The following is a 72,089-nucleotide window of genomic DNA, read 5'->3' as shown; positions in this document are numbered from 1 at the left end:
TAGAAATATACCTTTATTCCTTGGATAGCTGTAATCAAAATTTGTTCTTCTTGGCATGAATATAGGATAGAAATATACCTTTATTCCTTGGATAGCTGTAATCAAAATTTGTTCTTGATGTTGTATGTTTTAATCGATTTGCATAGCCGTACCGTAGATTTGTTATGCATGTCAGATTATAATTCATTACGAAGATTTTTTATAATTAATCTAGTATTCCAGGTTAATAAATTAATTCATTAGATGGCAATATTAAGGGTTTGTATTTCCAACAATTTGATTAAATTCTTCTTTATTTGATATTTGCTATTTATTTGTTTTCCATAGTCGTAGAATTAATAAAGTAAAATCTTAATTTTGATGCTTGGATAAAAATAAGTTGTGCAATTTAAGTACTTAGAGCAACTCCAATGGGTTATTAAATAGAGTATTCAAACAATTAACCCCCATGGAATAAATACTTGAGTGGGTGCTCATACTAGATGAGTTCACTGAACTCCCTCGCCCTAAAAATCTATAAGTGGTTCTCATTCATCGAGTAATAGGTTTCTAAGATATAGTTGTACACCATTAGTCCTTAAGACCCAGACATCACCGTGACTACATTACGAAGATTTTTTATAATTAATCTAGTATTCCAGGTTAATAAATTAATTCATTAGATGGCAATATTAAGGGTTTGTATTTCCAACAATTTGATTAAATTCTTCTTTATTTGATATTTGCTATTTATTTGTTTTCCATAGTCGTAGAATTAATAAAGTAAAATCTTAATTTTGATGCTTGGATAAAAATAAGTTGTGCAATTTAAGTACTTAGAGCAACTCCAATGGGTTATCAAATAGAGTATTCAAACAATTAACCCCGGGCGTTCGTACACGCCTTGGGCGCCCATCTTGGGCGTTCAATTAAAAAAAAAAAAATTGCACTGGACACCCAACTCGGGCGCCCAAATGCAGCTTGCACGCCCAACTTGGGCGTGCACTGCATGAATGGGCGCCCAAGTTGGGCTTTTACGCGTTTTTTGGGGGGGGGGGTTGGATTTTTTTGGGAAGTTTTGGGGTTTTAGAGAAATAAAGTGTTTTTTGTTATAAACCGCAAATAGCAATTTTCAAACCGCAAAAAGCAATTCCCTAAAATTACCCCAACTCTTTAAACCCAATTCCTAATGTAACCTCAATTTAACTTCAATTTAATCAATTTTGACCACAAAAATTCAATTGGCCTTTTCTTTTAATTAAACTTTTTTTTTTACCTGATTTTTTTTGCCCCCAGTTTCCGGCATTGGCCGGCAGTCAACGCCGGTATTCGCCATTGACTTTTTTTTTTTAATTTATTTTTCCTGTTTGTCTTTTCCGCCGTCGGTTTTCGGCGTTGACCGCCGATATATGGTGTTAACTTTTTTAATTTATTTTTGGGGTTATATGAGATAACCCCCTATGCAAGATTCTTAGAGGCTTAAATCTAATTTTTAATCCACGATTAGGAATAACCCCTCATTGATCATAATACCCCATTTACCCTTATTATATTCATAAAATATATAATTAAATTAGTTTTGCATAAATCAAATCACGCTATTTAGAGTCCACTACTAATCTCTCTCCCAAAATAGCTCCCCTCGATATACAGAAATCAAATATTGTTGGGGATCGTGCATGTATACGCAGCGGAATTTAATTTTTTTAGATCGAACTAGTTTCGATTACATGCATAAACTAATCACATAGCCAACGTACCTTAACGCTTCCGCCATACACATGGTAATTATCGATTTTTATCAAGACATATAAAACCGAAAAATATAAAACATGCCAGTTCATATAATTTCGTAAATCATGATAACAATTAATTCACAACATCAACATGCTCGCAAATAAATCATAAATCCAAATTTACAATATATTACGAGAGGTTTCGGTTTACCTTTTGAAGCGTGGGATTTCGACGAATCGAAACCTAAAACCGAACACGTACAAGCTGCGAATTACCAATCCTCGGGGCAACAACTCACGGCTGGAGCAAACTGGTCCAGCAGGTGGCGGATGGCGGCGCGTGCTGCGTAACGGCGGCGCGTGCGACTTCGGCGGCGGGGCAGCGGCGTTCCTCTCCTCCAATTAGGTTTCACCTCGTATATTTTGACCCACTCGAACTACAGCACTAGATGTAAACGAGTTAGATAAACAACAAAGAATAAACGAAGGAGTAGAGGGGAGAAAACCGGCGACAAGCGGTGGCGATCGGCGGCGGCGCGGCGGGGCAGCAGCGGCCGAGAGAGCTGAGCGGCTAGGGCTGGACGGCTAGGGTTTTGGGGTGTAAAAATCTGATCTCAAACTCTTGTTTGAAGTCTATTTATACTAGGGTTTTCAACCCTTGTGGGTTTAAGTCATTGGGCTTGACCCACTGATGTATTAAGCCCATTCCCTCGTCGGCCTCGTTTCTAACAAACGATCGTTCACAAAATTATAACAAAATTATATTTGTGACGAGCTCAAAGTCCTCGTCGATACGAGTGCCTCTTCGAAATTTCCAATTTCCAAAATTGGAAACTTCCACTTCAGTGGACCTGCTAAATTGGGAAACTTCCCAATTTAGAAAGTTCACTAAATTCCGCATGTCTCTCTTTCTCTACGTTTATTCCGATTCGTAATCCACAATTACGAATCTTGGATTCAATCATATCGACATCCAATTGTTCAAAGATTAACATATTAATCTATGCTTGTTGTTATCAAGGATCTATATTACACGAGAAGTGTGACCCTCAATGGTTCAGGTGTATGCTAGCCGTGGGCTCACAACTCTTTGTCATTCGAACAACACATTGTTCTTATACGAACTCCTCCCAAGAGTCCCGATTAGAGTAAAACTCATTTTACCTAATCCCCGATCAAATCGGTGCCCAACGAATCAAGATTGGCATCTAGCAACTACGCATCATGATTCCCTAGATACAAGTGAAGTGCCTGCAAGAACCTTATGATATAGTTAGCGTACAGTACGATCCCTTCGCAGCACATGTCCCGATTGAACTAGAGGCATTGGTTCACCGAGACCTCTTATAAAGTTCAATAACCTTGCGAACGTTCTAGGTATTATAAATCCGTTCGTGTGCGACTTAGGGAAACACATTTCCCTAATCACCCCACTATCAACTCTGGCCAGAGATTCCTTGGATTATAAACCGTCAGAACACACAGGACATCCATGACTACTCAAGCGCTCGAATCCCTTACTACAATGCACAGACTTCACACTAGATTTCGGATTGCACGAACGTTGGCCCTTGGAGTGGTCCGCTGTGGGACTCAGGGACAGGTCACGATACAATCGGTCCTCTAGTGAAGTCACGGTGATGTCTGGGTCTTAAGGACTAATGGTGTACAACTATATCTTAGAAACCTATTACTCGATGAATGAGAACCACTTATATATTTCTAGGGCGAGGGAGTTTAGTGAACTCATCTAGTATGAGCACCCACTCAAGTATGCCGATGTCACAACACCGAGGATTGATCAGACGCAGTACACATACACTAAGTGCTAGTCGCAAAAGGGAAAGGCCGGTATCCTCATTATTGGCGTAACCCATCGACTAGGAACAAGGTTTAACAGTAACATTACATTGCTGAGTTATCTCACGATTCTACTAGATCAACTCACAGTAATAGAGTAACTCGTTAGGACTATATCTATGCTGCTTGCATGGGATAAGAGATATAGAATGCCAAATGAAATATTTTATTATTACGAACGAAAAATGATTGTTTTATTACAAGGAAAAAGAGAAAGACCACAGCCACAAGTTGGCTTGTTGGTCACCTACTCTAACAAATATCTCCCAAGAAAAAAACCTTTCTTCTTCGATTTGCACATCGCCACTTCCATGGCTGCCCCAGAACTCAAAAAACATGAGTGGGCATGACAAAATAGTGGGTTTGCCTGAAACCCCTTTATCAGATTATTGAAGCGTTTTGTACAACCGGCCGGCCGATTAAATCCCCTTGAAAACGTAAGTTTATTATCCCTCTATTTATTTCTATGAAATTATCAGTCCTTTGAACAAAAAAAAAAAGTGGACGGGTTCTTATTTTGATTTTTAAAAATAACTATTTTAAATTTTTTATGTGTTGATTTAAACAGCATACTGCAAAATAATTTTTTTTAATGCAGCACTTTATCGACGAAAGAGACAAAACGGTGCAAAAGACAACATCGAAACGTAGGTTTCTCATTTATGAATAAGTTTTAGGTCCCCTATTTTATATAAGCTGCTAATTTTGTTTTAATTTTTGATCCACCTACTAGCATGTGCGATCATGATTTTCTCATATTCCCCATCTTGCACAGGCAGAAGCCAAACAAACGAGGAAATGACCACTGGACTGTCCTTATCCTGAATAAGTCAGAGGGTGACTACAATTTCTACAATCCAATGATAGCGTGTGAAAACATAGCAGACCAATATATTGGTGATGCAATTGAGCTGGTAAACACAAAATACAATAAACTCCGATTTTCATCGTTACATGCCACATAAATCAGCATACATATGACCTAAGATTTGAATTAAAACTTCAATTTTTGCAACAGAAAAATGCAATTGGCAAAACTGGAAGGCATCACCACCTTGATCTTCCATATGATGAAGAGAACAATTTAATTAGAGATGCACCACAACAAAAAGTGGTTGTGTGGACTGTGGGGTCGTTGTTTGCTACATCGTGAAGCAGGGTTTCATTCAGCAACCAATTACATACGCACTAGGTGTTAAAAACATTCTCAATACGCGCAAATAAATTGTAGAAAATTTCCTTAAATGGGGTCGTGATAAGGACTACAGTGAACGTCGGGTGTGAGATACGAACTTATGACCATTACTAGGAAGCTTTTCTGAAATTTGTTTTGGAATTTTCTGTTTCTACTTGCATTGCTTTTTGATCAGTTTTATTGAAGTACTTTGTTATGTTTTGACAACTAGACTTTTTTAGTTTTTTGGGTATCCTATAATGCTAAGACAATTTAAGATATTTGCAATGTAATATGAATTTTTAAAATTAATTATATATTGCAAAAATCAGGTTTTCGTTTTCGTATGTGTTGATAAATATTTCTGGTGAATATATATAATCCGGTGTCTATTAATGTGAAAGACACAATACAGTAATCAATATCTCAAAAACACTATAAGTACATAATCCACTATTTTGTATGATTCAGATGATAGACAGTGTAGTACTTATGAGCCAGTATCAATACTAAAACCACTATTTAACAGTTATACTTAATCCACTATACCTAATGCCTTATGTATTCAACAAATTAGTGAGGCAAATGGTTATGAAAATATATATAATATGTTTAATGTGTACATAATCCACTATACATAATCAACTAATTGGTATTTAAATTCATTTAATATGAGAACTATCAGTAATAAAACCACTAGTTTTTCACTTATACTTAATCCACTATAGCTAATGCCTTATATGTTCAAGAATATATGAGGCAAAAATTTATTAAAATATATATAATATTTATAATTTACACGTAATCAATTGTACGTAATCAACTAAATGGTGTTTAAAATCATTTAACATATACATAAGCCATTGTTATTATGATGTATATGAATACTAAATGCAGTAAAAGTAGAAATACATGAAACACTAAGCCATTGTTATTATGACGTATATGAATATTAAATGCAGTAAAAGTAGAAATACATGAAACACTGTAAGGTATTGAAGTATACATATATAATATAGTGATATATATTATATAAACCAATATACTTGTGCCAATGCATTTTAGTGATTTACTGTACAACCACTATTTGTTGTTATTAACATAACTTAACTCGAAAGAACTGCTTACACAAAGGTTTGACGGAAACAACTATTTATTCCACAAATTGATGCTATACAAATATATGGAAGTATATATATAGTCAACCTCAATAAACTCTGACCACTATTTAACACTGACAACTATAAGTACATAATCCACTATTTGGTATGATTCTGATGACATACAGTGTAGTATTTATATGACCCAATATCAATATGTTAAGTGTATATTTTTACACTTTATCGTATCTTTTTATTTGAGCTTTTGGTGTGTTTAAACGATAATTGGTGCTTAAAAAGTTGATTTATTGTATTTTAGGTACAAATTGAAGAATTGGAAAAGTATGGGGTCAAAACTGCAATTTTGGCGAAAATATGGGTCAAAAGTGAAAATATCAAAATTCTGAAGAAACAAGGCTCGGACCCCCGTCCCAGTTTTAGTGCAAATTATGGGACCCCCGTCCCATAACCCGAAGTTGCGCAGTAAAGGGATTTTAATTGCACAAGGAAACTGCCTTCTTCCCCAAGTTCTTCACCCTATATAAGACCAATCCAAGCACACAATTAGGGATCTTTTGACGCAATTTCAAGAGCAACAAAGCAATAACGAAGACGAAGAATTCGAAGACTCCAAGCGAAGATTTATCGTCTATGATTTATTTTATTTGCGTTTTTGCTTTAATCATGAGTAGCTAAATTACTTGTTTCTAGGATTTTATTTGGAACCCTATGTGGGATTTATGAACCCAATTCTATGATTTTATGCAAGTTTTAATTCCGGATTATTTCTTCTACTTGTTTTATTAAGTGCATGAACTTGATCAACTTATGTGCTTTTATGTTATTGTTAATCGCATGAATCGGAAGATCGGGTTAATAATTAGAACTGTGGTAGAAGAGCCTTTGTGGTATTAACATAGGAATATAGATAATCTCTTAGGTAGCCATTATTGAGATTTGTGCTTAATGCTGTGGTTTAGAATTAATTGCATAGGAATATAGTAATTGAATCTAGAGCATTAGAATCGTAATACACGCGGAAGCGGGTTATGATTAATTTAGCATCTCAGGTTAATAATCCGGTTTAATTGCTTGCATAATTGAAGGAATTGGGGGAATAATAATCACATAGGGGGAAGAATAAAATCCTAGGCTTGTTTACTTTGATTAATCTTCGTATTTAAATTGCTTTCTTGCTTTGTCTTTTTAATTTGCTTAGTTAATTTAGTTTATTATTCATCTTTCGACTGTGTAGGGTGGGCTTGATAATAATTGGTAGAATTTAGCGTCTAGAATTAAATAATTAAATATTCTCTGTGGGATCGATACTTGGACTTAAAAATCCACTTTATTACTTGTACGATACGTGCACTTGCGTGTAGGTTTTCGACCAACAAGTTTTTGGCGCCGTTGCCGGGGATTATTTTAATTATTTATTTTATTCTAGCTCTAGATTTGAACAATTTTCACGATTCACCCATTTAATTTTTGTTTTATTTTATTTTTGTTTTAGGTACGGTGTATGCCTAGGAGACTCGATCTTGCTAGAGAACCGTTTGATCCCGAAATCGAACGCACTTTTCGAGCCGCTAGGCGACGTCAACACGCAACCAATACAATGGAGGACGAAGAACGCATACGAGCAGCGGGTAATTTACTCGGGGCCAACGGAAACCAAGTCCAAGACCCACCCCCTCAACTTCCAGCACAGCCAGTAGCACAGCCAGCAGTTCGACCACGCGCACTTCAAGATTACATAATCCCGACTCATGACGGATTTCGCCCGAGCATCCAATATCCACCCATTGAGGCGCACAATTTTGAGATCAAGCAAGGCCTTTTGACGATGCTCCAAAATAACGGGCTATTTAGTGGGTTGGCAGGTGAAGACCCCTATCTTCACATTGTCAATTTTCTAGATACCTGTAATTCTCACCGTCAAAACGGCGTTTCCCAAGAGGCGCTACAATTAATCCTCTTCAAGCACTCCTTACAAGGAAGAGCTCGCCAGTGGTTGATGTCCCAAGCCCCCCACTCTATCTCGTCGTGGTCTCAACTCCTCAACCTTTTCATGAAAGTTTACAGCTCACCCGAGAAGGACGAGAGAATCCGACGAGAAATTCATAATTTTTTCCAAGAGCAAGGCGAGCAATTATACGAGGCATGGGAGAGATTTAAAACTCTTTTGCGGCAGTGTCCAACACATGGAGTCGAACAATGGCGGCAAATCCACATCTTCTACCAAGGGATTAACGAGAATGCACGAACGGTCTTAGATGCATCAACCGGGGGGAATTTTATGAGTCAATCGATACCGGACGCATTTATCATGTTAGATCAAATTGCTCAAAATCGGTTTGCCAAGTCAAGCGAGAGGACGGTTAGTGGGGCCAAGAAAGTTCCCGGAGTGTTGGAGTTAGATGCAATTACGGCTCTTCAAGCGCAAGTGACCCAAATTGCTCAACAAAATCAACTCCTACTACAACACATCAAAGCAAATCCACCACAACAAGTCCAAGCCGTTGAGTCTCCATGTTGTGAAATTTGCGGTGGAAATCACTACACGCTCCAATGCCAACAAGATGTGGAGTCTCTCAACTACGTCAACAATGCGCCTCGCCAATTCCAAAATCAAGGATGGAGATCACAAGGGCAATATGGAGGAAATCAACAAGGCCAAGGGTATCAAAGACCTCAAGGTCAATTCCAAAATCAAGCCCCTCCTCAACAAAGTTTTCAAGGCAACAATCCACCGGCCCAAAAATCAAACACGGATGAGATATTGGCCCAATTCATGACCGCTACCCAAGCCTCGCTGCGAAATTTGGAGAATCAACTCGCTCAATTAGCTTTGAATCAAGAGAACCGTCCGCAAGGAGCATTGCCATCGAATACGGAAGATCCTCGAAAGCAAAAGTTCGAGACGTGCCAAGCTATCGATTTCAAGATCGAGAAAAAGGAAGAAAGTCAAGTCAAGCCGCAAGTCACTGTAGCCGAATGGGTCGAACCAATCCCATATCCACAAAGATTGTTAACGAAAAAGATCGAGGTCGAGACATGCCAAGCAGTCACCTTGAAGAACGGGAAGCAATTGGAGGAAGCCCCACGAAAAGAGAAGAGAAACACGGTAATCGAGAAGCCAAAAGTAAATGAGGAAAAAGAATCAACTCATGAAGAGCCACCATCAACGGTGCCTTCACAAGCCCCTCCAATTCCTTATCCTCAAAAGTTTATAATGAAGAAGCTCGATGCCGAATATCAAAGATTTTTGGACAAGTTAAAGGAAATTCGCATAAATATTCCTTTCATTGAAGCACTACAAAAGATGCCAAAGTGGGTGAAGTTCCTCAAGGACCTCGTGAAGAAAAGTAAGAAATTGCAAGGGAACGAGATGATCCAACTCACAGAGCAAATTAGTGCAATTCTTACTCGGCCTCTTCCACAAAAACTCGGCGATCCAGGTAAGTTTACTATTCCTTGTACTATAGGAGGTAAAAATTTTAGATCGCTCATTGATTTAGGTGCTAGCATTAATCTTATGCCGTACTCTACTTTTAAAAATCTTGGGTTAGGAGAAATTGAACCGACGGCTATAACTCTTCAATTAGCCGATAGATCTTTAGTTTACCCAAAAGGTATTTTAGAGAATGTGCTAGTGAAAGTCAATAAATTTATCTTCCCTGTCGATTTCGTTATACTTGATATAGATGAGGATAGGGAGATACCTCTTATCGTAGGGAGACCGTTTTTAGCCACGTCGAAAACTCTCATTGATTGTGCTAGTGGTGATCTTACAATGACTGTGCATGATCAAACAATCAAATTCAATGTTTTTAGTGCTAATAAAAATCCATATGATAATAATGATTGTTTTGCTATTGAGCTTATGGATTTTACAAATAATGAAAAGTTTGATGTTTCGATCTTGGACAATGGGAAAGCATCTTTGAGTGCAGGAGATGATGGCGGAAACGGGAATCAGACGGAGCAAGTTTATTTCATGGACTCACTTTTAAATCCTCCGAGAGAAAGTCATGCGAGTCGAGGTCTTAACAACGATGAGAATGCAAGGAAGATGTTGCCACCCAAAAGCTCGAGCAAGTCACGAGAGAAGGATGAGTCAAGCTATTGTGGTCGTAAGGAGAAAATCAAAAAGGAATTGCACAAAGGACAATCGGTGTTATTGTGCAAATCCCGTCTTTGGTTATTTCCAAGGAAGCGCAAATCAAAGTGGTCGCGGCCATTTATTGTCCAAGAAATTCTTCCTCACGAAGTGGTCAAGATAAAGGAGCGGGATTCAAATCGTACGTTCAACGTAAAACGGAGCCGGCTCAAACCGTATTGGGAAGCGAGTGAAGATTGCCAAGTGACTTCGGTCACTTTTGCTTGAAATTAAAGAAGCAACGTCCGGCTGAAGACTTTAAACTTAGCGCTTCTCGGGAGGCAACCCGAGCTTTATTGTTTTTCGTATTTTTATTTAATTTTTTGTTTTGTTTTTAGTACCATAAGCATGCATTCTAATTTATTATTTTGAATTTTACTTTTCAGGGTCAAAAACGTGATCGAGGGTCGAGGGCCGTCCGCGAAAAAAAAAAAAAAAAAAAAACCGAGACGGCCGTCCCACAAAAAAGGGCACAAAACCGGGACGGCCGTCCCCAAACCAGTGAAGGACCGGTAATTTCCGGACGGCCGTCCCAAAATTGGGCACAAAAACACGGACGGCCGTCCCGGAGACAGAGAGGACCGGTAATTCTCGGACGGCCGTCCGAGAAATAGGGCATAATATGGGACGGCCGTCTCACAAGCAGTGTTTAGGCAGAATGTTCGGACGGCCGTCCGAAAAATAGGCTACAATATGGGACGGCCGTCCGAGGCAAAACTGGGGCGTTATAAATTTCTAAAAATCCGATTTTCTCCCCCATTATTTCCTAAACCCTTCTCTTTCTTCCTCTCAACCTCCCACACACAATTTTCGAATTTTTGAACATCTCTTCAAAAAAAAATTTCTTCAATTTCACACATATAATTCACTCACGCACTCTCAAATTAATCTTTTGTGTTGGTATTGACAGGGAGGCTAGAGAATCAAACCAACCTCTACAAAATCTACTCATTCAAGGCACGCCCACAAGGTGTTCGATAATTTGCCTCAACCAAATTTGGAGGTAAATTCTCGTCCAATTCTCACCGAGTCCATTCCAAAAGTTTTCCCCAATATGACATCCAACAAACGAGGTCGCACGGATGAAGCTTCATCTTCCAAAAGTAAAGGCAAAGCCAAGAAAGGTGCCACCAAAACGACGATTCCTTTTCCCGAAAAAGAAGCTTTTAGTGTGGAAGGCGCCACGGCTCTATTCGAGAAACAAGGAAAAAAGACCGTCATCACGGAACGGGCCTTGACAATCACGTTGTCACACTTAGCCAAACTTAACCAAGAAATCATAAGACGAGGATGGCAAAGGGTTTGTGAACCGGAGCCTATTTACAACATATCGATCGTACGAGAGTTTTATGCGAACACGTTGGTACTCAAGCATCCACGACAATTCACAAGTGTGGTACGAAAAATGTATGTTGGTTGGGAGACGAAGGATATAAATCGATATTACGGGCTCCCGTGGTTGGGTCAAGATTGGCAAGAGATGAGCAACGAAGTCACCAAAGAGCAAATTGGTGAAGTGTTGAGTGATGGGCATCCAAAATGGATCGAATACCCGGACAAAGGGACGTATGAGCTTAGTTGGAAAAGCATCAATTATGAAGGCAAGGCGTGGTTGACGTTTATTTGCGCCAACATAATCCCGACTACATCGTTTAGTCGGATCAACCACGAACGGTGTGCGCTTGCTTATTACATTATCACGGGGAAGCCGGTCGACATCGGGTCAATTATGTCCGATCAAATTTGGCTTTCCATGCGCGACAACACAAAGGGCATCTTCTTCCCTAGCCTCGTCACGGGATTGTGCAAAAGAAAGAAGGTCCCCAAATTGCCAAATGATATCGAGCTCAACATCCGGAAGCCGATTGCCGATTTTGCGGCTTCGCTATTCAAAGAAGCCACCTATGACGAGCCGCAAGCCGCTCTTCAAGCCCGAGAAGAGCCCGAAGCCTCAAGCTCCCGTTCCGATCGACGATTCCGAAAGAAGATGGAGCGAGAGATGATAATTACTCGGAACCGATTGACTACCGTCGAGCATAAAGTCAATACGGTGGAGGCACTTCAACGGTGGTCGAGCAAGATGCTACAAGCTATTGTCCAACACTTGGGATGCGGGACGCCCGATTGCATCGAGCCGGCACCTTTACCGGCACCCATTCTTGAGCCCGTACCCGAGCTTTCCGATGAGGAAGAGCGTGAGAGAACGAGGGAGGAGCACCCCGATCACATCGACTCCGACTAAATCAGGTGTTTTCTATCCTTGAACTTTGTGCTAATTTCGTTGAGGGCAACGAAAATTTTAAGTTTGGGGGTGAAAAACATGTTTTTGTGCTTATTTTTTGTTTTAGTTTGCATGCATTAGGTTTTATTCGTTTTTATTGTTTTTCTCGTTTTTCCGGAATATAAAAAAAAAAAAAAAAAAAATTGCTTGAGTCGAATGCATCGATGATTTATGATGATGAGAGATGATCAATGTTTGATGATGAGATTGCTTGTTTTGTGTGATAAGGATTTGATGTTTGTTTAGCTTTTGATTCAACGAAACTTAGAAGCAAATTATTGTTAAGAATCACATTTTGTGCATTGCTTTGGTTGAATGTTTTGTATTTTAAATTTGGAATTAATTTGTGCTAGATCATGCTATGTTCGGTTTTTAGACTCACCTTAGGAAAGTTATGATACGAAGTATTGAGTAGTGAGTGATTTGGGATATGATTTGGGCCTTCTTTGAACCGTTTGAGCCTTTCAAGCCGACCTTTTTATCGAAATATTCCTTAGAACCTTGATTTGAGCCTCGGAGAAAAGGTGTTCTTTCTTTTAGCCATGTGTATAAGGTAGAAAAGTGGAGACTCTTGAAAAATTAACCCTTGGAGTTCGGTCGAAAAATTTTATAAGGTCCTTCTTCTTCTTCGAAAAAAAAAAAATAAATAAATAAATAAATTAAAAAAAAAAAAAAGAAAAAAAAAAAAAAAAAAAGAGAGATAAATATATATGCTTATATATATATATAAAAAATAAAAAAAAGAAAAAAAATAAAAAAAAGAGAAGAAGAAGAGACTAGAAGGGAGAAATAAGGACTAGTTGTTGAATTGTTTTGAAGGCTCGATCCATTGTCATAAGAGCAAAAGTGGAGACTTTTGAACTCTTAAGAATCGAGTTTATTAAAGTCCTTAAAGGTGAATTCATTGTTTCAAACGCCTATCTTTCAAATTTTGGCGTAATCACCTCAATTCAAGAATAATAGCCACATATACCCATATTTCCTACCTCAAACCAAAGAGCCTAACAATTGAAAGCCACAAAGCCCCAATGATCCCAATAGCTTAATGTTCGATATTAGTAGAGTAGAATAATTTGGTGAGTATTTGGAGTCAATCATATGCATGTAAGTATAAATTCTTTCTATCTTTAATTTGCAAATATTGGATGCTTGAAGCAATTGTATGAATTGTGGTTTTTGGTAATGGTGAGTGACTAAGTGTTGTTGAATTTTGAGCTTGCGAATGCCTAAGAATTGTCATTATAATTACAAGTTCTGAAAACGTGAAGTTGATCATTGATCTATGTGATGAGATGTAATAGTTGAGTATTTGCTTATTGGTAGATTTTTGCTTGAGGACAAGCAAAAGTTCAAGTTTGGGGGTGTGTTAAGTGTATATTTTTACACTTTATCGTATCTTTTTATTTGAGCTTTTGGTGTGTTTAAACGATAATTGGTGCTTAAAAAGTTGATTTATTGTATTTTAGGTACAAATTGAAGAATTGGAAAAGTATGGGGTCAAAACTGCAATTTTGGCGAAAATATGGGTCAAAAGTGAAAATATCAAAATTCTGAAGAAACAAGGCTCGGACCCCCGTCCCAGTTTTAGTGCAAATTATGGGACCCCCGTCCCATAACCCGAAGTTGCGCAGTAAAGGGATTTTAATTGCACAAGGAAACTGCCTTCTTCCCCAAGTTCTTCACCCTATATAAGACCAATCCAAGCACACAATTAGGGATCTTTTGACGCAATTTCAAGAGCAACAAAGCAATAACGAAGACGAAGAATTCAAAGACTCCAAGCGAAGATTTATCGTCTATGATTTATTTTATTTGCGTTTTTGCTTTAATCATGAGTAGCTAAATTACTTGTTTCTAGGATTTTATTTGGAACCCTATGTGGGATTTATGAACCCAATTCTATGATTTTATGCAAGTTTTAATTCCGGATTATTTCTTCTATTTGTTTTATTAAGTGCATGAACTTGATCAACTTATGTGCTTTTATGTTATTGTTAATCGCATGAATCGGAAGATCGGGTTAATAATTAGAACTGTGGTAGAAGAGCCTTTGTGGTATTAACATAGGAATATAGATAATCTCTTAGGTAGCCATTATTGAGATTTGTGCTTAATGCTGTGGTTTAGAATTAATTGCATAGGAATATAGTAATTGAATCTAGAGCATTAGAATCGTAATACACGCGGAAGCGGGTTATGATTAATTTAGCATCTCAGGTTAATAATCCGGTTTAATTGCTTGCATAATTGAAGGAATTGGGGGAATAATAATCACATAGGGGGAAGAATAAAATCCTAGGCTTGTTTACTTTGATTAATCTTCGTATTTAAATTGCTTTCTTGCTTTGTCTTTTTAATTTGCTTAGTTAATTTAGTTTATTATTCATCTTTCGACTGTGTAGGGTGGGCTTGATAATAATTGGTAGAATTTAGCGTCTAGAATTAAATAATTAAATATTCTCTGTGGGATCGATACTTGGACTTAAAAATCCACTTTATTACTTGTACGATACGTGCACTTGCGTGTAGGTTTTCGACCAACACAATACTAAAATCACTATTTAACTGTTATACTTAATCCACTATATCTAATTCCTTATGTATTCAACACATCTGTTAGGCAAATGGTTATGCAAATATATATAATATGCATAATGTATACATAATCAACTAATTGGTATTTGAATTCATTTAATATTAGAACTATCCGTAGTAAAACCACTAGTTTTTCACTTATACTTAATCCACTATAACTAATGCCTTATATGTTCAAGAATATATGAGGCAAAAATTCATTAAAATATATATAATCTATATAATGTACATGTAATCAACTATACATAATCAACTAATGGTATTTAAAATCATTTAACATATACATAATGTTGGGATGTGAAGCCCAGGATTCAATGAACATTCGCAAGAGGTTCTAGATTAGCCGGTATTAATTTTATTAACATGCTTTGATTAGATTCGTTTAAAGCGGAATAAATCTAATCTAGCAACTTACAGTTTTCGCGAGCAGATTCGTTTCTATCTTCGGCGCACGAACGAGGATCCACGTCAAGCCTTCAATCTTCGTAAAAGCTGCTGTCCAGAAATTTCCAGTCCTCTTCCTTCACCGGTATCTCCGCGACCGTTTAACCGTTCGAGAAACCCTTCAGACAGATTGTAGATCTATGGCTTAGGAAACGACTGTATAAATTTCGAGCCTATCCGACTAACGGTTAATTTATGGTGATTTTCTTCGCAGGACTACTCAGAAAATTCGGGAATTATAGTTTGCTCTAAAAACCTATAATCTTCTATTGTATATCCCGGATTAATAATTCTTCTACAAGGGTGGACTTGTACTTGAAGAAATCTAAATCTATAATCGAGAAACTAACAGAGAAAAGAAGAAGAGAAAAATATTCTCTTCCCCAACGTGAATAGGCGTGTGTAGAATTCTCTCATCAACCTAATCTCTATTATATATAGCACAAGGAATTAGAGTCACACATAGAGAGGATTACATGGAAACAAATCCAACTCCTTCTATAACTCTATATAGTCGAAAATTACAATCCAAAGGGGACTTAATTTTCGGCTATATTAATTCCAATATATAATATTGGTTGAACTTAATTTTCTCGATTAATTAGAAAATCCATTGGGCTACAATTCTTAAAAGAATTCATTTAATTAATCATTAAATAATTATTTATTTTCCACTACCAAATAATTATTGAACTCCCGTTTATATTCTCAAATATTACATTCGAGCTCCGGTCGATCATTACTTAGATTCTCCCCACATTAAGATATCTTATAACCATCAAATAATTATTCACTGCTAAATAAATTAAATGGTTTCTTTTCATGAGTCTTACCCGCTTAACTTATTTAAGTATGCCGGATACGAAATCCACCTGGCCAGAACATGGCATAAACAAATCATATAAGCTACTCAAGGGTTATCATCAATCTCATATTTCAGAGGTGTGGATTCCTTACGATAATTAATTTCCACCTATTAATTCTTAATGTCTCTACCCAACGCACCGTGGGCCATTTGACTCAATATAGGAATTTCTCCCATTGTGACATCAAAGTAGAGATCATCAATTAAATATGTACGTTAATTATCTAGGGATTAAGAGAGTAAGTAATTTACTGTCAACTATAAATAATACAGTTTCATTTTGAACAGTGATGAAACAATTATTTCACTTTGTCCGGTTCAACACATGCCGGGTGTGCTAGCACAATAAGTCAAAACAATAACTACAAAAGTTATTCTCTGTTTACTGTGATCAAGACCAATCACTTAAATAATGTGCTACAATCTTTTACCAATGGTTAGTCCATTTCCATCTAGATTGTGAACGTTTATCTTTATATTCTAAACGAACTTTCGAAATGATCTTTCTGTGCGCCGTAGCACACCATCTCGAATACTATTAGAATATTAGACTTATGCTTTTAATTAATTGACAAACAATCAATTAAATGCATTGATTACCCTAGTGCAGATTCTCATAAAATGATAATAAACTATTATATTAATTCAGTAATAAAATTATGTAGCTAAAAGCGAGACTTTTAGTCTACTATTCTAACAATCTCCCACTTAGACTCAAAGACTCGCAGCTCAACATCTCTAACCCATCCATAGAACATATCTATAGGGCTATCATCCGATGTAAAAACACACATTGTATATCTAAGAATATGCAATCGCAAAATTGCATAAACCTCCCACTATACGTTTTCACTTACTTAGGAAAATAAATCTCCCACAGTGATAACATGATATAGAAAAATTACTATGCTCGACCATTAATTATTGAGTCGTACCAAGACTATCCGCCTAGTAAACTAGTATACAATCTTGTATCTTTGAATACTTAAGAATATACTTTACCGCAGTCTAACATACTAGCCTCAAAATAAATTCACATTTGCTAACTATGCAAGACAGAAAGCAAGATTTGAATTTAATTATTTACTGTAGCATATGTAAGGCTTCTTTTACAACAAGAACTGCCTTTAACATCTCTATCAAATTACGTGTTCAAAGACACTAATTTCTTGATAGAGTGACTCCGTGACTGAAAGAAACAATCCTTTCTTTGGAATTTGTACATGCTAAATTTGGCAAGTATTCAAATCAATATAACTTGTCCGTGATAACTTAATGTCCTATTTCATAGATCCTATAAAATGATCCATACGACATAACTAGTTTCACTCAAGTTATCCATATTGATTTGACTCAAGAAACAATACCCTTACCTAAATAATTTCCAAATTATTTTCTAAAAGGAGATTATTATCTAATACGTCTTTTAAGACTTTCACCACGCTTCCGTTACAAAATGTGATATATCTAGATTCCTAATCAAAATCAAAACATTGATGCTATGATCAATCTAAATGTCACATAATATGCGCACTTTGCTTAAATTCATAAATGAATTTATTAAGTTTGCATTGCAATGCATATGGCACTAAGCTAAAATCCATTTAATTTGCATCGTGAAATGCACTCGTCAAGAGATACGAAATCTTGACACCCATCTACCAAATTAAAACATGGCACTGACAGATTTTAGGAATTTGAAATAGACTAAAGTGAGGCTACTAGCTAGAAAGTTTCCTCGTAGTCGATCCATTTCTTTCCGACAGAACCTTCTTACTTTAAGCCTAACCTTTTAAAAGGTTTTCACTTTTCTCTGTCTAATCATTTCCATTTTGGATTCTTATAGCACTAAGCCAATTTCTTGCATCTATAGAAATGGGCGTTCATTCATAGTTCTAGGAAGAAACTATATGTTTATCAAGAATCTTGTTATCACTAACATTCTATAAACATACAATCTTACGATTTCGTTATGAATCCTCCCACTAGGATAAATCACCCTAAATGTAACACTAGTAACTTAAATTCCTCCCACTGGAAAGTGGCATTGGAATTTCTATACTAGAACACAATCGAAACTCTTAACGTATTTAGGGTATACTAGAAGACTAAGACAGTCAAACTTCCTTCAAACTTCGTCATTTGGCTATGTAGTCCAAAACATGATCTTCCTTTAAGAATCCAACATTGATACAAATCAATGTTTTATTAACTCTAGGAATCAAAATGGACCACTATTATTTTTCTCTTAATATTCCATACAAGAGACATTTATTTCTAACTTATCTTCTATCAATTGTGTTCTCCGGAAGCATAAATGCTAACTGACTCCAGTTCCGAATAATACACCGATTGTACGTTTAAACAATCTTTAATTCGGCAAGAGTCATTGGATACTAACTTAGAAGATCTTAAGCTCTTAAATAAATAACCGTCTCAAATGTATATATTAGAAAAATAAATAATATTCAATAAATCACGATAAATTAAACCGTCTTCAATAAGTATTAATTATTTTCGTCGCTATATTACATTCTATTGTGGTTGAATTTGGTACAAACATATCTAGGATAAATCCCTAGTTTGACCAAAATGTTCAATAACTTATACCCATAAAGTTTCGCCATATTAAATGACTTGATATATTTATTCAAATGCTTATCTGTCACGGTCTTCAATTTCTTTAAGACCTTAGATATATGTTGCATAATACGAATATATCTTTGTCTCGAGATATCATCAATTAATTAGATGAACTACTAAAAACTACTTTAACTAGGGTATTTGTAGGTCCACAAAATATAGAATAAAATAAATCCCAAAAATTATTTGATCTTATTTACACTAGGTCCATCAACCGGACACATGGTCCTTTTACTTTCCAAATAAAATTCTTAGACTGGCAGTGCCTTCACTTTTCATGAACCGTAAAGGCCCATTGTAAACCAGTCTCCAAATTTTACTTAAAGTAAAATCCAACCTCTTGTAAATATCAAATAATCATGCCATGGATGCGAAACGAATATATATTTATACTCTATTGAGGTTAATTAATAGATTTATCCATTGATTGTAATAGTAGTGTAGGAAATAAAATATTGTTAATATGTTTATTATCAATCAATGTGTCTAAATAAAATTGTTTATTTTCCACAATGACCAAGTCATTAAATAAACAAACTATTTATTTTAAACCATCCTATAAAAGAAAAATAAATTCCTTCTATTTGGAAGACACAAAATGATAATCTCTAAACATAAAATCCTACTTTCGATTTGAACATAATTAAATGTTACTACTATTCTTGATGTCACGTGAGTGACAAGAAGCCTAATTACTAGCTGACTCTTGAAGAATTGACAGAATATGACTTCTAAAAGTGCCTTCTTCGATCTTAGAGGAGAGTAAACTCTATTTGAATTCCCCATAATAATTTCAATAGAAAATATCCTTTTCTTATTCAATTGAAAATATTAAAATTCAATAGATTTCTTTTGGATTAAGTTGATCTCGGTTTCCCACTGATCTTGGTTTCTAAGAGTTCACGAACTTTCAAAAGACGTATAGTCTTTCAAACATGAAGACTAACCCATAATCCAAATAAATATGCATGTATTCAAGAGGTTTTTAACATGGCTACAAATTAAAACATAGTTCTAAACTTCTCACGTTACTAAGAAATTCACTATTATATTATTTTGTACTTGCCATGGGCTCATCTTAGTGTTTCTATATACTGAACCAAAATTCAATATATAACACCGAACCAATTAATCGTCCTAAGAAAATAAATGAAGAACTAAATTTTCTTCCAAAAATTCACTTCATTTATTAACTCACGAATTTCCTCAATTAAAATACATATTTAAATTCCTCAATCGAAAGGCAGTACTTAATATATTATTATAGATCGATTAATCCTAGCAAGGTGAGTCTACAAAGTGGATCTAAGGAATATATCATTAATGGCTAGAGAATCAAACAAATAAACTTAAACTAAGGGCATCCTAAAGAACTCTAGATTGTCACTTAATATGGCTCCATCAAACCAAATTTTGAAATCAACCGACAATCCATCACTATGAGGAACCGGTAGGCTACGGAGTGTAGACAGACTACAAGTTTTCAATAGACAGACATGTAAAACATCTTTAATTTTATTATCATTCCAATTCGGCGGTCTTGGAAAATAAAATTAAATAGTCGGTTACTTTGGTCCAATAAAATATAACAGGGACTTCGGAGTGAAGTGTCGTTATAATTATATTTTATTGTTAAGTGTTTAACCATCAAATCATCTTTAAATCAATTGTTCTATGATATCCGTCGACTCGGAGTGAGACAAACATATCACTACAATTTCTTTAATAATTATCCGTTAGGAGACTTTTCTAGATAAGTCTATAATTAAAAGTGCCCGGAGTGGGAGCGAAATTCGATAAATCTCCTTCCTCACAATTAATTAATTTATCTTAAAGCCTATGATGGAGACCTTAGGATTTATACGTAATAAACTCCCCGATACACTTAATAATTTTAAAAATATTTTTCATGAGGGCATCTATGAAAATAATTACCATGCTCAATTTCTTGATTCTCTAATTATATGTCTTTGGACTATCAATTAATTTTAAATTTGATTATTCTATGATATCTATTTTCCACCACATGGAGAAAATAATATCACTATAATCAATTCCAAATTATCCTTTTAGGAGATTGTTCTAGATAATGTCTATAATTAATTATGCCCGGAGTGGGAGCGAAATTCGATAAATCGCCTTTCTCATAATCAATTATATTATCTAAAATCTATGACGATGTCCAATATAATTAATCATAGAAATACTATGGGCACCTATTGAGTGTGTTCTATTTCTATGTTCTCTAGTTATATATATCAAGGGATCCTATTAATACACAAATTAATCATCCTATATAACAAACATAGAAAAACTAAGAATTATGATAAATTTATCATGTTCAACACAATCATCTATGTTATCTAATTATAGGCCATGGTATCACATAAAAACATTTATAACCAAATATAATACACATAGATGAACATGAACATAATAAATTAAATGCAAATTTATGCATGTACAAGTTTCATGTTGTCCAATTATATGTCATGGGTATCACATAAACAAATTAAGCCCAAATATAATAAACATGAATAAAATATTAAATAAATCAATTTAATTTTCCGTTATTATGGTTAAGTTGGGACTCCCGGATTTAGACTTCTTAAAATTAGGAAGTCCAAAAGTCCCCATAAACTCTAGAATTCTCGAATTCCGGGCTGCCCGCTGCCCGATGTCGAGACCCGCGCGGTTGATAATTCTGGTGTTGTCCTGGAATTTCCAGCCTTGTTCTGAAATTAATATCTCTATCTGGGTAACTCCGATTCACGATCCAAACAGTCGAATCCTACGCCAATGAGATAGGAACTTTCGAAAACAATTTCAGCTCGATCCGACGGTGGACTACGTCGGGATAACAGAAACGGCACAGCCGCACAAACAATTCCGAGAACAAAATCTGCTCTATTCTATCTATGTAATTTCTATCTAAAACTCCTCTAGAAAAATTACAAAAAATAAAAATATTGCAGGCACACGATCTTCCATCAATATTACGCGATGTAAATTATAACCGACATGTAACTGTTGGAATTTTCATGATTTCCAATAATTAATATTGAGTAATATTAATTTAATTATGTAAAGATTAATTTCATTTATTTACTTGATCAAAATCATGAAGTGAAGTGAATGAAAATTGTCTTGATTAAATGGTTAAAGTTCAAAAGATGTGCGCTTGGTGTGATCGAGTGATAGGACTAGTTTGGGTTTAGATGTCCACAAATATTACTTTTGGGGACATTTAGTAGTTAGTCAAATTATTTGAACTAGAATTCAAATAATAAAATACTTGGCCCAAACCAGATTAATTAATTGGCCCATGACCAATTAATTTTCCTACGTTTTTTGAACTCGGTAAAAAGAACAGACACACCTCTCTGCTTCTTCTTCCAACCATTGCATCCCTCTGTGAATGGATCTCTACAACCTATAAATAAAGGCAGAATCTGGCCAATTCTGTACTGAATTTATTCGGCAATTGAGAGATAATTCTTCATATTTTTCTTTCTCTTCGTCAAAGTTCCGTTCGTTGTTCAAGTTCGCCGTGGGTCGAATATTCGTGCAAATATTCGACAACCGATCGTTGTACCTTGGGAGACTACCGGAAAGAGACTGTGCACCGTTGACAGCCCGGAAATATTGTCTTAAGGGAATTGCTTTGGCAAGCCTCGATCGTTCTTTGTGGTTTTCACAATTCCTCTTTTCGACAAACAAGTAAGTATTTTCGTTTACGTAGATTGTTATTAATTATACCAACAATCTTAAGACAATAGTAAGTTTCAATATGTTAACGTCTGCGTAATTTATATTTGTTTGTCCAAACTTTTGTAAAAAGTTTGAATCTGTGTTTTTACTTTTAAATCAACACCTGTTATTAAAAATATATATATATATATATATATATATATATATATATATATATATATATATATATATATATATATATATATGCGTTTATATTTGCAAGTTAAAACAAGTTACTGTTTTAAAGTATAAATTACTTTTTCCTTCCTTAAAAACGTTTTGCAAAAGTTTTTTATAAAGTAACTTTGATTCTGAAATCTGCTTTTAAGATTTTGATTTATTAATATGTTATTATTCTCTTGCGAAGACTTGTACCTATAATTACAAATTTTATTATGTATATGTAAGAGTTGTCTAGTTCTGTGTGAAATTGATATTATATTGAATAATTAATTGGTATTTCTGGTTCAAATCTATTTTGTTTGTTTATTAAACAAATGTTATTCTATTACTGTTAGTTGAGAGATTAAGGTATATAATATTTAATTACTTATATTCTTACTTACAGAATATTTGGATTTGAACATTTTTTGACTCGAATTATCTTCAAATTATCTTGGCTTTTGAGTTTAAAAATTCTTTCCGTTTAAACTTTTCTTGTGAATTTAAAAATTGTGTAGATGGCTTCAATTAATGATGCCGCTCCTAAGGTTGTCGGCGAGGGCCGAAAAACCAAACAAGTTCACGGGCACGGACTTTGCGACTTGGAAGAACAAAATGTTCTTCTACCTTACTACCATGAATTTGGCGAAATTTCTCAATGAGGAGGCACCTAAGGCGAATGAAGGAGAAACTCCCGAAAATAACTAGGAAGTCTTCCTAGTCATCGATGCGTGGAGTCACTCTGATTTCCTATGCCGTAACTACATCTTGAATTGCTTGGACGAACCGTTGTACAAAGTTTATAGTCCTATAAAGACTGCTAAACTTTTGTGGGATAGTTTGTCCAAGAAATACAAGTCTGAAGATGCGGGTTATAGGAAATTTATAGTGGACAAATTCCAATTTTATCGAATGGTCGATAGCAAAACTGTGAGTGAGCAAGTGAATGAACTCCAACTCATGATCTACGATATTCTCGCCGAGGGTCATGAGGTGAGTGAATCTTATCAAGTGGCTTCCATAATTGGAAAGCTTCCACCGAGTTGGACGGAGTTCAAACACTACCTAAGGCACAAGAAATCGGTTGCCAAATGGACGATGGAGGAACTCATAGCAAGGCTCAAGACCGAGGAGGATAATAAAATTACCGACAAGGGTGGTCAATTCGTGGCTAAGGCACATGTGGTGGAGAGCTCGAAGCAGAGCAACAAGCGAAAGGGTCTTACATTTAACAAAGGACCAAATAACAAGAAGAAGAGGTTCACCGTAGCGTGCTTTGTTTGTGGAAAGAATGGACACCTTGCGAAGGATTGCCGCCACCGCAAAGAAAACAATTAAAATGAAGCAAATGTCACCGTGGACTTAGCTACTTCCGAGAAAGACAACATGCACCTTTCGGCAGTTGTAACAGAGGCCTACCTAATGAGCGATACTCGAGGATGGTGGGTAGACACCGGGGCTACACGTCACATTTGCTATGACAAGAGCATGTTCTCCTCCTACAAAAAGTTGGAGCAAGAACAAAAGCTCTTCATGGGAAATGATGCTTATTCGGTGGTTGAAGGACAAGGACAAGTGATCCTAAAATTCACTTCCGGGAAGGAAGTTACCTTGAACGATGTGCTACATGTTCCGGATATTAGAAAGAACTTAATCAGTGGTTCTATCCTAATCAAGAAAGGTTTTAAGTTGGCTTTTGAGTCGAACAAATTTGTGCTAACCAAAGGAGGATTCTACGTCGGAAAAGGGTACCTATGTGACGGCCTCTTTAAGGCGAACGTAGCCGTTATCGGCAAGAACTAAGCTACTAAATTTATATTAATAATTTTTTAGTTTACATGGTTTATTTGCATTTTGTGATATGAGTTGTAAGAACTTATTATGTTGAAAAATGTCGTGTGTAAAACAAGGTTTTATATTATACAAGTTTTTGACTAATATATTTTTTTTCAAAATTGCCCTATGTTTTACAAGTCTGTATGATATTTAAAATTATTGAATCATATAAATATTTTATTCTTTCTTTTGAAATAGTATTGTTTCAATCCAATGACTTGGTTGAATTTGGGCATAATTAATATTTATTTATACTTCAAATAATCACTCATGAGGGGTGCTTGATTTCTCTGTTTTCAAAACTTTTGTAAGTTAGTTCTTGATTTAAACGGTGCAATATGATTTTGTCCAATCATATTGTGAGTATTTTCTCAATAAAATAAAGTTCTTAAATTTTTGAGTTTAATAAAAGGTAGCATATGCGTATTTATGAAATATAAAATAAGAAGATAACTTCTTAAATCCGATAGAGCGGATAATATGAGTAACTTATTTGTGTGCATGGAAAAATCATTGCACCCTATTCACATCGAATGGGGTAGTCAAATGGAAAAATCATGATTTAAAGACACGATTAAACTTGAGTTTACCGAACAACTTGTGGGGGAAACTCCTGTATGTCTAATGACATATTAAATAGAGTTTCACACAAGATGAACATTCCTTATGAGTTATGGAAATATATATAATTGAGCTATAAATATCTCAAAATGTGGGGGTATTTGACTACAAGTTAAATATGTGTGTATATGTCCTTGGGGGATATAGCGAAGCAATATAATTAGATATTTTATCTAAAAATAATCAATTAACAAATTGCTCTCATACTTTACTATAGTAAGTCTCGACATATTCGTTGTAGACATACAATGTGATACATTTACTCTCTAATGGAATAAATTTCCATTGATTTTGAGAAGTCCTAAGATAACCTAGCGGATCCACTTAATAAAGGTTTATCTAGCGAGAGAGTTAAATGTGCATCGAGGGGAATAAGTTTAAAGCCTAAATAACTAAGTTACCTTATACGGAAACCTAACTTGGCGACTGGAGATCCCACGGACCAAGTTCAATAAGACAACCAGTTCTGTGTAACTTAAAATGAAGCACTTAGGAGTTTTAACTCTACCTTATTCCTATGATGCAATAAGTGCAACCTATGACGTTCAAAAAGGTTAAGATATTGCTTTTAATGACGTCTATATCTTGTAATTTACAAGTGGGGTATAGTAGGATACTCTTTATAGATGCGGTCACCTATGTTAGTGTGAGCTGGGTCGGCTCGTTGAGAACTCTTAAAGGCTGGAATTCTCTAAAGCACTCGCAGAACCCGAGGATGTTCAGGGCCAAAACGAACACAACCGAGAACTTGAACAAGTTCGTTTAGTATGGTGTTAAGTTTATTGTCTTGGTTTACACAAACAACCGACGGTTCAAGATGAAATAATTCACCGATTGGCTAAGTAAATCCGATAAGCTTTAACTAGGGAAGGTTCAAGATGAAATATTTCACCTATCCCGATGCTGTACTATTCACTAAGGAATTTTGACAAATAGATCTTATGCGATAAGATTGGAAGACCAATTTTATTCATCTGGGGGATTGTTGGAATTTTCATGATTTCCAATAATTAATATTGAGTAATATTAATTTAATTATGTAAAGATTAATTTCATTTATTTACTTGATCAAAATCATGAAGTGAAGTGAATGAAAATTGTCTTGATTAAATGGTTAAAGTTCAAAAGATGTGCGCTCGGTCTGATCGAGTGATAGGACTAGTTTGGGTTTAGATGTCCACAAATATTACTTTTGGGGACATTTAATAGTTAGTCAAATTATTTGAACTAGAATTCAAATAATAAAATACTTGGCCCAAACCAGATTAATTAATTGGCCCATGACCAATTAATTTTCCTACGTTTTTTGAACTCGGTAAAAAGTACAGACACACCTCTCTGCTTCTTCTTCCAACCATTGCATCCCTCTGTGAATGGATCTCTACAACCTATAAATAAAGGCAGAATCTGGCCAATTCTGTACTGAATTTATTCGGCAATTGAGAGATAATTCTTCATATTTTTCTTTCTCTTCGTCAAAGTTCCGTTCGTTGTTCAAGTTCGCCGTGGGTCGAATATTCGTGCAAATATTCGACAACCGATCGTTGTACCTTGGGAGACTACCGGGAAGAGACTGTGCACCGTTGACAGCCCGGAAATATTGTCTTAAGGGAATTGCTTTGGCAAGCCTCGATCGTTCTTTGTAGTTTTCACAATTCCTCTTTTCGACAAACAAGTAAGTATTTTCGTTTACGCAGATTGTTATTAATTATACCAACAGTAACCACTCACGAGGCAGTGGGATCCATTCACAAAAAACATAAATAAAATATTCATAACCATAATAGCGGATTTTCTATTCTGCAAAACAAAGTAAAAAACAAAACGCTATATGCAACATATGAATTTTCCGTTTCATGCAACTTTGGACAACATGTGAACCTCAAACGAATTAATCAAAGAAGCTCTGATACCAATTGTTGGGATGTGAAGCCCAGGATTCATTGAAAATTCGCAAGAGGTTCTAGATTAGCCGGTTTTAATTTTATTAACATGCTTTGATTAGATTCGTTTAAAGCGGAATAAATCTAATCTAGCAACTTACAGTTTTTGTTGGGTTTCGGGCACGCGTACGCAGCGGAAAACAAAAATTTTATGCGAATTAAACGAGTTTAAAACACATAAGCACATGCCCGATAATATTAATCAATTAATTGCGTACCTTTGCGCTTCCAGCGAAATTAAATAACAACATATATGCTAATTAATTTAACCGAATTTAAATCAATTAACATGTTCGCGTTTAAACCAAATAACATGCTCGCAATGATTTAAAACGATTACACATAATCACATAAAATCATACGAAAGTAAACATGAATATATAGTGTTTAAACGTAAACGAAACAAGAACTTCGAGTTCGTGTGTTTACCTCTTGAAGCGTGAGGTAGGAGCGCTAAGCAAGTCGAGATTGCTACGGAAACCAATCCGTACAATCAGGGCAGCAGCGGTGCAGCGGCAGCAGCGGTGAGACAGCCACGGCGGCGCGTGAATCTCACGCGCGGTCTTCCGGGGCGGCGCGTGGGGTAGCGTGCGGCTTCGGCTCGTGCGCTGCTCCTCGATTCTTCGATCTTCGATCTTCCTCCTCTCGGATTTCACCTCGTATACTTTGATCTACTAAACACGTGGCACTAGACACGTAATAGTTAGAAAAATGGAAGAAAAAGAGAAGGAAAGAAACTACCGAAACAATCGGCCGACGAACGGCCGATTCCGGTGAAGTTCCGGCGACAGCGCCGGTGACGGCCGCGGGAGAGAGGGCGAGAGAGAGAGGGAGAACGGCTGCTAGGGTTAGGGTTTTTACTTGTTGTGTGCAAGACCAATAAATCTTGTATTTATAGTGTCTTGCATAAAACCCTAGCGGGCTTAAGTTGGACCGGGCCCAACAGCTTAAGTTCGCTAGTACTTTCACTTGCTCGTTTCTCTCAATCCAATGACCGAAAAATTGCAACGATTACATTTTCGGAATCATTATAAAGTCCTCGTCATTACGAGTGTCAATTCTCATTTTCCAACTTTCTAAAAGTGGAAACCCTAGTTCAGTGCACTTTCTAAATTTGGAAACCTCCCGATTTAGAAAGTCCACTACAACGTTCGCCTATTCTTTTCCTTTTCTTATTCTCATTCGTAATTCCAAATTACGAATGTTGGACTCAATCGTATTGACTTCCAATTATGCAAAGATAAACTATTTTATCTCTGACCGTTTATTCAAAGATCTCATGTGCACGAGCAGTGTGACCCTCGATGGTTCAGGTGTAAGCTAGCTGTGGGCCCACAACTCTTTGTGGTCAAAACTCGTCCCTTAGAGTTACGATTAAGATGAAGCTCGTTTCACCTTAATCACCCAACGAATCAAGATTGGCGTCTAGCAACTACGCGTCATGATTCCCTAGATACAAATGAAGTGCCTGCAAGAACCTTCAGATATAATTAACGTACAGTACGGTCCCTTCGATTTATATGTCCCGATTGAACTAGAGGCATTGGTTCATCGAGACCTCTTTATATGTTCAATGACGGTGCGATCGTTCCAAGTGTTGTAATCGTCACGTGCATGACTTAGAGAATCGAATTCTCTAATCATCACTTAGTCAGCTCTGGCCAGAGACTTAGAATGATTACAAACTTTCAGAACACACAGGACATCCAAGACTATTCTAGCGATCGAATCCCCGACTACAATGCACAGACCTCCCACTAGATTTCGGACTGCACGAACACTGGCCCTTGGGATGGTCCTCGGTGGAACTCAGGGACAGGTCACGATACAGCTGGTCCTCTAGTGAAGTCACGGTGATGTCTAGGTCATAAGGACTAATGGTGTACAACTATACCATAGATATCTCTACTCGATTATTGGGAACCACTTAGAGATTTCTAGGGTGAGGGAGTTTAGTGAACTCGTCAACTTACGAGCACCCACTTATGCATGCCGATATCACAATACCGTTTACTGATGAGATGCAGTACACATACACTAAGTGCTAGTCTTAATGGGAAAGGCCGATATCCTCATTAGTGGCGTAACCCTTCGACTAGGAACACGTTTAACAGTTATAATACTTAAGTAAATATCTCACGATCCTAACGATCAATTACTAGTACTTGTAATAACTGTAAGGACTATATCTATGCTTGTGACAAAGGGACGAAGATATAGAATGCCAAGGTGTTTTATCATTAATACGAATAAAGGTTCGTTTTATTACAATAATAAATACGAAAGACCACAGCCACATGTTGGCTTGTTGGTCACCTACTCTAACAATCTCCCACTTGACCTAAAGCCAACTACCCATAAACCGCAATCCCATCGACTCTCGATGTTTCTCATGGACCGATCTCGGTAAAGGCTTCGTGAAGGGGTCTGCAACGTTCTCTTCCGAGGTGACTCGTTCTACCTTAACTTCACCTCTATCAATGATCTCTCGGATCACGTGATACTTCCTCAGAATATGCTTCGACTTCTGATGAGATCGCGGCTCCTTAGCTTGTGCCACGGTTCCGGTGTTATCACAGTACAACGGTACTGGATCACTAGCATCAGGAATGACACCCAACTCTTGGATGAATTTCCTTATCCAAGTCCCTTCCTTTGCAGCTTCGGACGCTGCAATGTATTCCGCTTCGGTAGTGGAATCAGCCGTCGTGTTTTGCTTGGAACTCTTCCAACACACGGCACCACCATTAAGCGTGAATATAAATCCAGAATATAAAAACTTGTTGGCCGAAAACCTACACGCAAGTGCACGTATCGTACAAGTAATATAGTGGACAATTAAGTCCGGATATCGAACCCACAGGGAATATTTAATTATCTAATCCTAGACGCTAAATTCTACCAATTATTATCAAGCCCACCCTACACAGTCGACTTTAGAGAGAATTAACTAAAATAAATTAAAAAGCAAATTAAAACGACAAAGCAAGAAAGCAAATTAAACACAAAGATTTATCAGAGTAAACAAGCCTAGGATTTTATTCTTCCCCCTATGTGATTATTATTCCCCCAATTCCTTCAATTATGCAAGCAATTAACCCGGATTATTAACCTGAGATGCTAAAATAATCATAACCCGCTTCCGCGTGTATTACAATTCTAATATTCTAGATTCAATTACTATATTCCTATGCAATTAATTCTAGAACACAACATTAAGCACAAATCTCAATAATGGCTACCTACGAGATTAACTATATTCCTATGTTAATACCACAAAGGCTCTTCTACCACGGTTCTAATTATTAACCCGATCTTCCGATTCATGCGATTAACAATAACATAAAAGCGCATAAAGTGGCCAGTTTCATGAACTTAATAAAACAAGTAGAAGAAATAATCCGGAATTAAAACTTGCATAAAATCATAGAAAAGGGTTCATAAATCCCACATAGGGTTCCAAATAAAATCCTAGAAATAAGTAATTTAGCTACTCATGATTAAAGCAAAAACGCAAATAAAATAAATCATAGACGATAAATCTTTGCTTGGAGTCTTCGAATTCTTCGTCTTCGTTATTGCTTTGTTGCTCTCCAAATTGCGTAAAAAAGATCCCTAATTGTGTGCTTGGCTTGGTCTTATATAGGGTGAAGAAATTGGGGAAGAAGGCAGTTTCCTTGTGCAATTAAAATTCCTTTACTGCGCAACTTCGGAGTCTCGGACGGGGGTCTCACAATTTGAACTAAAACTGGGACGGGGGTCTCAGCTTTAAATCTTCAGAATTTTGATATTTTCACTTTTGACCCATATTTTCGCCAAAATTGCAGTTTTGACCCAATACTTTTCCAATTCTTCAATTTGTACCTAAAATACAATAAATCAACTTTTTAAGCACCAATTATCGTTAAAACACACCAAAATCTCAAATTAAAAGAACGATAAAGTGTAAAAATATACACTTAACACACCCCCAAACTTGAACTTTTGCTTGTCCTCAAGCAAAATTTACCAATAAGCAAATAACTCAACGATAACATCTCATCACATAGATCAATGACCAACTTCACGTTTTCAGAACTTGTAATTATAATGACAATTCTTAGGCATTCGCAAGCTCAAAATTCAACAACACTTAGTCTCTCACCATTACCAAAAACCACAATTCATACAATTGCTTCTAGCATCCAGTATTTGCAAATTAAAGATAGAAAAAATTTATACTTACATGCATATGCTTGACTCCAAATACTCACCAAATTATTCTACTCTACTAATATCGAACATTAAGCTATTGGGATCATTGGGGCTTTGTGGCTTTCAATTGTTAGGCTCTTTGGTTCGAGGTAGGAAATATGGGTATGTGTGGCTATTCTTCTTGAATTTAGGTGATTACGCCAAAATTTGAAAGATAGGCGTTTGAAACAATGAATTCACCTCTACGGACTTTAATAAACTCGATTCTCAAAAGTTCAAAAGTCTCCACTTTTGCTTTTGAGGCAATGGATCGAGTTTTCAAAAATAATTCAACAACTAGTCCTTATTTCTCCCTTCTAGTCTCTTCTTCTTCTTCTTTTTTCTTTTTTTTTTTTTTTTTTATATATATATATAGAATCATAGATATTTGTCTTCTTTTTTTTTTTCTTTTTTTTTTTTCGAAGAAGAAGAAGGACCTTATAAAAATTTTCGACCGAACTCCAAGGGATAATTTTTTCAAGAATCTCCACCTATTCTACCTTACACATTGGCAAAAAGAAAGAACACCTTTTCTCCGAGGCTCAAATCAAGGTTCTAAGGAAAATTTCGATAAAAAGGTCGGCTTGAAAGGCTCAAACGGTTCAAAGAAGGCCCAAATCATATCCCAAATCACTCACTACTCAATACTTCGTATCATAAATTTCCTAAGGTGAGTCTTAAAACCGAACATAGCATGATCTAGCACAAATTAATTCCAAATTTAAAATACAAAACATTCAACCAAAGCAATGCACAAAATGTGATTCATAGCAATAATTCGCTTCTAAGTCCCATTGAATCGAAAGCTAAACAAACATCAAATCCTTATCACATAAAACAAGCAATTTCATCATCAAACATTGATCATCTCTCATCATCATAAATCATAGATGCATTCGACTCAAGCAATTTTTTTTTTTTTTTTTTTTTATATTCCGGAAAAACGAAAAAACAATAAAAACGAATTAAACCTAATGCATGCAAACTAAAACAAATAAGCACAAAAAAATAACATGTTTTTCACCCCCAAACTTAAAATTTCCGTTGCCCTCAACGAAATTAGAACAAAGTTTAAGGATAGAAAACACCTGATTTAGTCGGAGTCGGTGTGATCGGGGTGCTCCTCTCTCGCTCTCTCACGCTCGTCCTCATCGGAAAGCTCGGGCACGGGCTCAAGAATGGGTGCCGGTAAAGATGCCGGCTCGATGCAATCGGGCGTCCCGCATCCCAAATGTTGGACAATAGCTTGTAGCATCTTGCTTGACCAACGTTGAAGTGCCTCCACCGTATTGACTTTATGCTCGACGGTAGTCAATCGGTTCCGAGTAATTATCATCTCTCGCTCCATCTTCTTGCGGAATCGTCGATCGGAACGGGAGCTTGAGGCTTCGGGCTCGTCTCGGGCTTGAAGAGCGGCTTGCGGCTCGTCATAGGTGGCTTCTTTGAATAGCGAGGCCGTATAGTCGGCAATCGGCTTCCGGATGTTGAGCTCGATATCGTTTGGTAATTTGGGGACCCTCTTTCTTTTGCACAAACCCGTTACAAGGCTAGGGAAGAAGATCCCTTTTGTATTATTTTGCATTGTCCTCCACAATTGATCATACATGACGGTCCCAACATCGACGGGCTTACCCGTGATAATGTAATAGGCGAGCGCACACCGTTCGTGGTTGATCCGACTAAATGAAGTAGTCGGGATTATGTTGGCACAAATGAACGTCAACCATGCTTTGCCTTCATAATTAATGCTTTTCCAATTTAGCTCATACGTCCCCTTGTCCGGATATTCAATCCACATTGGATGCCCGTCACTCAACACGTCACCAATTTGCTCTTTGGTGACTTCGTTTCTCATCTCTCGCCAATTGTGCATTAAATACGGGAGTCCGTAATATTGACTTATATCTTTTGCTTCCCACTCAACATAGATGTTGCGCACTACACTTGTGGATTGACTTGGAATTTTGAGTGCCAACGTGTTGGCGTAGAATTCTCGCACGATTGAGATATTATAAATTGGCTCCGGTTCACACAACTTTTGCCATCCTCGTCTTATGATTTCTTGGTTAAGATTTGCGAAATGTGACAACGTGATTGTCAAGGCCCGTTCCGTGATGACGGTCTTTTTGCTTTGTTTCTCGAATAGAGCCGCTGCGCCTTCCACACTAAAAGCTTCTTTTTCGGGCAAAGGAACCGTCGTTTTGGTGGCGCCTTTCTTGCCTTTGCCTTTGGCTTTGGAAGATGAAGCTTCATTCGTGCGACCTCGTTTGTTGGACGACATATTTGGGAGAAGTTTTGGAGTGGATGCGGTAAGAATTGGATGAGAAACGTCTTCCAAATTTGGTTGAGGCAATTTGTCGAACACCTTGTGGGCGTGCCTTGAAAGATGAGATTTGGAAGAAGTTGGTTCGATTCTCTAGCCTCCCTGTCAATACCAACACAAATTAATAATTCGAGAATGCGTGAGTGAATTATATGTGTGAAATTGAAGAATTTTTTGAAGAGAAGTTCAAAAATTCGAAAATTGTGTGTGGGAGGTTGAGAGGATGAAAGAGAAGGGTTTAGGAAGAAATGGGGGAAAAATCTAATTTTTAGAATTTAAAACGCCCAGTAATAGCCTCGGACGGCCGTCCCATTTTTATGCCTATTTCTCGGACGGCCGTCCGAGAATTATCGGCCCTCTCTGTTTCCGGGACGGCCGTCCGGGTTTTATGCCCAATTTTGGGACGGCCGTCCGGAAATTACCGGTCTTCTCTGGTTCCTGGACGGCCGTCCCGGTTTTATAACCAATTTTCGGACGGCCGTCTCACCCTTAGTCCCTTTTTTTTTTTTTTTTTTTTTTTTTTTTTCGGACGCCCGACTCGACCCTCGATCACGATTTCGACCCTGAAAAGTAAAATTCAAATAAGAAGTTAGAATGCATGCTTATGATACTAAAAACGAAACGAAAAATTAAAGAAAAATACGAAAAACAATAAAGCTCGGGTTGCCTCCCGAGAAGCGCTAAGTTTAAAGTCTTCAGCCGGACGTTGCTTCATTCTCTTTAAGCAAAGGTGACCAAGGCCACTTGACGTTCGCCACCATCTCCCCAATAGTGTTTGAGTCGATTTCCATTTACTTTGAATACTCGTTCCGATTCACGGTCCTTGATTTCTATAGCTCCATGTGGAAAGACTTGGTGAACGATGAACGGCCCCGACCATCTTGATTTAAGCTTTCCCGGAAATAACCTAAGCCGTGAATTGAACAAGAGAACTTCTTGCCCTTTTTGAAATTGACGGTGCAAGATGTTGTTGTCGTGCCACCTTTTGACTTTGCCTTTGTATAACCAATTGCTCTCGTACGCTTGCTCTCGTAATTCGTCCAACTCGTTGAGTTGCAATAACCTTCTTTCCTTGCACTCTTTGTAATCGAAATTCATCTTTTTTAGCGCCCAATAAGAACAATGCTCCAACTCCAACGGTAAGTGGCATGCTTTACCGAACACCGCACGGTAAGGGGTCATTCCCAATGGCGTTTTAAAAGCTGTGCGATATGCCCATAGTGCATCATCGAGTTTTTTCGACCAATCCTTGCTTGTTGGGCCTACCACTTTTTCCAAGATATTCTTGATTTCGCGGTTCGTAACTTCGGCTTGCCCATTCGTTTGTGGATGATACGCGAGTGCAACCTTGTGCTTTACACCATATATGCCCATCAAGTTGTCAAATTGCTTATTCACGAAATACGATCCACCATCACTAATAATTGCCCGTGGTGCTCCAAACCTAGTGAAAATCTGTTTCTTCAAGAAAACACACACTACAGATGCATCATTAGTAGGGGTGGCTATTGCCTCTACCCACTTAGTAACGTAATCGACGGCCACTAAGATGTATTGGTTATTGAATGAAGGGACAAAAGGTCCCATAAAGTCAATACCCCAAACATCAAAAGGCTCGACTTCGATCATCGTGTTCAATGGGAGTTCATGGCGAGCCGAAATATTGCCCGTGCGTTGGCACCGATCACAAGTAATAGCAAATTTATACGAATCTTTAAAAAGAGTGGGCCAAAAAAAACCTGATTGAAAAACCTTGCGTGCTGTTCTTTCGCCCCCATAATGTCCTCCATAATCCGAACCATGGCAGTGAAAGAGTATGTCTTGCTGCTCATGTTCCGGGACACATCTTCGCACCAACAAATCACTGCATTGTCTAAAAAGAAAAGGCTTTTCCCAAAAATAAAATTTAACATCATGCAAAAATTTCCTCTTTTGATGATAATTGAGATTCGGTGGAAGCACTTGACTAACCAAATAATTTACATAATCGGCAAACCAAGGTACCTTATTATCAAAAGCAAGCAACTGTTCATCAGGAAAATTTTCATTAATGCAAATTCTATCGCTTTCGTCTACATCTTTCTCAAGTCGAGATAGATGATCGGCGATTTGATTTTCACTACCCTTTCGATCACGAATTTCAATATCAAATTCTTGCAACATTAAAATCCACCTAATGAGTCTAGGTTTTGCATCCTTTTTAGTAAACAAATATTTGAGGGCAGCGTGATCAGTAAAAACAACAACTTTGGGTCCTAACAAGTAAGATCGAAATTTTTCAAAAGCAAAAACAACAGCTAATAACTCTTTTTCCGTAGTGGTGTAATTTAATTGTGCATCATTAAGAGTTTTACTAGCATAATAAATTGATCGAAAAAATTTCTCTTTCCTTTGACCTAAAACGGCGCCAACCGCAAAATCACTAGCATCGCACATAAGCTCAAACGGTTCATCCCAATTCGGTACACAAATAATAGGAGCGGATACTAACCTTTGCTTAAGCTCGTTGAAAGCTTGAAGACACTCACCATCAAAATTGAATTTTGTCTCCTTCTCGAGTAGGTTACAAAGGGGCTTGGCAACTTTTGAAAAATCTTTGATAAAACGCCGATAAAAGCCCGCATGTCCAAGAAAACTTCTAATGCCTTTGACCGAAATAGGTGGCGGAAGATTTTCAATTGTGGAGATTTTTGCTTTGTCCACTTCCAAGCCTTCTCGCGAGATTTTATGCCCAAGCACAATTCCTTCGTGCACCATGAAGTGGCACTTCTCCCAATTTAGCACCAAGTTGGTTTCTTCACACCTGCGCAAAACCGTAGCCAACATGCAAAGACAAGTGTCAAAGGTATCACCGAAAATAGAGAAGTCATCCATAAATACTTCTAAACCGTTCTCTACCACATCGGTGAAAATAGCCATCATGCACCGCTGAAAAGTAGCGGGTGCATTACATAAACCAAAAGGCATGCGTCTAAATGCAAAAGTACCATAAGGGCTTGTGAATGTGGTTTTGTGTTGATCATCCGGTGCAATGGCTATTTGATTATATCCCGAATATCCATCTAAAAAACAATAAAATTCTTTACCTGCCAATCTATCAAGCATTTGATCAATAAAAGGTAAAGGAAAGTGATCCTTTTTAGTGGCTTTATTTAATTTCCTATAGTCCATGCAAATTCGCCAACCCGTTGTGGTTCTAGATGGAATTAATTCATTATTTGCATTACGGATAACTGTCATACCTCCTTTCTTAGGAACACATTGAACGGGGCTTACCCATGCGCTATAAGAAATCGGATAAATAATACCTGCGTCGAGCCACTTGAGAATTTCCTTCTTGACTACCTCTTTCATGATGGGGTTGAGACGCCTTTGCTGCTCTACTGACGGATCTTGTTGATCATCCAAGATGATTTTGTGCATACACAATGAAGGGCTAATTCCCTTGATATCCGCAATTTTCCATCCAAGCGCCGTCTTGTGTTCCCGCAGTACTTCCAATAGCCTTTGTTCCTGCAAAGTAGATAGAGATTGTGAGATAATTACCGGCAAAGTGTCATTCTTACCGAGGTAGGCATATTTGAGGTGTCCGGGTAATTCTTTCATCTCAAGCTGTGGTGGTTCCTCCAATGATGTTTTGAATGCCTTTGGGGTGGTAAGGGTGGCCAAATCCAAACTTTCAAACTTTTGCCAGGTGAGAAAATCACCGGAATCTAACCAACAAATTTGCTCCTCCACTCTTTCATCTCCACAGTCGTTACCTAAAACCAAAGATGCTTCCAAAGAATCCAAGTGTAACGAATCAAAATTTTCAAAAGAACAAGACTCCACTAAATCGATAGAAAAACACTCATTAGAATTGTGCGGCCGCTTAATTGCATTAAAAACGTTAAATTTAATAGTTTGGTCATGCACCGTCATGGTGAGATCCCCACTAGCACAATCAATAACAGTACGTGAAGTAGCTAAAAACGGCCTTCCCAAAATAATTGGGATTTCTCTATATTCATCCATATCAAGAATCACAAAATCAGCAGGAAGAATAAATTCGTCAACCTTCACTAAGACATCTTCTAAAACCCCCTTTGGGTAGACTAGAGACCTATCGGCTAATTGGAGTGTTATAGCCGTTGGTTCAATTTCCCCCAACCCAAGACTCTTATATGTAGAAAAAGGCATAAGGTTGATGCTAGCCCCTAAATCAATGAGTGATCGAAAAAATTTATCTCCTATTGTACAAGGGATAGTAAACTTACCTGGGTCGCCGAGTTTTTGAGGGAGAGGTCTCGTAAGGATTGCACTACACTGTTCGGTGAGTTGAATCATCTCGTTTCCTTGCAATTTTCGTCCCTTTGTTACGAGTTCTTTGAAAAACTTCACCCACTTTGGCATTTGTTGGAGTGCTTCGATAAGAGGGATATTGATACGGATTTCCTTCATCTTGTCAACAAAGCTTTGGTATTCGGCATTTAACTTCGGTGGTTGGAACCTTTGTGGGTATGGGATGGGTGGAGCCGGTGTAACCTTCGCCCTTGAAGTTTCGCCTTGAACGTTTTTGTCCTCTTCCGCCGCCTCGGTCGCTTTTGTTTTTCCAATATTTGTCTCTTTTCTCGGGGCTTCTTCCAATTGTCGTCCGTTACGTAGGCTCACCGCTTGTACTTGCTCGTTTTGCCTTTTTCTTGGGTCCTCCGTGTTTGATGGCAATGCTCCTTGCGGACGATTCTCTTGATTCAAAGCAAATTGGGCGAATTGATTCTCCAAGTTCCGCAGCGAGGCTTGGGTAGCAGTCATGAATTGGGCCAATGTCTCCTCGGTGCTTGATTTTTGGGCCGGTGGATTGTTGCCTTGATAGCTTTGTTGAGGAGGGGCTTGATTTTGGAATTTACCTTGAGGTCTTTGATACCCTTGGCCTTGTTGATTTCCTCCATATTGCCCTTGTGATCTCCACCCTTGATTTTGGAATTGGCGAGGCGCATTGTTGACGTAGTTGAGAGACTCCACATCTTGTTGGCATTGGAGCGTGTAGTGATTTCCACCGCAAATTTCGCAACATGGAGACTCAACGGCTTGGACTTGTTGTGGTGGATTTGCTTTGATGTGTTGTAGAAGGAGTTGATTTTGTTGAGCAATTTGGGTCACTTGAGCTTGAAGGGCCGTAATTGCATCTAACTCCAACACTCCGGGAACTTTCTTGGCTCCACTCACCGTCCTTTCGCTTGACTTGGCAAACCGATTTTGAGCTATTTGATCCAACATGATAAACGCATCGGGTATTGATTGACTCATAAAATTACCTCCGGTTGATGCATCTAAGACGGTTCGTGCATTCTCGTTAATCCCTTGGTAAAAGATGTGGATTTGCCGCCATTGTTCGACTCCATGTGTTGGACACTGCCGCAAAAGAGTTTTAAATCTCTCCCATGCCACGTATAATTGCTCGCCTTGCTCTTGGCCAAAATTGTGAATTTCTCGCCGGATTCTCTCGTCCTTCTCGGGTGAGCTATAGACTTTCATGAAAAGGTTGAGGAGTTGAGGCCACGACGGGATAGAGTGGGGGGCTTGGGACATCAACCACTGGCGAGCTCTTCCTTGTAGGGAGTGCTTGAAGAGAATTAATTGAAGCGCCTCTTGGGAAACGCCGTTTTGACGGTGGGAATTACAGGTATCTAGAAAATTGACAATGTGAAGATGGGGATCTTCACCTGCCAACCCACTAAATAGCCCGTTATTTTGGAGCATCGTCAAAAGGCCTTGCTTGATCTCAAAATTGTGCGCCTCAATGGGTGGATATTGGATGCTCGGGCGGAATCCGTCTAGAGTTGGGATTATGTAATCTTGAAGTGCTCGTGGACGAACTGCTGGTTGTGCTGGAAGTTGAGGGGGAGGGTCTTGCACTTGGTTTCCATTGGCCTCGAGTAAATTACCCGCGGCCCTGCGTTCTTCGTCCTCCATTATATTATTTGCGCGTTGAAGTCTCCTAGCGGCTCGAAAAGTGCGTTCGATTTCGGGATCAAACGGTTCTCTAGCAAGATCGAGTCTCCTGCGCATACAACGTACCTAAAAAGAAAAGAAAATAAACGAAAATTAAATAGGTGAATCGTGAAAATTGTTCAAATTTAGAGCTAGAATAAAATAAATAATTAAAGTAATCCCCGGCAACGGCGCCAAAAACTTGTTGGCCGAAAACCTACACGCAAGTGCACGTATCGTACAAGTAATATAGTGGACAATTAAGTCCGGATATCGAACCCACAGGGAATATTTAATTATCTAATCATAGACGCTAAATTCTACCAATTATTATCAAGCCCACCCTACACAGTCGACTTTAGAGAGAATTAACTAAAATAAATTAAAAAGCAAATTAAAACGACAAAGCAAGAAAGCAAATTAAACACAAAGATTTATCAGAGTAAACAAGCCTAGGATTTTATTCTTCCCCCTATGTGATTATTATTCCCCCAATTCCTTCAATTATGCAAGCAATTAACCCGGATTATTAACCTGAGATGCTAAAATAATCATAACCCGCTTCCGCGTGTATTACAATTCTAATATTCTAGATTCAATTACTATATTCTTATGCAATTAATTCTAGAACACAACATTAAGCACAAATCTCAATAATGGCTACCTACGAGATTAACTATATTCCTATGTTAATACCACAAAGGCTCTTCTACCACGGTTCTAATTATTAACCCGATCATCCGATTCATGCGATTAACAATAACATAAAAGCGCATAAAGTGGCCAGTTTCATGAACTTAATAAAACAAGTAGAAGAAATAATCCGGAATTAAAACTTGCATAAAATCATAGAAATGGGTTCATAAATCCCACATAGGGTTCCAAATAAAATCCTAGAAATAAGTAATTTAGCTACTCATGATTAAAAACGCAAATAAAATAAATCATAGACGATAAATCTTTGCTTGGAGTCTTCGAATTCTTCGTCTTCGTTATTGCTTTGTTGCTCTCCAAATTGCGTAAAAAAGATCCCTAATTGTGTGCTTGGCTTGGTCTTATATAGGGTGAAGAAATTGGGGAAGAAGGCAGTTTCCTTGTGCAATTAAAATTCCTTTACTGCGCAACTTCGGAGTCTCGGACGGGGGTCTCACAATTTGAACTAAAACTGGGACGGGGGTCTCAGCTTTAAATCTTCAGAATTTTGATATATTTCACTTTTGACCCATATTTTCGCCAAAATTGCAGTTTTGACCCCATACTTTTCCAATTCTTCAATTTGTACCTAAAATACAATAAATCAACTTTTTAAGCACCAATTATCGTTAAAACACACCAAAAGCTCAAATAAAAAGATACGATAAAGTGTAAAAATATACACTTAACAATTCTTCCAACACACGGCACCACCATTAAGTGTGAATATAAATCCAGAATTCGACTTTGAGTCGTCCACGTCTGATTGAAACTAGAGTCGGTAAAACCCTCTAATTTCAATTCGGCACCCCCATAGACCAAAAATATATCCTTAGTCCTTCGCAAGTACTTGAGGATATCTTTCACGGCTTTCCAGTGAGCCGGGCCGGGGTTAGACTGATATCTGCATGTGACACTCACAGCATACGCAATATCGGGTCTCGTACATAGCATGCCATACATTATGCTTCCTATGGCAGAAGCATAGGGCGTCCTTTTCATCTCCTCGACTTCACTAGGTGTTTGCGGACACATAGATTTCGAGAGACGAACCCCATGGGACATTGGCAAGAATCCCTTCTTGGATTCTTCCATGCTAAACCGTTTCATAACGGTGTCTATGTACAGGCTTTGGGATAAACCAAGCATCTTTCTCGCTCTATCTCTATAGATGCTTATTCCTAATACATAAGATGCTTCTCCCAAATCCTTCATTGAGAAACGTGTGGACAACCATGCTTTCGTTTGCTGCAACATTCCTACATCATTCCCAATGAGCAGAATGTCATCAACGTAAAGCACTAAAAATATCACTGCCCTCCCACTAACCTTCTTGTATACACAAGGTTCCTCCGGATTCTTCTCAAAATCAAACTCTTTGATAGTTGAGTCGAACCTAATGTTCCAACTTCAGGATGCTTGTTCCAATCCATAAATGGATCGCTGGAGCTGGCAAACCTTTTGCTCACTTCCAGAAGATATGAAGCCTTCCGGCTGCGCCATGTAAATTTCTTCCTCAATATCTCCATTAAGGAAGGCGGTCTTCACATCCATTTGCCATATCTCGTAGTCGTACCACGCAGCTATGGCCAGCAAAATCCTAATGGACTTCAGCATCGCGACTGGCGAAAAGGTTTCCTCATAGTCAACGCCTTGCCTTTGAGCTTATCCTTTCGCTACCAATCTAGCTTTATAGGTCGATACCTTTCCATCCACTCCAATTTTCTTCTTATAGATCCACTTGCAGCGAATAGGAACAATTCCCTTAGGTGGATCTACCAAGGTCCACACCTTGTTGGAGTACATGGAGTCCATTTCGGATTTCATGGCAGTTAGCCAATGTCCCATGTCCGCATCCGATACGGCCTCATTTTATGTTCTTGGATCTCGTCCAAGATCAACATGATCTTCATCATTTTCGAGGAGGAATAACCTATCCGGCATTTTCCGAACTCTTTCGGATCTACGTACCGTAGGTTCAGGAGGTATATTAGTGGTTTGTTGTATTGGTTCGATTACTTGTTCTTGCGTTTGAACTTCACTTTGTGGTTCTTGAACTACTTCAAGTTCTATCATGCTGCCATTTCTATCGGATAGAAACTCCCTTTCCAAAAAGGTGGCATTTCTTGAAACAAACGTCTTTGCTTCTTTGACATAATAGAACTCGTATCCCATTGAGTCTTCGGGATACCCCACAAAATAGCACAAGTCGGATTTACTATCCAACTTATCTCCCACTAACCGCTTCACATAAGCGGGACAACCCCATATCCTAATATGTTTGTAGTTGGGTTTTCGGGAATGCCAAAGTTCATAAGGTATGGATTTAACTGCTTTGGTGTTAACTCTATTCAGCAAATACGCGGCAGTACGAAGTGCATGACCCCACAAGTATGCCGGTAAGTTCGTGAACCCCATCATTGATCGAACCATATCTAATAAAGTTCGATTCCGACGTTCGGATACTCCATTAAGTTGAGGAGTTCCCGGTGGAGTCCATGGGGACTGTATCCCATTTTCTTTTAGATAGTCAATGAACTCGATGCTCAAGTATTCTCCACCACGATCGGATCGCAGCTTCTTAATACTTCGTCCGAGTTGCTTTTCCACTTCGTGTCTAAGATCTTTGAACCTTTCAAATGTTTCAGACTTGTACTTCATCAAGTACACATACCCATACCTAGAATAATCGTTGGTAAAGGTAGCGAAGTAGTTATATCCACCCTTAGCACTAACACTTAGTGGACCACATACGTCTGTATGGATCAAATCCAAAAGACCCTCGGCTCGTTCCATTTTCCCTTTGTAGGGTGATTTGGTCATTTTCCCTTTAAGGCAAGATTCACAAGTTTGCAGTGATTTCTCGTCCTCCAAAGAGAACAATCCTTCACTGACAAAATCGTTCATCCTTCTTAAAGAGACATGACCTAATCTAGCGTGCCAAAGTTGTGCGGGGTTTTGATCTATCTCCTTACGTTTTGCTGATATAACATTAATAGGTATTTCATTTGGATTTAGTTCATATAAGTTGTTTAATAGTCGTCCTTTGCAAATCAAATTCTCCTTCTTTTGTATAATGCAAATCGAATTTCCAAAAACAAAAGTAAAACCTTCAATATCTAATACAGGAATAGAAATAAGGTTTCTAATGAGGGACGGAACAAATAAACAATCGTTCAAAACAATAGGAAAACTAGAATCCAAAACATTTAAGTAAATTGTGCCAATGGCTTCAGCAGCAACTCTTGCTCCATTCCCCATCCTTAGGAAGGTCTCACCCGCTCTAAGTCTTCGACTTCTTGTCATTAGCTGCAAATCATTGCACAAATGTGAGCCACAGCCCGTATCCAATACCCAAGAAGAAGAGTTGACAGACAAATTTACGTCAATGAAATACGTACCCTTTTCAGAACCTTTCTGCTTCAGGTAAGCCTTGCAGTTACGGCGCCAATGTCCTTTCTTTCCACAGTGATGGCAAGCATCATCAACTTGTTTGCTAACCTTTGCTTTGGGGCCCCCACTACCTTCACCCACTTCGAACTTGCTGTTTGGGAAGGGAACTCTTTCCTTTCTCTTCTTTTGGAAAGAACTCTTCTTTCCAGAAGTAGCAGCAATGAGAACAGACTTCTCTTTCTTAATGGTGGACTCGAAGCTGACCAACATGTTCATTAACTCATCCAAGGGAGGATCTAGTTTGTTCATGTTGAAGTTCACTATGAACGATTCATAGGAACTAGGGAGAGATAACAGGATCAAATCCAACGAGAGCTCGGCCGGGAGGGTGACATCAAGATTCACTAGCTTTTCAAGGAGAGTGATCATTTTGAGACAGTGCTCGTGGACCGAAGTCCCTTCGCGCAGTCTTGCCGTGATCAACTCCTTTGTAGCAGCGTACCTCGATGCCCTAATATTCTCACTATACATGCTATCGAGATGAGCCTTTATATCGAAAGCATGCAAGTGAGACTCATATTTCCTCGCAAGCGCGGGCTCCATGGCGGCTATCATATAGCACCTAGCATGAGTGTCATCTATCTTCCAAACTTCATAAGTTTCCTTCTCAGCATCAGTCGCTGTGTCAGGTATAGTGGCGGGAAGTCTCTCGTTCAAAACATAGAGACGCCCCTCAACGGTTAGTACAAGCTTAAGACTACGCAACCAATCTAGGTAATTAGGGCCATTGAGTTTATTGTCGAGGATTGACATTATGGGATTCTTAGACATGATTATCTGAGACATATAGAGAAGAGGATTATTAGAGATTCGCGTTAAATGATTGTTACAATTAAATGTTTGGACTTATGTTATTTAATTGTTCTCCCACTAATTTTATCGAGTTCCACTTCCCTCTAGTAGACAAACGAGAAAACTGATTTTTCTTAATGGGCTTTAGGTCCAATAGACAAATATAACCCGTAGTTAATCTAGCCCGATCATATTTGCCCAAAGGTAGATCACAATCAATCATATCCAAAATATGACCCTAAATTAATTTTCCTCACACTTGATAATGACCTAAGTTAATCTCGCGAATATCAAAATCGTTGTGTGTCAAGTCTAACCTACCAATCAAAGATGCTCATAGAACTTGATTATGCCAAACTAATGCAGTCCCTAGTTAATCTAGCCGACCACGTTAATTCAACATAACCCTTTTCTATGGCTACCTTCATCGCTATGTCAATTGAATTACAGCTTACTCTACCATAGCACTCCCCGCTAACACGGCTTACTGCACTATAGTAAAGGGCTACACATAATCCAACCGTTGGCAGAAGGAAAGAAATAACTCAACAGATTGGGTTTTTCTTTATAGCTTGAAATGATTCTTAATTAAATTAAGAATGAGGGATTTTTATTAAAATATTTTATCTCATCAGAAGGTTTTGGATTGGTCTATGTGATTCCTACATCTATGTTCTCTAAAGGTATATGGAAGCGCATATTGTCCTAAGAGGAACATACGACCTAATTTCATAATTAATTACATTAATTAATTATCGAGTTTCTCAAAATAATTATAGAACCTCAACTAGCAAAAATCATTCAAATAATGTTGAGGTACTACTAATTAAGTTGAATCATAATCAAAATTATGAATGTGTTCTATTAATTGAAATCAATTTAACAATTTAAATTAATTAATTAATCTAACACCTATTTACTAAAATAGATGATTGTCGATCCAATTATATAATTGGGATTAATTGAAAATAATTTTCCAAAAATTAAAATCAATTTGTTTTAAGTTTAATTTTAGAAATCTGAAATAAATTTTTTTTTTTTTTTATTTTCAGTGAACCGGTTAGGCCGACCGGTCTGACCGGTTCGGACCGAAGCGGTCCGGTTCTGCCCGGTCCAATTGACCCAAATCAGTGGGCCGGGTCAGTCGGACCGAGAACCGGTCTGACCGACCCGAATCCACTTGGATTCGGTCGATTGGATCGTGCATAACCATCGAACCGGCCGGTTCGACCGGTTCGATCCAAATAATTAAAAACCGACGTTTTAAAAATAATTTCAGATCCGATTTTCCAATTTTAAACAATTTTAAAGCTGGAAAAATTCTAAACAATATTTCAAAAATATTTTAAACTTACGAAAACTCCCAATTACATAATACAATCACTACTATAATAAATCGAACATGCATAAAATCATAGCATATTAATATGAACGCAATTAATTGTGCAACGAGCGCTGATACCACTGTTGGGTTTCGGGCACGCGTACGCAACGGAAAACAAAAATTTTATGCGAATTAAACGAGTTTAAAACACATAAGCACATGCCCGATAATATTAATCAATTAATTGCGTACCTTTGCGCTTCCAGCGAAATTAAATAACAACATATATGCTAATTAATTTAACCGAATTTAAATCAATTAACATGTTCGCGTTTAAACCAAATAACATGCTCGCAATGATTTAAAACGATTACACATAATCACATAAAATCATACGAAAGTAAACATGAATATATAGTGTTTAAACGTAAACGAAACAAGAACTTCGAGTTCGTGTGTTTACCTCTTGAAGCGTGAGGTAGGAGCGCTAAGCAAGTCGAGATTGCTACGGAAACCAATCCGTACAATCGGGGCAGCAACAGTGCAGCAGCAGCAGCGGTGAGACAGCCACGGCGGCGCGTGAATCTCACGCGCGGTCTTCCGGGGCGGCGCGTGGGGTAGCGTGCGGCTTCGGCTCGTGCGCTGCTCCTCGATTCTTCGATCTTCGATCTTCCTCCTCTCGGATTTCACCTCGTATACTTTGATCTACTAAACACGTGGCACTAGACACGTAATAGTTAGAAAAACGGAAGAAAAAGAGAAGGAAAGAAACTACCGAAACAATCGGCCGACGAACGGCCGATTCCGGTGAAGTTCCGGCGACAGCGCCGGTGACGGCCGCGGGAGAGAGGGCGAGAGAGAGAGGGAGAACGGCTGCTAGGGTTAGGGTTTTTACTTGTTGTGTGCAAGACCAATAAATCTTGTATTTATAGTGTCTTGCATAAAACCCTAGCGGGCTTAAGTTGGACCGGGCCCAACAGCTTAAGTTCGCTAGTACTTTCACTTGCTCGTTTCTCTCAATCCAATGACCGAAAAATTGCAACGATTACATTTTCGGAATCATTATAAAGTCCTCGTCATTACGAGTGTCAATTCTCATTTTCCAACTTTCTAAAAGTGGAAACCCTAGTTCAGTGCACTTTCTAAATTTGGAAACCTCCCGATTTAGAAAGTCCACTACAACGTTCGCCTATTCTTTTCCTTTTCTTATTCTCATTCGTAATTCCAAATTACGAATGTTGGACTCAATCGTATTGACTTCCAATTATGCAAAGATAAACTATTTTATCTCTGACCGTTTATTCAAAGATCTCATGTGCACGAGCAGTGTGACCCTCGATGGTTCAGGTGTAAGCTAGCCGTGGGCCCACAACTCTTTGTGGTCAAAACTCGTCCCTTAGAGTTACGATTAAGATGAAGCTCGTTTCACCTTAATCACCCAACGAATCAAGATTGGCGTCTAGCAACTACGCGTCATGATTCCCTAGATACAAATGAAGTGCCTGCAAGAACCTTCAGATATAGTTAACGTACAGTACGGTCCCTTCGATTCATATGTCCCGATTGAACTAGAGGCATTGGTTCATCGAGACCTCTTTATATGTTCAATGACGGTGCGATCGTTCCAAGTGTTGTAATCGTCACGTGCATGACTTAGAGAATCGAATTCTCTAATCATCACTTAGTCAGCTCTGGCCAGAGACTTAGAATGATTACAAACTTTCAGAACACACAGGACATCCAAGACTATTCTAGCGATCGAATCCCCGACTACAATGCACAGACCTCCCACTAGATTTCGGACTGCACGAACACTGGCCCTTGGGATGGTCCTCGGTGGAACTCAGGGACAGGTCACGATACAGCTGGTCCTCTAGTGAAGTCACGGTGATGTCTAGGTCATAAGGACTAATGGTGTACAACTATACCATAGATATCTCTACTCGATTATTGGGAACCACTTAGAGATTTCTAGGGTGAGGGAGTTCAGTGAACTCGTCAACTTACGAGCACCCACTTATGCATGCCGATATCACAATACCGTTTACTGATGAGATGCAGTACACATACACTAAGTGCTAGTCTTAATGGGAAAGGCCGATATCCTCATTAGTGGCGTAACCCTTCGACTAGGAACACGTTTAACAGTTATAATACTTAAGTAAATATCTCACGATCCTAACGATCAATTACTAGTACTTGTAATAACTGTAAGGACTATATCTATGCTTGTGACAAAGGGACAAAGATATAGAATGCCAAGGTGTTTTATCATTAATACGAATAAAGGTTCGTTTTATTACAATAATAAATACGAAAGACCACAGCCACATGTTGGCTTGTTGGTCACCTACTCTAACAGTTTTCGCGAGCAGATTCGTTTCTATCTTCGGCGCACGAACGAAGATCCACGTCAAGCCTTCAATCTTCGTAAAAGCTGCTGTCCATTTGACTCAATATAGGAATCTCTCTCATTGTGACATCAAAGTACAGATCATCAATTAAATATGTACGTTAATTATCTAGGGATTAAGAGAGTAAGTAGTTTACTGTCAACTAGAAATAATACTGTTTCATTTTGAACAGTGATGAAACAATTATTTCACTTTGTCCGGTTCAACACATGCCGGGTGTGCTAGCACAATAAGTCAAAACAATAACTACAAAGTTACTCTCTGTTTACTGTGATTAAGACCAATCACTTAAATATTGTGCTACAATCTTTTACCAATGGTTAGTCCATTTCCATCTAGATTGTGAATGTTTATCTTTATATTCTAAACGAACTTTCGAAATGATCTTTCTGTGCGCCGTAGCACACCATCTCGAATACTATTAGAATATTAGACTTATGCTTTTAATTAATTGACAAACAATCAATTAAATGCATTGAATACCCTAGTGCAGATTCTCATAAAATGATAATAAACTATTTTATTAATTCAGTAATAAAATTATGTAGCTAAAAGCGAGACTTTTAGTCTACTATTCTAACACATAAACCATTGTTTATTATGATGTATATGAAATACAATATCAAATTAACGTAATGCACTATTAAATTAACAAAACTACTACTATTACTTTGTTTTATTTATAAAAAAGGAGCCAACAAATGCCGCCACCACTAGCAATAGTATAATTATCCGAGCATCACCTAACCTAGTCACCCTCGTTGCCATCGCCATCGCCACGCCTGCTCGAAAACCTAAAACAAAGAAAAAGAAGACAAAGTGTCAATTAAATTCATTCAAAAAAATATTTTGAAAACAAAAAACCTCAAATCCACTACAAGCTCATTAAAAGCCACAAAAAAAAATATAACTACTCACTACAAAAAATAAAATTTACAAGGAGAAAATCCACTCATTTTTTTTTATCGAAATCCACTAAAAACTTACATAAAACCACTACAAAAAATCACCTTTAATAAACACCGCTATCGCATACAATAGTACAGTTATCCGAGCATCACCCAACCTCGTCCTACTTGCTGCCATCACTCCTTTTGTGCTAGAACTTGATCCAAAGAGAAAGAAAACAACAACTTAAAAAGAAGACAACAACATTAAATTTAATTCATAAAAAAAAAATCGTTCTCCAAATCAAGAATTCGAAATTCACTACAATTTCATCAAAACCACTATAAAAATATCGAAATCCACTAAAATATTAGCATAATCCACTTCAAAAATAATTTAAAAAATAACAAAATTTATTACAAAAATAGAAAAAAAAACAACTGTAAAATGTAACAAAAACAACTATTTTGCACGCATTTACCGTTACGCAAACACTCGTTTTTTTATAAGCAAAAATAATAACTTGAGATCCACTAGTCTTATCGAAATCCACTATTATAAAACACCTAAAGAATAACATATTAAATCAACTCATAGGAGTAATTATGTGAGAACATGGTTGAATATCCTTCTTCAATTTGACGGACATTCACTACAATTTTTTATTTTTAAATGACAAAGCAACCCAAAAGTTCACCCGAAGAATATTACCATCCCCCACTTAATTAATTCAACAAATTATTCAACATTTACACGCATCTAATTTTTTAGATTGATATGTGACAATTACCATACGCCATCAGGGAAGAATCTATAGCAGAAGTTTGGTCTGAGTCGTCATCGGCGGCAATTTCTCGTTTGGATCTGAGACGTCCACGGCGGCGGCAATGGTAGTGGGGTTTTTGGGAGGCGGAGAGCCCATTGCGGTAGTCATAGATTTCCAGGCAGTGGTTTGACCGAAACAGTGATAAAGTGATGGCGCACCAGTTCGGCAACGAGGGCGAGGGGCGGAGACAGGGAAATTGAAACGAGGGATCGTGGGCGAGCGGTGGAGAGATCATGGGCGAGCGGTGGACAGAGAGGGGAAGGAGGGGTTACGACGGTGGTGGAGAGAAGAGACAAATGCGGCAGTGGAAGAAAAAAGAGAGGGTGGAGCCGTGAATAGAGAAGAAGAAATGAAAACTAAAAAAAATTGAGATCGTGTGATAGGGATAGCGTGCAATTGAATTATTATGATTTAATTTAATATTAAATAATTGGTTTTTGTCAAATAGAAAAAGTAAAACATAAATTCATACAAGGCAATATATAAGGGTATTCTAGAGAGATCGTAATAAAAAAGGCTGATAAATAAAACTTGCGAATTATCTCAAAAAGGAGAATTTTTTTTGGGCCTACACTAACTGTAAAGGGCATATGAGGAGGTTTTCTCAAATAACCTCTTTATCTATTTCCCCTTAAAATTTTATCTTCTCTTTAGGGGAAAGTACAGTTTGCACCCTTGAACTATGTGTATTGTCAAGAACACCCAATTGAACTACAAAACGTACCAAAATGGCCCCTCCGTTTCAAATCCGTTTGCGTATGATGATGTGGCGAGTTGACTTTGTCCTTTTTTAAATTACTTTTGTAGCTGCAACATTTTTTGACCTTTTTACCTTCAATATGCTATATTTGTATGATACAGACTGTATCTCTCTCTCGGTATATTATATACATACACGTTCTTGTATATACCCACACATGTTCTTATAATAATTATTTATAAATATACATAATTTAATTACACAATAAATTAATTATTTAACTCATATTTTACCACTAAATACACTAAATTAAACCAAAAAACATATAAAAAAATTGTAAAACTTTGCCTCCAGAGTACCCCATATCAGTTAATCAATATTTCTTATCCTCTCTCTTGCAAACTTTGGTACGCGGTATTTATGTTGGTGTTGGACCCCGTCAGAAAATAATTGCAGAAATCAGCGTTATTGGTTAGCCACTCGTCGGTGGTGGTTATCGACGGAGACAGCCAATGTAGGGATTTCGTCGGCCATTTGAGAAGGTAACAGAAGGCGTGGAACATGATTTTGTGAGCGCTGCCTAGGAGGAATCCTCCCGTGCGCTGTGATAGTAAACGATGAGGGGGAGTTTGGATGACGGAGCGGGGAAAAATTCCGTCGATGGGAGATACAAGGATGAATACTCCCCTGTGATAGTAAACGACGAGGGGCAGTTTGGATGCCGGAGCGGGGGAAAATTCCGGCAATTTGGGATTTGGGAGGATGAATCTTCGTTGGTGGGAATGTGTTTGCTGGGGACTGGAGATTTGGGATCGGAAGAGGCGGTGATTGTGGGAAGTATTCCGACCAACGTGTGATGGAACCGTCGGAGTTTTGGGTTTATTTCAGGTGGGAAGAAGCGTGCCCATTCACGTTAACTCAGAGATACCATTGACATGTTGAAGAAGAGAAGAAGAAAGAATTGACTAGTCCAACTTTTTAAATGAAATACATTTAAGGGTAATTAAGTAAGGGATAATTAGTGCAAAACCCCCAATTCATTTACATATATCAAGGTGGATATAACCTCCTTTTCATTATTAGTGAGAACCCCCTTAATTATTTAATTAAATTAATATTAATACAATTATTAAGTGTTATACCTATATTATCATTAATTTTCCAAATCTTATATTTACAAACCCTAGCCGTATTGTCTGCAACAAACCGCCGTTCTCAAATCCCCATCACCTCTTCTCTTCTTTTTCTGGAACCGAAACTCAGTAGTATCGGTTGTGATGGCGGCGGCGGTGAAGGTGATGAAGGCGGCGCTACATCTCAACAACGACGAGGAAGACCCCCTTCTCTTCTTTCTCGAATTAGGAATCCGACGGGTGGGGGCAAGAAGAGGACGAAGCCGGCTCCAGGTCTCGACAACGACAAGGCGACGCCGCCGAATCTAGGACGGACGGCGGCCTTTCCGGTCTTCCCTCTTCCTTTCCGAGGGATGAGCAGATCTGCTGGTGTTTTTTTTTTTTTTTTTGTTCTTTCTATTTTTGGAAGCATACCTGCAATCCTCGTCGGAAGACCGCCTCCACCACCGCTGTAATGGAATAGATTGACCTCGAGGAGGAGGTATTGTTTGGGAGGCTCGTTTGTTGAAATTGTGTTCGTGTTACTCAAAAGGATATAGTTGTTTTCGTTACGGTTGTAGTTGGTTTCAATAATAATCGTTTTTGTTGGAATTTTGGTGTGTTTTTTTGCTTTTGTTTTTGTGGATTTCAATAATTTGTAATTGATTCAATATAGTTGTTTTCATATAGTAATATAGTTGTTTTTGCACAACAATATTATTATTTTCATTACTTTTTAGTTGGTTTGAATAAATAGTTGATTTAACAAATAGTTGTTTGGAGATGTTTTGAAATAATTAGTTAATCTTACAATGGAAATAATATAATATATAATTAATTTAATAAATTGTGAAACTAATGTATTATTGTTTTAATAAGAGTCGTTTTAATAATAGTTGTCTTATTGGCATATAGTTGTTTTAACTAAAAACTAAAATAATATAGAAAAGGAATATTTAAGGATAATATTAAAAAATTAAAAAATATATAGTTTTGTTAAAATATTATTTTTTAAAGAAGAAATAAATAAAAAATAAATAAAATTAAAATATAAAAAATAAAAAATGCATCAAACTAGTGGATAATGGTAGTGAATAGTCGGAGGATAAATTTGAGAATAAAAAAATAATAAATTTCTCACTAATAAAGGAAATTGAGCTGGACCCATCCTTATTAAAATAATGTTAGAGGGGGTTCTCACTAATAGCCCCATTAAATAATTGCCCAGAAAAACTAACAGTGTTAGTTTGTCAAACATTGACCATAAAAGATAGGGGCCATTTTGTTACATTTTGTAGTTCATGGAGGTGTTTGGGACAAACCCTATGCAAACTGTAGTTTCTACTAATTATACTATCGATGAACGTAATTGTAATGTCGTCGACAGTACAAAAACTGTCAACCACAACAAACTTATTATATTTTTTATTTTTTTTTATTTGCTCACAAGTCTACATTACTGTAAACACAATAGTATTACTCTCAACCACATCAATATTATTTATTTTGGCCTTTTTGTTTTGTTTGATTTGTTGACTGATTAACGTAATAATATTACTGTCTACTATTGTAATATTACTATAAACACAGTAATATTACTTTGATTGACGGTAATATTACTGTCGTTACAGTAATATTACTGTGGATGACGGTAATATTACTGTCAACCACATCAATATTAATTATTTTGACTTTTTTTTATTATATTTGCCTTTGTTGAATGGTCAACATATTAATATTCCTCTATTACACAATAATAGTTTTGTTGTCTTAACTATATTACTGTGTTAAACAGTAATATAGTACTTCATATGACGGTCAACCACAACAATGTTACTGTTTAAACTGGGCAAAAAGATGTTGAAGAAATTTTTTTCGAAAAAGTCAACGCCGGAGACTGACGGTCAACGCCTGAAACAGATGTAGAAAGAAGGAGAAAAAAAAGTCAACGGTCGAGACTGGTGGTCAACGGCGGCAACGGGTGAAATTGTACTCAAAATTGAGTTTTGAGTCAAAATTGAATAATTTGTGAATTTTGGGGTCAAATTGAGATTAAATTAAATTAAATGATGAAATTAGAGCATATTAAAATGTGAGGGGAATATTTTATTCTTTTACACACCTTCAAATAATATCAGGATTTTTTATAAATGGATAATGGCAAATAGGCCCATGACAAGGGCACTTAATTAAAAGAGGGACATCCAACTTTTTTGTCTTTTAAATAAATCCAGCCCATTCAAATTTATTTGCAAATAAGGAAAATCCTTTTATATATACCAAAATTACCACCAATTCATTGAAACCCAATTCAACTCCAATTTTATGATTTACACTCCAATTTAGCCCAATTTCATCAATTAACCAATTTTAACCCTAATTTCAATTTTGACCCCAATTTTGACCCGCCACCACCGGAGACCGCCGGCCGCCGCCGTTGACCGCCGGTCTCCGGCGTTGACTTTTTTATTTTATTATTATTTTTTTTTTGAAAAACCTTTTTTTTTCCTGAAATTGTTTTCCGGCCAGTCAACTGCCGTTGACCGCCGGGTCTCCGGCGTTGACTTTTTTTAATTTTTTTTTTATTTTTATAATTTTGTTTTTTCTTAAAAGAAATATTTTAATTAATATTACTGTCTTGGCTGCTAAATTACTGTCTCCGGCAGTTATTTAACTGTCGGAGACAGTAATTTAACTGTTAATTGACTTTTTTTTTTCCTTCAAAAATATTTTAATTAATATTACTGTATTCGTGCTAAATTACTGTCTCCAGCAATTATTTAACTGTTGGAGACAGTAATTTAACCGTTAATTAACTTTTTTATTCTTAAAAAATATTTTTAATTAATATTACTGTATTCGTTGCTAAATTACTGTCTCCAGCAGTTATTTAACTGTCGGAGACAGTAATTTAACTGTTCATTGACTTTTTTTTTTCTTTTTTTTTTTTTTTTAATTAATATTACTGCCTTGGATGCTAAATTACTGTCTCCAACAGTAATTTAACTGTCTCCAACAATAATTTAACTGTCTTAGACAAATAATATTAATAATATTACTGTTCGGGAAAATAATATTCATAATATTACTGTCCCAAACAGTAATATTACTGTCTGAGACAGTAATTTAGTAGGCAAAACAGTAATATTAATTAAAATATTTTTTTTTCTAAGAAAAAAAAATTAAAAAAAAAAGTCAACGCCGGAGACCGGCGGTCAACGGTGGTTGGCCGGCCGGAAAAAAATTTTAGGAAAAAAAAAGTTTTCAAAAAAAAAAATAAAAAAAAAAAGTCAACGCCGGAATATGGCCGGAAAAAAAACATTTTAGGAAAAAAATTATTTTCTGAAAAAAAAAAAGTTTTGGGGGTTAATGTGATATATTTGTTTAAATCCGGGGTCAATGTGTAATATTAAGGAAGTTAGAGCATAATTGGTGGAATTGATAAGAATTATATTACTGAGGGTATATTAAACTAAAGACATGGAGATGGGTTTAATTGAAAGACTGTTTTTTTTTATGGACTAAAATGCATTTAAGTTCCATGTGATGAGCCTCTTTGCCATTCGCCCTTTTATGAAATAATTTTTTGTCTAAACCCCTGTATAAATAAATATCCCATAATGATGTAATGTGCTAACGATAAAAGACTTGTCAAAGTAAGAATTGAGATTTGAAATATATTGTAGAATTTGATAATATGAATTCCAAATCTTTAACTCCAAACTCTCCATACAAACACAAGTACAAAACCCAAGAAACTCGATTATTACATCACTACTATTTTAGCCCTAACATTACCTTAAATATCCGACTAAGTAACAGCAATTGGACTCCTAACCGAATGCTTAGCCGATTTCCATAAAACGTATCCATGAGATAATACAGAGGTGTTGCCAGTATTTGCTGATCTTCTAAACTTAATTTTGTACCTCAATTTCTGGTTCACTTCAGTGAAATGAAGTGTCCGGGGCTCGACAATAACATCGATGCCTTGCGGTGCGACAACCTCAACATTGTAACTCGAACCAGCCTCCCCAACATTAGTCACTGTCCTCGTGTACATCTGATCAGCTGATTCATTAGACCTAACGGAAAATGAGGGGTAGTTAAGTTGCCCCTCCGAGATTCTCGATTCGGCCGAGCAATTCACCTTACGCTGTAGAATGATGAAAATTTATCTATGCGTGTAATTTAAACCGCAACGGTAATGCACGTAATCTTGAGGTTCGATATCGTACACGAGCCCTGGATCGTTCGCTCTGGCAGGATTCACATGTCCCGCACCGGTCGAGTATACATCAGCCGCGAGATGACTCTGATCGAGGATCGGTTGGTTTCCGAGATTCGTCTGGTCGGCCGTGGTCATGATTGCGGACTTTATTGCTGCTGGCGACCAATCAGGATGCACGCTTTTGAGCAGTGCTGCAACCACACTGAGATGCGGGCACTACATTGACGTACCCGATATCATGTTGAAGTTGCTTTTCGTGTTTGTGTTGTTTTCGACGGAATTATGCCGCTAGAATGTTGACACCGGGGCCTATGATATCGGGCTTGAGAATTCCGGGGCTTGATGTGCTGGGGCCTCTGGATGAAAACCAAGCCACAATCGGAGATGTATTGTCCCCGATTATTGTTCCTTTGAACACAATCGACGCTGTTGGAGAAGTAGACGAGTTTAAGTAAGCCACAATTTTGATTCCATCCTCATAGTTGATATTTGTGGCGGGGAGAACATGAGCATCTATAATGTGTTGTAGCCATATCCCCTCGTGTTGACAATAATCATGCCGGCCCCACCGGCGCCTTTCACCGCATGTCCTTTCCGGCGGGAAGTAGTCCCCCCGCCCACTTCACATATTACGATTTTTCCTTTCACACCCTTGTTGATCAATGAGCTCTCGCCACAATGGCGTGAGTCGAAGTCACTCGTATTCGGTCCAGGGAAAACTAGAGGAAGCTGTGTCGCCGGAAAATGCTTCGGCTGGAAAGCCGATTCCCCGGCGAGCTTGATGCGATCTCTCGAGTATCATAAGATTTCTTTACTAAACGTAAGAAAACTCTTCTTTATTATTTCTCTTCATTATCAAAACCCTAGCACAATACGACTATTTAAAGAGAATAAAACCCTAGAATCCTAATCTAACTAGGAAAGATAATTACCTAAACTAATAAAATACTTAATAATCCTCCTATCACTAAACACACGGCTATATCTATATCCTAAATATACTATTCTAATTAATTAATAATTAAATATTAACTAAACCAATAATTAAATAATAAACTAAATAATATATCGTATCAAACCACCCCTCTTGAAATGAACCTTGTCCTCAAGGTTCGAGTCAATTTGGTTCCTCTCCTTTGCGTTTCCACCTATGTTTGACTTCATCAAATTGCTTCCCGATTGATTCCGAAAAGCATGATGAAAAATCGAGCTCTTTTCCAAATATGAGTCCATCTGCCCGAACGAAATTTCTCAATATCTTACCCGATAAATCAACCTTCGTCTCAATTGTCTTTTCAAGTTTCGTCTTCCTTAGATTCACCGTAACTTTTTCTTCGACTGTCTTTATAGAATCTGGCTCACTCACAATCACAAGCACTTCTTCGTTTCCTTTCTCCGGGAAGTCGTGGCATCCTTCCACTATATTTTTTAATTCTTTGTCCTCCTCGCTACTTAACTTCTCGTGCCCGTTCCAAATTATCTCACTTAAGACGAGTGATTCTTCAATCTCCTCATTGGTTAATTTCTCGTATTCATCCCAAATTACTTCAACTGAATCCGATAATTCTTCTTTCGGCGAACTCACCAAAAATTGGGGTTCTTCGAAAAAATCATCGTCGTCTTCTTCCTCTCCCTCCGGCGATAGGCTCGGCAACGGCGGCAGTGATGGCGGCGGTGGCGTTGGCGGTGATGGGTGGCGATGATGGCGTTGACGTCGTCCTTGACTTTGTTCGAGCAATTTCTGAAAATTAATCCGCAATTTCTCCACGGATTTCTCCAATCGCTCCAACCGTCTTGTTTCTGACATCATGATTTTCACAAAGTTTTGATGTGATCTCAACTTTGCTCCAGCTTAGCTTTGATATAATCGCTGCCTTGCTAACGAAGCGTTGGTGTTAATCGCAACTTCGCTCTGATACCAATTGATGCGATCTCTCGAGTATCATAAGATTTCTTTACTAAACGTAAGAAAACTCTTGTTTATTATTTCTCTTCATAATAAAACCATAGCACAATACGACTATTTAAAGAGAATAAAACCCTAGAATCCTAATCTAACTAGGAAAGATAATTACCTAAACTAATAAAATACTTAATAATCCTCCTATCACTAAACACACGGCTATATCTATATCCTAAATATACTATTCTAATTAATTAATAATTAAATATTAACTAAACCAATAATTAAATAATAAACTAAATAATATATCGTATCAGAGCTCTAGTGCATTTCCCAGCACGGCTGTGGCCGTTAGTTTCCGGTCCGTCGTGCTGGCGCCGACAGTGAGCATCCACGGGGCCTCATTCGACAGTGTGGCGCTGGCGGGCCCGTTGTTCCCTGCGGAGATGCTCACCAAGATGCCGCGCTCCGTCGCAGCGAAAGCGCCGACGGCGATGTTGTCGTTGTGGAACGGCCTGGACGGCCCACCTAGCGAGACGGAGAGCACGTCCACACCATCCTCAATGGCAATGTCCATCGCCGCCAGTATGTCGCTCTCCGAGCGGCCGGAGGAGGAGCAGACTTTGTAGGCGGCTATGTGGGCCAGGGGGGCTATGCCGGCAGCAGTGCCGTTGGCCATGCCGAAGATATTGGCGCCTCCAACAAAGTTGCCGGCAGCGGTGCCGGCGGTGTGGGTCCCGTGGCCGTTGGAATCAAGGGGGGTCCCGTCGCCGTTCCGGAAATGTCTTGCTCCAATGAGCTTGTTGTTGCATGCGCCGGTGAAGTTGAATTCACACACCCCTTTCCATTTCGCAGGAGGGGGAGGGACCCCCTCGTCGCCGAACGAAGGATGGTCGGGGAATATTCCGGTGTCCAAAACGCCGATAATGACACCTCTGCCGTAGTTGGAATTGTTCCAAAATCCTGTATCTTGGTGTAGCCCGAGGAAATTAGGTGAGTGTGTTGTGTGTAATGGAAATATTTCTTGTCGCCTTGCGGATATGAACCCGTTTTTGTTATGCATTACTTTCGCTTCGTCGCGTGTTAATTTGGCTGCGAAACCGGAGAACACATTGCAGTAGGAATAGACCAATCGTGGTGTTTGATCAGTTTCCGAAGCTAAAGTTGTCGGCAAGAAAGAAGTGTACCAGGTTTCTAAGTAGTCTTGGGATTGATCAGATAAGATTTGGCTGTGTGGTAAATCAACATGAACAATGTATGTTTCTAATGACATGTCATTTGCAATTGCTGTAAATAAATAAAAAATTAGGACACAAGAAAGAGATACAAGTGGCATTTCAGACATCATAATAATATTATGCCTATGAAAATTTCAGCTGATTTCTAAGGATATCTTTTTTTTCCTTTGTCTGATACATTACTGAAGCTGGGATCAAACACACATATATATAGCTGGTTAACATTTATGCTACCTAACAATGAAAAAACCAGACTACTAATAGTTCTGTTAAGATATCAATTAACTGTAAGTGTTAATTTGATAGCAGCATGTGAATGTATAAGTTATGGAATATTTGATGGGTTTCTGGCCCATATTTGAGGAGAAATTAGATGCTACACCTGATTATTTACACCGGGTGAATTTGTAAATCTATACATAATCACACACTCTTTTATGTGTATGTGTGCTCAGTAAGTAGTTATTTAATCAAATCTACAGTTCAAATCCACCTGATGTAAATGACCACTAACTCGGTGAAACTTCGATAAATTAATAACCTCGCCTAAATAGTAATTTTTCTCGGTCCCAACTCGGTGATAGCCTATTAAATTATTAGTTCGATAATTTAATATTTCGCTAAATTAATAAAATTTTGTCAATTCCGAATGTATTAATTATCTATAGAGGTTTAACTTAATATCAAACGAGGATATACAACACATATTGCTATATCATGAAATTGTGTTTAATTAACAATTTAACCAAGTTCTCGAATGAGAGTTTAATTAAATTGTATGTGCAAGCAAAATGTGGTAGTTCAAAATTTTCAGTAGTTGCTTTTTTGCAAGTTGCCAAAAAATGTGATTTAGTGTGAAGAGACCAAAAAAAAAAAAGAGTATTGGCAAATATCTTAGAGATGTGAATGAGACGAGTTGTGACCCCGCAGAGTACTGCTGCTGTACATTTATGAGTTTGTTGTCCAACCAATTTAATTAGTTTTGCATTCAATGATTTCCCCCACAATCCATCTGGATAGTGCCCTACTTTGGAAACAAATATATCTTCTCAACCATTGTGAGATTAATTTAAAGTTAAAAATGAAATAATGTTATGTTTTTGATTTTTTTTACCCACATTTGAGGATCTTATAGTATACCAACCCTCACTAGAAGAAAGACAGTTAGATGCTACACCTGGTTATTTATATTGGATGGATTTCAATCGTTGTTCTAATTAAGTAACCACCCCCTAAGCACACATACACATGTGTGTGTATATGATTATATCTATATTAACGGTACAAACGCACCCAATATAAAGAACCATGTGTAGCATTTAATTTATAGGTAGAAGAGTTGATACATATAGTTTCTCATATATGAATCTAGTAAAAGATTCGAAATCAATTACAGAAAATACAAATATATGATTCATGCACAAAATGTAATTCAACAGTCTACAAGAATGGAGTGGCTTGTAGAAATGCAACATCGAAGCTTCGGAAACAACACCGAGGTACAAGATTTAAAAAAATACCATTAGGATTAGGGTAATGCGGAAAAAAAAAAACCCTCGGTATTTTACCATGTTAGGGATTGGATAAGTCATAGGTCTTTGTTTTATTTTTAGGTTCATGCACAAAATGTAATTCAGCAATCTACAGGAATGGAGATACAATGGCTTGTAGAAATGCAACATCGAAGCTTCGGAAACAACACCGAGGTACAAGATTAAAAAAAATACCATTACCATTAGGGGAACGGGAAAAAAAAAACCCTCGGTATTTTACCATGTTAGGGATTGGATGAGTCATAGGTCTTTGTTTTATTTTTAGGTCCAAGTTTTTATTTATTATAAGAAAAAAAAATGGCTAAAACTCCTTCAAAAATATTTTGTATAGCTAATAGTCAGCCCGAATATTTTGAATTTTGCTAAAAATCCTTCGGACATTTTAGTTGGACAACTTAGACTGAAAATAATCTAAAAATCGATATATTAATTGGAGATGTTAAACTAATAATAGAAGCCTAGATTGAAAATAGACAGCTTAGTTGAAGAATTATGACTAAAATAAACATCTTCGACTGAGAAGATGATTAAAACCGATGAGGATAAATTTTTCTTGTGACGTGGTTAGCGGAAATTCTTAAAAGTTTTGAGAACTAAGGATGCCATGGTGTATGGAAGAAAGCAATCTATTTCCTTGAAGAAGTGAAATCTGCAATTAGAGCAAAAGAATTGCAAAGAAACCTCGATGGACAGTCTTCTGGTACAAGGTGAAGGATTATTCATAAAAGGAAAAACTGGAAAGAAGGAATTCAAGAACATGAAGTTCAATCAGAAGAATAAATTCCAGACGGAGAAGGGTAAGAAGGTAATCTTCTTCCTTAAGTCAGGGACTGGTTTGCAATTTTTCAAAAATACACTGGACATAGCCGACCGCCGCTCTCCTTCCGGCGAACACTCTCCCCGGCCACCTCCCTCCATATCCTCAGCCTCCGCTTCGCCTCACCACTTCAACATTTTCTCCATCGAATTTCGGTTCGGTTTGGAGCTAAGATTTTAACTCATTATTCTTCTGCAAAATCCATCAACAACCCGTGAAAATCCAATAAAATATCTGCCCCAATCGAAAACTGAGAATTTTAGAGAAAAAAAATTCATGAAAAAACTATTTTTTTCATTTTTTTGGCGTCTGCTCTGGCGTCTCCCGGTAGTAGCCCACCATTATGCAAGGTACCTGATGCCTCCGGATCCAACTTCCCCGTTGTTTTTCTGCTTTTTATCCTCCTCTCCGATAATGACGGCGATTAGGGCTTTAGCTTTGGTGGCGATTAGAGCTTTAACTCGAGTTTAGTAATTTTGCTAGGCTTGCTAAAATTCTAGAATTTGCAAAAGAATAATCGACTGGTGTGGTACTGGCAAGGAAAAGTTGGCGGTGGAGGGGAAGAGAAGAGCGGAGGACGCGGGTGGTTGAAGGAAGGGTAGTGTAGTCACTTCCATTTAGTCAACATATTTATTTCCACTAGAGGGCAGTGAACTAAATAAAATGCGACATAGGGGGTTAATTGCTAATTGTGTTAACATGGAGGTTTTTTTAGTCACTAGCAAGATGCACGTGCGTTGCACGTGTCTAGTTAAGTATTTTGTTAATTTTGATTTTATGTATTGCATTCCTATAGTAACCTAAAATTGTATTAAAAATAAAAAATTAGTATTATCTAGTTTTTCTCTAAAAGTTTCAAGAAAAATTCTATGATCAAGTTAAAACTTGCAATTTTTTGCTTTCTACATAATGAGATTGTGACTGAATTTCATGCTACGGTAAAAAATTACTGGAAAGCTCATACCATTGCCTGAACTCCTCCGAACATTTTTTCTTAGAACATGCTATGTTTTAACTTTTTAAAAACTTGTATTAAATTTTATAAGTTAGTAAAAAGGAGAAGATTCACTTGAGGACCAAGGAGATAAGGGGAATAATGAATATGAACATATGACAAATAGGCCCATAGGGTTAGACTTAAATGCATATAAGTCCAGACAAAAAATAGTTTCACAAAAAAACCATCCCCATGCCTTTTGTCTAAAATACGCTTCATAATATAAGTTTCATCAATTCCATCCATTATACTCTAACTTCATCAATATTTCACATTGGCCCAAGATTTGAACAAATATATCACATTAACCACCATTTTCACAATTTTTTTAAAAAAATATTTTTTTGTAGAAAATAAATTTTTTTCTGAATTTTTTTTTCCGGTCAAATTACGGCGTTGATTTTTTTTTCTTTTCTAAAATTGTTTTCCCAGTCGGTCAGCCGCCGTTGAAATTGGATAAACAGAGAGACAAAAATTGAGTGTCCATATAGGCAAAGGTTGAACTAAACTTTTTAACAGGGATAAACAACATAAAATATACCCGTGTTATGGAACCAAATTAAACCCCTTTGTGTTAATTTTATTGGGTAGAATCCTCCTATGTTTTATTTTAAGTTGCATGAAATTTCCAATTCCGTTAACTTTTAACACCGTTAACTATTGAGGGGGACAATATAATCTCAACCAAAACTTAAATTGTTAGTGAAATTTATCATTTAATATTAACATCTCCAATATGACCCCTCAAGTGCAGACGAATTACATTTGAAGACACTTGAAATATTTGAAATGGTGGCGGTGTGAAGTGCAGACGAATTACATTTGAAGACACTTGAAATATTTGAAATGGTGGCGGTGTGATTCGAACTCATGACCTTTTTATTGGTTCTGGCTCTGATACCATGTTGAATGACCACTTCTACTATACAAGGGGCATTAGACAAAGAACTAATTTACTTACTTATAAATATTAACATTTTTTATTTATTAAAATTTATATACTATCAATACCTATAGTTTTGAATTTTTTTTATAATACAAAACTTTATCCAAAAAAAAAATCAAAGTTTTATTTACATTCAGTTTTGATGCAATTTTTTTTTATGAAAAAAGAAAATAGAATCAAATTTTGTAAAATCAAAATAAGAAAAAAAACTGTTCTAAAATTTAATATTTTGAATTGGAAATGACAAAAGAAAAAAAAAAAGAAAGAAATCGTTTAAAAATTTGCCCGGACCATTAGTCTTTAATTTATATACTGCAATTGAATAATTGCCTTAATTTGTAAAAATAATTCGAATTTTAAATAAACAAATTATTTTTGCATAAGTCCTCTTTATAGTGTAGAAAACATACATCAAAATCTCTTGTGTTACTAAAAAGTTGCATAAAATCTCCAAATAGTTAACGGTGCTAAAAGTTAACGAAATAGGCCATTTTATGCAAGATAAAATAAAATTACAGGGGGATTCTACGCAGTAAAATTAACACTAAGTTTGGTGTAGTTTTTCCATAACACAGAAGGATTTTATGTTTTTTTTACCCTTCTTAACTGTTGTGCACTGAGTTTGGTGGAGATTTTTTTATAACAAATGAGGGTTTTATATATGTTGTTTACCCTTCTTAACTATGGTGCTGAATGAAAAAATCGATATCCGGATTGTGCCCATTCTCATTTCCACTGATGACTAGTATTAGTCAACTAATATTAGAATGTATTTGAATCTAACTGATCGAATACAAAGTTGAATGATTTCATTGTTCAATAAATCTTTAATATAATTATTATTAGAAAATTGATGAAGTATCAATCAAACGCTAAATAATATTTGTTCAATAAATCTTATAATAGCAATTATTATAGTTATTAATAATTAATATCCTAATTAATTACTAATATTAACTAACATTATCAAAATTAAATAAATTAATCAACAATAACTGAAACAAATTGTATACAACCAAAACTGGTCAAATATATTGAGGAAATAAAATTGTAAAATAAAAGAGTACCTGATCACAAAAAAATACTTCATGACCATATAAATGTTTTATTGCGGAACCATCTCTATAGTAGTTGAATCAATTTGCCTAAAAGTTGGTATACATTCCTACATATCAATAATTTGATCTCATAATTACCCAAAGGAATAATAACAAATAGAAGTAATCCTAAATTAAACAATAAAAAAATCCTACAAAGAAAAAATAACAAATAAATAAATGGATTATACATATATTATTGACAATAATCAAATCTTCTCCGTCAGGCCGTGACCATGCATATAGTTGTCCATTTTGACATAAGCCAACAAAGGGAAGGAGTTGAAAATGTTAGAAATTGTGAAATTATCGGTTTCCGCTATCTGATTATCTACACCACCGGCTACGGACATTGGGTGATTTCCGCCACATAAACTTATATGTCTTGATTTTTTCAACAACGTAGAGTGTTGGGAATAAATATATGTTATTTTGCCTTTTTTTTTATGATTTATATTACAATTGGTTAGGATATTACCAATGTACATATTAATGACTAAACCATACAAATACCATTATCAATGAAATTGATGCTAACTAAATGTCAATGAACATTCATCTTCCCATACATTAATCGTAAAAAATAATTTATGAATTAAATAATCATGTTATACAAACTTTCAAGAAACAACAGCAAAATTGGGCGGATTAATTTGTTATAATAAAATATTACCATACTGTCCTTCACATATTGTCTCTGAAGGGGGTATTTTTGTACAATCAAAAAAGGGAAGAAATCACTTATCACATTGGTACTTTTATTAGTATAGATAATTTGTTATAATAAAATATTACCATATTGTCCTTCACATATTGTCTCTGAAGGGGGTATTTTTGTACAATCAAAAAAGGGAAGAGATCACTTATCACATTGGTACTTTTATAAGTAGTATAGATTACAGTAACTCGAAGAAGATAGGTTTTTTTTTTTTTTTTTACTTTTTCTTTTATAGTTTTTTTATTTTGTTTTTTTATAAATGAAATAATATCAAAAATTCGTTATGGATAATTTAGTCATTCCACGTAAGTCAACAACTAACATTGAAAAACGGGCCGGTATGCCTCATTAAACAAAACATAGGGATCCATGTGCTAATTTGTTTTTTATCCGGGTGGGTTTTTGGCTTCCGAGAAATAACACATTTGGTAAGAATCATAAAACAAAGTGGGATCTATCCCTAATAGGTAAGAATCACAAAACAAGTAAATCACGTTTTCTGAAAAAGAAATCATTGGATTCCTTTTTTTTTTTTTTTTTTTTGGCTAAAAAATCATTGGATTCTCTACCTTGTGTAGAGTTGTAAGCAATAGAAATTACTCCTAGTCAAAATAAATTAGTCCTAGTCAAATTAGAACCGTCCAACAAGCTTATGGAATATATAAAAAGAAGCTCATAATGCAAACCCTGAGAGAAAAGTGTAATCTGCAACGCCGTTAAAACATGGACAGAATATCCGAGTTGTCAGACGACATATTGCAGAGAATACTATATTTCCTGTCCCAATAAGATGCTGTTCGAACATCTGTCTTGTCCAAATCATGGCGTGAAATTTGGTGCACTCGACCCAATCTGGACTTTTCAGACACAAACTTCAAGCAAGAATTTCTATCCACCGTTGACAAGACTTTACAGCGATACCGTGATCAAAGGATTTGCTTAGAGAAATTTCAACTTTCTATGTCTCTATACTATTCGCATTCGGAACTTAAATCCGTTTGGTTTCTCAAAAAGTGGATCCGAGGACTAACAAATATTGGAGTGAAGGAGTTTGGTCTTTCTATTTATTCGAAAGATAGTCGTCGGAGGCAGAGACATGTTAGACTGCCCTCTGTAGTCTTTGAGGCAGAACCTCTCCAATATTTACATGTCGAAGGATTCATGTTGGACCGAACCACTATTGAAATGAATATTCTCTCTAAGCATCTGAAAAAACTTTGTCTCGAAAAGGTCAAAATTGAGGACGGGATTTTTCAGAAGATAATCTCAAGCTGTCCTTTGATTGAAACTCTGTCTCTCGAATCATGCATGAGATTAAGAAACATCGAGGTGAACAATCTTCTTCGTCTCAAGAAATTTTCCTTTTCATCTTCGCCAGACGAAATATGTAGCATCGAAATTTATCCCGCGTCTCTTGAAACCATCAATATTGAGTATGCGGTTGTTTCTTTTCCCCAAGGTGCGGAGTTTCATAGTCTCAATTGTTTATTTATGAACCGTGTCATGTTGTCTTCGTTTGACCACTTTTCTTCTTGTAAATTCCCGAGTCTCGACAACTTGGCTATTTTATACTGTGACGGACTCGATGAATCCATAGAAGAATCACATGTATTTATTGATGCCCCAAACATAAACACTTTTGGATATCATGGATTGATTATCCCATCCATCTCTTTCGCAACAACTTCTAGACAATGGAGTTCAACTTTATTTCTGATTCTTACGGATGATCCTTCTTTGTGGTTACTTCAGCTACATAAACTGCTCGAGTCGTTAAGCCGATCCGAAATTTCTCTCTCTATTTGGCAGTCGTTATGCATTAATGCTGAGGACATATTTAAAGAAAACCATGATCTGGTACAACATATTAAAGATGAAAATGAACCTGCAGTTGTGGTGAAGAAGTTGATATTACGAGATGATTTACCTTACTTTTCACCTCTTTCGAATGGGTTGTTTTGCATTTGTCGTCCACGAACCATCGGTGATATCAACTACACGAACTCCGAGTCTGCGTTGAAGAATCTAATGCAGAGAGAAGGTGGAAACCAAGATGAATTAAGACAACTGTGGCTGCAGGATTTGGAGGAAGTAAGCTTGGAGATATACGACAGGAATCGAAGAGAATGGGATCCCACAAGTTTGTCAGATTTGCCAGACTACGAGGAAAAGAAACGTATCTCTACTCGATTTGCATTGAAATGGAGAGAAAATTAGTCAGTCTTCGAGTCCTATACTAAGCTTCATAGATTAAAAAGTATCTGTTAACTTATAAAACAATGTCTTACTGCTCATTAATTACTTTGTCCTTAAACTAATTTCCTTCCGTCTTTCTTTCTGTTGGTTCGTTTTCGTGAAAGTGTTCGTTGTAATATTTTGTACTCAAATTTATCGGCTGTTAACAAACTAATATACCAGACTAGACGAAATTAAGTAATGAAAGATGAAGGTTTAGAAAAAGAGTAAACTGCAAAAAGTACCCTTATATTTTTGGACGTGAAATAATGAAATTTTCTCTCAAAATGTATTTATATGTATATAACATGACAAGGGAGTTAAATACACATTGGTCAAAAAATAGTTTTCCAAATAAACCCATCCCCATGTCTTTTGTCTAAAATACCCTCCATAATATATATTTTATCAATTCAATCCATTATACTCTAAGTTCCTCAATATTACCCATTAATCCTGGATTTAAACAAATATATCACATTAACCCCGATTTTAATAAGTTTTTGGAAAAATAATTTTTTGTTCAGAAAATAATTATTTTTATTAATTTTTTTCCGGTTAGTTTCCGGCATTGACTCTTTTTTTTCTGAATTTTTTTCCGGCCGGTCAACCGCTGGTATCCAGTGTTGACTTTTTCTTTTTCTTTTTTGAATTTCTTTTTTTACTTAAAAAAATTATTTAAATTTTACTGTCTCCGGCGACTTTTTTTTTTTTTGTCTTACTGTGTTAGCAACAAAATTATTGTCTAAAATAGTAATATTGAATACCAAAAAAGTAATATTACTAATACTTCTGTTCTAAGCAGTAAATTTATTGTCTCAGTCAGTAATATTACTGTTTGGGACAGTAATATTATGAATATTACTTTCCTGAACAGTATACTAATATTACTATCCCAAACAGTAATATTATTGCATGAGACAGTAATATCACGATCGAAGACAACAAAATTGCAGGCCAAGACGATAAAATTAATTAATACAGTAAAATTATTGTCTCAGATAGTTAAATTGTTGTCTCCTATAGTTAAACTACTATTGGAGTTAGTAATTTAGCAGTCAAGGCAGTAATATTAATTAAAATATTTTTTCTTAAGAAATAAAAAATTCAGAAAAAAGAAAAAAGAAAAAGAAAAAAAAATTAACAGTTAAATTTTTGTCTCCGACAGTTAAATTACCGTTGGAAACATTAATTTAGCAGCCAAAACAGTAATATTAATTAAAATAATGTTTTTTAAGAAAAAAACAGTCAACAGCGGTTAACCTGCCGGAAAAAAAAAAATCAAAGAAAAATTGTTAAAAAAACTAAAAAGTCAACGCCGGAGATCGACGGTTTCCGGCGGTCAACGATGGCTGACCGGTGGTCTCTGACGGTGGCTGGTCAAAATTGGGGTCAGAATTGGAATAAGGATTAAAATTGGTTAACAGGCGAAATTGGAATAAATTGGGGTGTAAATCATGACATTGAAGTTGAATTGAGTTTCAAAAAATTGGGGATAATTTTGGTATATATAAAAAAGTTTTTCTTATTTGAAAATAAGTTTGAATGAGCTGAAATTATTTGCAAGACAAAAAAGTTGGATATCTTTTTTTTAATTAAGTGCCCTTGTCATGAGCTTCTATGCTATTAACCCTATATTTATATATATTTTCTTTTTAATTTGATTGTTTAGAAATTAAAATATTATTAAAAAAACGAGTTCAATTAAAATTTAAAAATCGTTCAATTTTGTTTTTTTAGGAGGCAAAAAAGCGCAAAACAACCCTCATTTCAGATGACGAAGTGCTTTTTACTCTTATCCTTATTTTAGGGGAAACTAGGGGTATATTTGTTTCTATTTCCAAAATTAATTTCCAGTTTTATACTATTTATAAAACTGAGATCATGTTTGTTTGATAATTTTATTCAGAAAATCCCATTTTTTCTTCTCAAATTTTTATTGGAAATACATTATTCATACTTTTTTCAATTTTCAAACCTACTAAAACCTACTAACTAACCTATATATTTATTCTACCAACTCATTTCTCTCTCCTTCCATTCATCACTCTTCATTAATATTTACATTCTCTCCTCTCATTTCTCTCTCCTCATTAATATCTACACTCTCTCTCCTCCCAATTTCTCTTTATTCTTCTTCTAATATAATAATAACAACAACAACAACAACAACAACAACAACAACAACAATAATAATAATAATAATAATAATAATAATAATAATAATAATAATAATATTATTATTATTATTATTATTATTATTATTTATTGTAGAAGTAATAATAATAGTAATAATGGTAATAGTAATAATAATACTAATAAATAATAAAATAATAATAATTATAATAATATAAGAATATAAACAATAATAATAATACTAACAAAAATATTTATTGTAGAAGTAATAATAATAGTAATAATGGTAATAGTAATAATAATACTAATAAATAATAAAATAATAATAATTATAATAATATAAGAATATAAACAATAATAATAATACTAACAAAAATAATAATACTGAAAAAAAATTAATATATGATGATAATAATAATAATAATAATAATAATAATAATAATAATAATAATAATAATAATAATAATAATAATAATAATAATAATAATAATAATAATAAATAATAATAATAATAATAATAATAATAATAATAATAATAATAATAATAATAATAATAATAATAATAATAATAATAATAATAATAATAATAATAATAATAATAATAATAATAATAATAATAATAATAATAATAATAATAATAATAATAATAATAATAATAATAATAATAATAATAATAATAATAATAATAATAATAATAATAATAATAATAATAATAATAATAATAATAATAATAATAATAATAATAATAATAATAATAATAATAATAATAATAATAATAATAATAATAATAATAATAATAATAATAATAATAATAATAATAATAATAATAATAATAATAATAATAATAATAATAATAATAATAATAATAATAATAATAATAATAATAATAATAATAATAATAATAATAATAATAATAATAATAATAATAATAATAATAATAATAATAATAATAATAATAATAATAATAATAATAATAATAATAATAATAATAATAATAATAATAATAATAATAATAATAATAATAATAATAATAATAATAATAATAATAATAATAATAATAATAATAATAATAATAATAATAATAATAATAATAATAATAATAATAATAATAATAATAATAATAATAATAATAATAATAATAATAATAATAATAATAATAATAATAATAATAATAATAATAATAATAATAATAATAATAATAATAATAATAATAATAATAATAATGCTCAATCATTATATTCTACTTTTGCACGTCTTTCGTAGAGAAAAATCACCACAGCCAAACATATTCTCATTTCTACACCTACATAAAACTAAAAATACTCATTCATCCAAACATATTCCAATTTTCTACACAAAAACCAATAAACTACTATGGAAACATAACCAAACATCCCCAGAGTTTTCAGTTTTCACCCCTGAACTATGGGGTTTGTCACAAACACCCCACTAAATTACAAAACGTAACAAAATAGCCCTTCCGTTTCGAATCTGTTAGTGGGTGATGATTGGCATGTTGACTTTCTCATTTATATCTGATTTTTTATTGTTCCACCTTTTTGGACGCTTTTACCCTTGCATATATATATTAAATATAAATAATTCTTATAACTCTTATATTTATTATCAAATGTAATATATCTTATATTTATTATCAAATGTTATAAATATTTTCGTTGTTCCTTACGAAGTATTCAATAATATTTAAATTATTAAATTATTAAACAGTCAAAATACAAATTTGTTTTTTATTAAACACAAATAAATTATTTCGAAAAAAAGGAAAATCTATATTGCTCCCAACACTCTCTCTCTCTCGCTCGACATGTGCACATAACAAAGCCTTCAAATTCACCTCAAATTTGACAGTACTCATTGGCAAGAAGAAGATTCCTCCTCGTGAAGAAGAAGCTACGAAAATTGGGATGATCCTCTTACCCACAAGCCTCTGCCACCACCCACTCAACCATTATTAGCGAGTCAGCGGACGGACCACAAAATCGAGAGCCATTTGATTCCACCACTGACAACATGGACGAAATTCCTGTGATTGAACCCCATAAATTATGCTCCCCCGTTGAAAATTCATCAACCCCGACCCCTCATAATCTTCATCTTCCTCCAATTCTTGTCCGGTGGCGGCGGGTGCTCTTCAAACGAGAGCAAAGATGTGCAATTTTGGCCGACTTTTGAGGATTATTAGCATATGAGATGATGATTTTATAATGAGCAGTACTTGAGATTTGTTGGTTGACAATGAAATAGCTATGAACCATTTTCGGAAATGGCCAAGACATATGAAGTTGGGATTTAAACGTAAGATTAGAGAAGAATGAGAA

General features: G+C 36.2%; 1 protein-coding gene, 1 long non-coding RNA gene and 1 pseudogene across 3 annotated transcripts; 1 reads left to right on the top strand and 2 right to left on the bottom strand.

Moving 5' to 3' along the window:
* Positions 1-48,932: 48,932 nt before the first annotated feature.
* On the bottom strand, positions 48,933-50,462 carry LOC148770570 (uncharacterized). The gene is made up of 3 exons (XR_016031407.1): positions 50,032-50,462; positions 49,364-49,458; positions 48,933-49,147 (listed from the first exon to the last, which is right to left on the bottom strand). It is a non-coding gene; the product is annotated as an uncharacterized LOC148770570 (long non-coding RNA).
* Positions 50,463-55,529: 5,067 nt separating this feature from the next.
* On the bottom strand, positions 55,530-59,576 carry LOC105972172 (subtilisin-like protease; annotated as a pseudogene). The gene is made up of 2 exons (XR_016031406.1): positions 58,311-59,576; positions 55,530-56,898 (listed from the first exon to the last, which is right to left on the bottom strand). The product of XR_016031406.1 is annotated as a subtilisin-like protease (transcript).
* A 6,463-nt stretch (positions 59,577-66,039) lies between these two features.
* LOC105972119 (uncharacterized) lies at positions 66,040-67,841 on the top strand. The gene has a single exon (XM_012997062.2). It carries the CDS (start codon positions 66,340-66,342, stop codon positions 67,594-67,596), a length of 1,257 nt encoding a protein of 418 aa, XP_012852516.2. The 5' UTR covers positions 66,040-66,339; the 3' UTR covers positions 67,597-67,841.
* Positions 67,842-72,089: the final 4,248 nt, after the last annotated feature.

This window comes from Erythranthe guttata, chromosome 5 (assembly GCF_056151865.1).
Source record: "Erythranthe guttata isolate IM_541 chromosome 5, IM_541, whole genome shotgun sequence".
NCBI lineage: Eukaryota > Viridiplantae > Streptophyta > Magnoliopsida > Lamiales > Phrymaceae > Erythranthe > Erythranthe guttata.
This window is presented reverse-complemented; position numbering and strand designations above follow the sequence as displayed.

Coding starts and splice junctions, on each gene's coding strand:
- LOC105972119 (XM_012997062.2), top strand. CDS start 66,340: ATGTCTCTATACTATTCGCATTCGGAACTTAAATCCGTTTGGTTTCTC.